Source organism: Vulpes lagopus, chromosome 9 (assembly GCF_018345385.1).
Source record: "Vulpes lagopus strain Blue_001 chromosome 9, ASM1834538v1, whole genome shotgun sequence".
Taxonomy (NCBI): Eukaryota; Metazoa; Chordata; class Mammalia; order Carnivora; family Canidae; genus Vulpes; species Vulpes lagopus.
Window position 1 is genome coordinate 55,505,845 of NC_054832.1, and position 72,089 is coordinate 55,577,933.

The 72,089-nt window shown below is 37.9% G+C and overlaps 1 protein-coding gene and 1 long non-coding RNA gene across 3 annotated transcripts; one reads left to right on the forward strand and one right to left on the reverse strand.

Annotated features, from left to right (window-relative positions):
• Positions 1-7,741: 7,741 nt before the first annotated feature.
• LOC121498878 lies at positions 7,742-30,300 on the reverse strand. The gene is made up of 2 exons (XR_005989939.1): positions 29,986-30,300; positions 7,742-9,935 (listed from the first exon to the last, which is right to left on the reverse strand). It is a non-coding gene; the product is annotated as an uncharacterized LOC121498878 (long non-coding RNA).
• A 291-nt stretch (positions 30,301-30,591) lies between these two features.
• Positions 30,592-47,747, forward strand: PEX2 (peroxisomal biogenesis factor 2). 2 transcript variants are annotated; one of them, XM_041769222.1, is made up of 3 exons: positions 30,848-30,954; positions 33,438-33,468; positions 45,865-47,747. In XM_041769222.1, exon 3 carries the CDS (start codon positions 45,882-45,884, stop codon positions 46,797-46,799), a length of 918 nt encoding a protein of 305 aa, XP_041625156.1. In that variant the 5' UTR covers positions 30,848-30,954; positions 33,438-33,468; positions 45,865-45,881; the 3' UTR covers positions 46,800-47,747. The 2 variants fall into 2 exon arrangements, with proteins under 2 accessions (XP_041625154.1, XP_041625156.1); XM_041769220.1 differs by lacking the exon at positions 33,438-33,468 and having other exon boundaries at positions 30,592-30,954.
• Positions 47,748-72,089: the final 24,342 nt, after the last annotated feature.

Here is a 72,089-nt window from a genome sequence, read left to right on the forward strand (position 1 = left end):
TGCCAAAAATACCAAAAGTAACTTCATGTTACCTGATTGAAATGTACTGTACAGTATATTAAACACTAAGCCAATAATATCTTTACAAAGGCTTTTGAGGGTAGCCAAGATTCTTATCATTCAACTTGTGGAATGTTTTATCTCTAAAATCAAGTTATGTAAGCTATATATGGGACAACATTTTGGGGCACTCTTTGGTTGGCTTATTTCCTCCTCTCAGAGAATTTGTCTTACAAAAACAAGCTTCTTCAGCGGCTTGGCGGGGGGGGGGGGGGTGTTTGCTTTTATTTGCTCTGTTATCTTTTCAACCCCAGTAATTCATATTCATGAAGTGGATGATAATCATCAAAAATTTCTAAAATATTTCCATGGAAGACACAGTCAGCCAAAGTGATGACAATCAGCTGAGGAGGGAGACAAAAATCTGAGAATTTTTCCTTGTATTCACTCACAAACTACATTTTAAAGGAATGCTAGCAAATAGTTTTTATTTAATGTTAGATATGCTCTGAATTAACCAGCAGTGCCATTTTTTCCTATGAAGGAAACATTGAAGACTGCCAACACACCCATTTAATAAATTAGGGCACTGTGCATTAAAATCTTCTATAAACTTAGAGAAAGATAAAATAATACCTTATGATAATATAATATTTTCATATAAATCATGAAAAAAGATCCTTATATTGGTGCTCTGAGTGACTAGGAAGGAGTTATTAGTCCAAATTTATAGATGAGGGAAAGGTATAGCTGTTTGATTGTCAGTGCAGAAGGGGGCATTACATGGATGAGGTCAGTAAGAATGATAACACAGTAGTGTTGGAAAAGAAGAGAACAGGGAGGGGACTGAAGCAGTCAGACTGGGAGAAGGTGGCCAGAAGTAGAAGCCACAGCACTGACATCTGTGGCTAATTTTAAGTGCTCTATTTATGATGAAATTCTTTTTTTTAATGTCTCATTCATTTAAAAAGCTGACAGATTGAGCTCTCTTTCTGCCTGATGTCCAAACATACAACTTGATTCGATCATGAAAATCCTTTGTATATAGACTTAGAGTGATTTAAGCTGTTGAAAATATTCTACTTTTGGCATAAAATGAATTTAAAATGAACCAAAAAATAAGTAAGCAAATGCATTTGTTCATTCAGAAAATGTGTATCGAGTGTTTTGTGCATAACATGCCACTCTCATCGTGCATCGTTATATCAAGTGTTGCTCTACAAATATATCCTGCCTGCCTAGCAAATATCATCAGCCCCTGCCCCCTAGAAGTCTCTAGCTCATTAGTCTGTTTAATGTCATTCATAGCACTTATACCTGTCTGAAATTATCTTATCTACTTGTTTATGTTTATTTTCTGTCCCCTGTTTGCCATCTACCTCCAACCAGAAGCTCTTTGAATGCAGACAGTGTGTCCATTTTCAGCAATGCACTGTCCCCAGTGTCTTGAACAGTGTCTGGTGCTATAGGTACTCAGTTTATATTTAAGGAAAAAAATTAAAGATCGGCCAAATTTTACATAATATTTTATATAAAGAGGTAATGTATATATTATGGTAATTGATTCTCAGAAAAATACTACAAAGTGGCTACAGTTAACACACATGTATAAGAAACACCCCCCTATACTTTTCCCAGCTTGTAGTGTATACGACATAAAATCAGTGTTCACAGACTGTAATTGCTGAAAGATACCCATGCTCTCAAGATGTCTTCAGTACCATACACTCGCCAGATTGAGTTCCATCTGCCTTGTTCATTCTAAGGTCCAGATGTATGGGCAAGCACCAAGCTCACATAAACTTTCAGTAAAGTTTTGCTTCCTATATAGGATAAAACACTGACAACTACTAGAAAATCCACCCGCGTAGCTCCTCCAATTAGCCCAGCTGTGTGCAAATGCTAAGGCATGTTTCCGCACATTAAGCTAAAAGCAATTAGATCTACCAGGGGGAAACCTATTTATGTCTTAAAAAGCATTGATACACCTTAGTTAATTTTACTGTTAATTTTTCTTTAAGACAGTGATGCACATTGTATATATAGAATCTGCTTTTTTTTTTTGTTTCTAATTATAACATTGTTGCTAGATAGCTCTATTCATGTTCTTCCAGTGTACACAGCTAGATTTCATTTCCTAGCTCCACAAACAGTGAAGTGAGATCATGTGTCTGAGATCTGGTGGGAGGATGATGCATGTTTATGGGCAAAGATGTTAGGAAGCAACACTAATGGACTGAGCTTGGAAGACTTTAATGGAGGTGGAGCCTCGATCCCTGAATGATCAAAAAGAGGCATATCTGTCAAGGTTTATCCACTAGACCATGACTTACATGAGATATAAAATTTCTATTATATTAAGCCAGTGAGATCTTAGGGATATTTTGTTACTCAGCTCATGTTATTTTCCACCGTATTACTTATGGTAGAAATTTGAAAAATACAAAAATATATTGCCAGTTCTCTCATGGGTTATCATCAAGATCATTCTGTTGTGATTTTAATCAGAAATACAATTAATATATAGTTAATGAGAATAATTTTGTCACAGCTGTAATACTATATATCGTTGTCCAGAATGAGGTACACATTATCCACTTATTCAAATTGCGTTCTTCATTTAGGAACTGCATATTTCTTATTACATTTATTCTGATATATTTGGTTTATTGTTACTTTTTTTATTATTTGCAATTGTAATTAGAATACTTTCCCCTATATCACATTTTTGCTTACAGTTTCATCAAAGCTGTTTTATATATTTCATGACCAGTCACACTACTACTATACTCTTCTATTGTTTCTAATAGTACTTTTTCCTATTGATTCTCTTGGTTCTTTCAATTATGCAGTCATAATATCTATAAATAATGATAATGTTGCCCCTTCTTTTTCTATGTATATAATCATTATTTCACTCCTTTGTCTAATTTGTCTATTGTATTTCAAAAAACTTAGATAATAATGGGGAAAGTAGGCACATTACTATAAAGTTATTCCTAACTTTAGTGGAGATATTTAAAGTGTTTCACTGCTAAGAAGGGTGCTAGCAACTAGTTTAAGAAATATATACAATTTTACTTTCAGATGTATCATTCTTTTCCTATTTTATAACATATTTTTCTTCTTTGACCTGCACTCAATTGTACTACAAGATTTCATATCGTTAAATAGTTTTGCATTCCTGAAATAAACCCCACTTGGTCATGGCATGTTTTTCTTTTAGTGTAGCGTGGATTTTATTTTCTGGATTTTATTTACTGTTTTATATTAATATTCATAAGTGAGATGATTTACCCATTTTCTCTTTTGTGGTGTCTTTGTCAGATTTTAGAGTTAATGCCATATTAGTTTGGGTTTATTTTTTAAGAATTGGAATGCTTTCTTTATTTCCTATGCCTGAAACAATTTAAATTGCATAGGAATTACCTGTTCTTTGAAGGTTTGAAAACATTCATCCATGAAATTTTTTTATATTTTTGCAGGCAAGGCCCTATTGAACAACATAATGAATTCCTTCCGTGGTCATTGTTTTATTTAGTACATCTATGTCTTCTCAGTTGATTTTGGTTATTTTCAATTCTTTAGAAAATTGAGAAATGTGTTCCTGAATTTTTAAGTTGGCTATATATTGTATAATATTGATCTGAAAAGTCGAAATTCAATATTTTTTCAAAATGGTTTTATAAAGGAGATATTTCCAAAAGTATGTTTCAAGGTATTAATGGAATAATATAAAAAGAGGATCCGGGCAGCCCGAGTGACTCAGGGGTTTAGCGCCTGCCTTCAGCCCAGGGCCTGATCCTGGAGACCCGGGATCGAGTCCCACATCGGGCTCCCTGCATGGAGCCTGCTTCTCCCTCTGCCTGTGTCTCTGCCTCTTTCTCTCTCTTTCTGTGTCTCTCATGAATAAATAAATAAAATATTAAAAAAAGGAGGATCCATGGTCAATATAACTGGGAAATTCTTTAAAACAAATTTTAAAGATTTCTTTCCTGAGGGACTTCTCAGAGTCCTTAATATTCTTATTAGCATTTTCTCTTTAAAGGAGGGATGAGGCATAATGCATATAACATTGTCCATACTTGATTGTATAACCTCCCCCACCTCTTCTTCCAAGGAGCATCTCATGAGACTTGTGTTCTCTGGTACACACTTTGGAAAAGAAGTCTACAGATAAGTAACAAGTTTCTTATTGTAGAAATATTTTCAGGATTGATGAGACTAGAATGTTCTGGAATACAATCCCTTCTAGAAAACTCACAACAATACAAATATTTATATATAAACTTCAATGGCTCAGAAAGACTCTAGGTTTTATTTGACTGAAACATTTCTCACAGTCATACATTTGCTTGCATATCACTCTGAGAAATTCTAAAGACCTTAAATATTATGTAAAAGATGAAACTACAACTATTTGAATATTTTAAAACATTCAAATAAACTTAGCTTAAGTAACAAGGGACTTTGCAAATATTTTTACTTATATTAACTAAAATATTGCGTATTTAATCAGGGGGCATTTTTTTATATCATTGATATTGACCATAAAATCAAGGTTGTATCCACAATATTATGCTGTCTCCAACTTACAGATGAAGAAATGTCTTATTCTATCTAAGCAAAGCCTTTGTACAACTCTCTTCAGAGACTTGATCTTTACGAACAAGTCCATGACATCTGGAAAAGTCCCAAAAAGTTGAAGAAAGTTAAGTAAGTTCTAATACTTTATTGACTATACCTTGTCAATTATAGATGTACGTTTAAACAGAACATGCTCAGAAACTGATATTTTCCTCCTTTTCTGAGACCTACCAAGGAATACGGAATATGGGCCACAATTGAAGAGCTATACCCAAGCAGCCCAGAAACAGAATAGATGGTTAAAGCCATCCTGCATTTGGAAATTTTAACATTCTTCTTAGAAAATTATTACACTCTCAGGCCTAATTAGCAATAAGCAAATAATCTTGAACTCTATTGCTTCTAATTACTTGAGGCAATTCAGAGAGAGGAAACGAGAGTATAGCTGTTAAAAGTAATCTGCCTCATATTATAATGGTTCCTTATACCATTTTATTAAAGTAAATATCTAAGTCAAACTATTAAGCTTCTCCTGGAAATCTACAGGACGTGAGTTTGACAATGATGTGCTAGAGCTAATTTGTATAGCTCGCAAGAGCCAGCTGTGCACTTCTGCTCCAATAACTCTGTGTTCAGCAACCCCACGTTGTGGTGGGAGCATTTACATGAGGGAACTGGCAAATATTAAAATCAGAACGTTTTTTCCCCAGAGAGTTGGTTATTAAACATTTACCAGCATACTACTGTTAGTTATCCAAAATATATTAATAATGTCAATATCAGTAACCATGAATTATGCAAAGTGGTAATCTTAGTTACTTTGTAATTAGAAAAGTTTGATAATCTGATATACTGATAAGTATCAAAATTGTCAAGAAAGAGAATATATTGTTATTTTCTGAAATAGTACCTGTTGAAATAATTTATCCACCTCTTTCTACATGCACACATAATAAACACACAACTTATTTTTAAAACTCATATAATCTAAAGTTAATAATGTAAACTCTAGGTAGAGGAACATAAATACTTCACATATACCAACAATGAGGGCTAGTATAGCTAATAACTTTTTTTCTCCTCATACTTGACCCTCTCCTTCCCAGTAGCTAGAGAAAAAGATGGGGAGACGGGATGAGAGTTGTATGTGCCTTACTACTGGAAAAACTAAAACTTTAATTTTTCTAGAGAGATATTACTTCCTCTTGCTTAATTCATTTAATAAATTCATCTGATAAATATTGATTAATTGCCTACTATATGTTAGGCACTACACTGAAGCTGAGCATACAGAAACGAAGCAGCCATTGAAGGTGGATATGAAAATCACATTAGTGGAGGGGTGCCTGGATGGCTCAGTTGGTTAAGCATCAGCTTTTGGCTCAGGTCATGACCTCAGGGTCCTAGAACTGAGCCCCAAATGGGTCTCCCTGCTCAGGGGGTAGCCTGCTTCTCCCTCTCCTCCCCACTTGTGCTCGCTCTCCCTCTCTCTCCCCTCAAATAAATAAAATCATTTTTAAAAATCACATAAGTGGAAATAAGTATAATGTGTGTCTTGATGTAATGGTTATAGGACACTGTGGGGTACCAAATGAGTCTGTAATATATTTATTCAGGGTGGGAGGGGTGATCATAAAAGTTTTCACAGAGACTTTTCCCAGAAAGATTTTAAAATTAAATGTATCTTTGTATGACAGGTATTTCTAGTAGAGAGTGTCACAAGCAAAGGAACAAAAACCCATAGCAGCAGGGCACATTCAGGGAACTTCCAATACTTTTAGTTCTGTTGGAGTATAGAGTTTGGGGAGATGGAGAGAGATTGAAGGTCACAGCACACAGAGAGTAACGGATAATAGCAGAAGAGAATTGGGGATATTGACAGTGTCTACTCTGATAGAAAATAAGCGTAAGCCATAGGCGGTAAAGAAGGGAGTCTAACAGGGTGAAACAAGAGATTTCTAGACAGAGTTCCCAATGAGCGAGTTAGGAAACAGAGACAGTGGTGAGAATGTGATAGTATGACTAGACTTTCAGCAGTAGAGAAATTCAAAATTCTTCCAGACTCATAGAATTTCCATGGAGTGAGATGACCATGATAAAATAAGAGTGAAGGTTAACTGGAAATGAAGTGCTCAAGCAATTAAGAGTCTAAGATCCGTTTGAAATACCTAATTAATGGTAGCAACTGGGTAAAGGGAAATAAGAAGTCATAACCTACCTACCTGTATGCTTCTTCCAACTTTCAAAATATTGCAAATTATTTACTAGTTAAATTCTTTAACTTTTCACCCACCCAATACATTTTTTAATAAAATTGGTGCTGGAGAATGAAGTGCCTTATTTATCTTTTGACTTCTCACTTATGACAAATTGTCACATCCCCTTGTGTGTGTGCATGTATGTGTGTATGTTGTGTGCACACGTGCACGTGTGCACGTGTGTGTGTGTATGGTAAAGAGTGGTGGCACACTCCAGCCTGAGATATACCAAATATGGATAGAAGATTAAACCTAGGCATTTGCAATCAGACAAATGCAGTGTTTGTTATTTGCCAGGAATGGGTTGTTTCAATTATTATCACTGCTTTTCCAATAATGAAACTAAATCTTAGCAAGGTTAAATAAATTAGTAAGAACCAGGGCCATGAATAAAATATATGCTAACAAAGCCTCCATTCTTAATATTATACTGAGCTAATTACTTTATCGTTTAAGTAGGAATAACATCTACGTCATAGCGATAGAATTAAGATTAAAAGTAAAAACTAAGAGTGGTTAACTCCCTTTGCTTGGAGGTCAGATGTTTGTTTATGAATTTGAGTATCGGTTTCTGTTTTCTTTTTTTTTAAGGTTTTATTTATTTATTCACAAGAGACACAGAGAGAGAGGCAAAGACACAGGCAGAGGAGAAGCAGGTTCCATACAGGGAGTGCCACCCTGGACTCGATCCCCGAACTCCAGGATCACTCCCTGGGCTGAAAGCAGGCTTTAAACCTCTGAGCCACCCAGGAATTCCCAATCTGTTTCTGTTTTCATGTAGTCATTTAGTTGCCAGCTCATTCAGAAAAAACTTCATAAATGTTCAATGAGCACATTGAACCACAATGACTGAATTTGATAATGTATAGGCACAAAAATAATTATATTCAGAATGATAAACTTTCAAAAATATTTTATTTTTAAAAAAGCACTTTTTACATACGAGGCAATGTCCTAAATAAGTTATCTATTACTTAACTCATCACTATTCGTTGTAATATAATAAAGATAAGCATTATCAAAGAATCAAACAATATAAACAATAAGGGTCCCTGAACTATTTCCCATAAGAATTTTCTCTACTGTTTACCTGGAGTATTACAGATGACATTAAGTAGGATGAAGAGAGAATGTAAAAGTTGGGTTTGCTAATTAATCATGGATATGTCTGCATCAGGAGAGTTACAGAAGAGGAGAGTACACTATGCTGATAAAAATTATTCAATGTTAAAAAATTATTCAATGTTTGCAATAAGATCTAATATAGCAAAGTCCTAATCAGTGTCTCCTCATTTCTTGCAATACTCCAAAATTATAAAATCAAGTTTCAACTAGATCCGTTTTCTTTTAATTATATGAGCCTTTAAAAAATTCCCTTTAGATTTTTTTCTGATGGAGTGAGCTACAAAGTCATTGTTTTTGTCTATCCAGAACAATTTCCCAACATCGCCCTTATTCTGGTAGTAGATGGGCTTCCCTGGTCAAAGAGAGTGGACATGTAAGCCATGCCTGGCCATTCATGATTCCCTAAACATTTTGACCAAATGACCTACGTGATATACAAACAACAAGAAATAGCTTTGTTTTCAGGTTTTTCATTAAGTTGACAAGCCAGGAACACACGATTCTGTGGCTACTTAGGAACATCTTTACCAGCAACATGAATGAGGACTATTCCCATAGGAGGAAAAGTGGCCACCAAAGAGGGAAGCTGATTCTGAAAATGAAGAAAGAGAGACAATTCAATTAAACTAAAGCCACAGGTACCCACAGAGCAGGCATTAATGCAATTTCCCCACTTATTAATGCCATGAACAATTAATTTTCCAAATCTGAATTATTTTCTGTTTCTTACTATTCAAGAGGTCATGGCTACAGACCTAAATCAAAAACTAGTTTCTAATTCCAACTAGTTGGTAAATCTTGAGCAAATCACATATTTTCCCTTTGGTGAGAGCCTCCTTATCTAATGATCGATATGAACTTAATCCTTTGGTCTTCATTCCAATGTTCCATGATTCTATAACCTAAGGATACAATTAAATTAAAATGACTCTTACAAATTCTATCCTAGTTTTACTCAACCAGCATTCCTTCTATAACCATTTTCCTGATTCTTACCCTGTGTTATTCCTACCTAGTGGAATTGAGAAGAGAGTACAAAAAGAAAACATAACCAGTGGTACTTTGCAGTAGTTTAGTTATCTAAATGAAAGTTATTAATTCTCTATGGAAATGATCCAAATATGTTTGTTTATTACTAAATAGTTTATGTTATAGTTTACTCTCTAACTTAAAACCATAATAAAGTCCATACTAATTAGATTTGATTCAGAAAAGTTTATTAAACACTTATCCCAATGAAAAAAATAATTTACATATCACCCAAACTGGGTCTCTTTGGGTCTGATGCTTAGCGCTTTGCTCTGCACATTAAACACTCAATAAATGTTTGTAAATTAAATTAAATTAAAGGAGTTGCTTTTACTGCAGCTCACATGCCCTCCCATGATTAATGAATCATCACTAAGTGAGAAATTAATGAGTATGCTTTGCACATCAGAAAAAAAAGAAAATGTTCTCTTTTTGAGAGGGACAAAATTTCACAGCAGGGGAAGAAAAGAGGCAACTCCAGGAATTAACAAGAAAGAAGTTTGCAATTACAGCTACTGACATGTGGATAAACTCAAATAGCTGCTAAAATCACTACCTGTGAGCTGACTAGCTCAAATTAATCAAGATTTCACAAATCTCTCCCTCCATACAATTAGAAAGGAACAGAAGATGGAAAAATCTACGGAGGACAGCTCCAAAGTTAAGATTTCTTACGGCTGCCAGGTTTCCAGTTCCTTAGCCCACATTTCTCTACCTATCTCCCATAATCAGAGAATGAGAGTACACAGGGGGTCAGACAGTAGAACTTGGCAACCTGAATTTCAGAGAAGGCAACTGGGGATGGACCCCAAAGTAGGAAAAGGAGGTAATCCTGAATCCACATGTGGTATGTTGGAGAATTGCAGCAGATAGAGAAATCCAAGCAGTCAGGCAGGCAATTAATGGCAGGAAGATCCCCGTATAGAGCAGCTACTCCTAAAAGTGGAACATAATAATCAATGGGGAGCAGCGATAGGCAATTAGAAGTCTGAACAAGCAGGCAAACAGGAAAGGATGCAAAGGCATCTCGCAGTCTGGTGTTAGGTAAAATTGGGTAAGATTCAGGGAGAAGAGTAAGTCACATAGAATTTAAGTAGGAGACAGAAAAATGTCACATTTGGTCAAAGGTGATGATGCCACTTATTGTAACTGGGGCATAAGCAAGGGGTAAGGCCTTATAAAGGGGTGGCCTGATGCTGAGTCAACCCGTTACTATCCCAACATGCATTAATATTTCTCAACTATGAACAGAATTGGTCACAGGCCTGGGCCAGCAGAAAAATGATTGAGGTGGTGTCTGCCAAGTGTCTAGCAGAGAAGAAACACTTCACTAGCACCATTTCCTTTTTTACTTTCTTCCATTATTTTACTGGGGTGCTAGAAACAGAAAAATCAAACAACTAAAACACTCACTATACTTTTGAATGTATATCCAGTCCCATCAACACCTGACCACCAGGTTTCTTAGCATAGCATTTCGACCTTTTTATAGTTGCTGATAGCACTATGTTCATATGAAATATTATGTGCTATGAATAGACAATAAATACAGAATTAGTGGCCCTGAGAAATAATCAGTTGAGTTAATGAAAGGAAAAAGTAAGCAAGAGAACCTGGATTTCAGAACTCTGGCAAAGTAGCTCTAGGCCCTCTCAGAACATGTGAGGATGTTCACATGTAGGATGGAGCCCCCCGTTACTTCTCATGAACTCCACAGATGCTGCTGAGTATGGTTATTGGAAATAAAAGACTAGTTTTCATTCAGAATAACTTGCTGATTTACATAGGTAAAGAGAGTCAAAGGACTGGTTAGAATATTATATACCAGTGTCTCCTTTATGACTGTTCTAAATTTTTTGCACTGATACCCCCTTACCTTCCCTCCCTTTTGGATTTGATAAAATATAGCACTCAATAATTTCCTCTAGAACTCAGCCATTACTTGGGATCAGTGCCCAACAAACATGAGCGGTTGCAATTTTTGGTCAAGAGATGTGTGGGTGGAATATTCCTTTCAGATTTGACACTAACACTGACATTGCAATATAATGGCAATTAAGTATAATTCTGAAAAAAATAAGGAATAATGATCTACTGAAACAAATGCCTTGTCAATTAATTCTAGTCTAACAAGTTTTTCCCTTGCTACAAGTTATAGCCACCCACAGTAATCTTTACATAGTCATAGACTTTTTAGTGTTTGACAGTTTAGAATTCCATTCGAATTAGTTTTCTCCAATTATATTGGGGTTTAGTTATCCTTTCTAGTAAGATGCAGTCATCATAACATTTTTAAAAGCCAGCTTTATTCTTTTCTGATTAGGACATGATACTGCTATGAGAATTTGATTTGGTTAAAATTATTATATGTTAATTTTATGACTCTCAACTAAAAATGATGCAGAAATTTAAATTCACATTTAAAAAAATACTGACGATATGTGATGAAAGAAAACTTGTTAAATTTTACATGAAAATAGCTGCTAAAAAGAAACTATGAACACATTTAATATAGGACGTTGTAACAATTAGTGTTCACTCCTGCCAACAGGTTATTTTCTCCATTTATGATTTTAGGTTTTACAGTGTAATCATCAGGCCAGTAATAGCTAATCACGGCATTAAATAATGTTAAAATCTTTTACCAGCCTTATAAACATTTGTGCTGCTAGATTTTTCACTAGTTGAAAGCAACAAGACAGCCTGTTAGGTAGCTGAATATAGAGTATATTGGAATTGCGCCATATGCTGTTTCAAAGAAACATCTGACTTAGCTAAGAACATGCTTTTGATTTATTAGTTGACTTCTGTGCAGACATATGTGATTTCTTGATTCTTTTATTCGTGTCACACTTTTGATGCAATCAGCCCTCATGTTCTCTTCTCCTTTTCTTCAATTCCTGGGAGAAAATACAATCAATCACTGAGGAAATGTGGTAGGGTAACAGCCCTTTTTCTAATACAATTTTCCTTTTTTATCCTGCTGTTTTAAAATATATATTTTTGAAAGAGAAAATAAATGAGGTGATTTAGTGGTGATCTTCCTCTCTGCACATTTTCAAATTTGGCCTGCCTTGATTTGTCAATTTTGATATTGGAAATTGATAGAAAATGATACAATTCCTCTTACTTTTATACTAATCTGTTCCTTAAAAAAAAAAATACAGCTATAGTTTGTCATATCTTCCAGTAACTAGAATTCTGAAATAAAAATGGGGTTTGAAAGACTAGATGGGTAATTGTATATGATTCAGATGCCAAGTGGCAAGCCCAATACTAAAGATAAAGGAAGTACATTGTATTATGACTTAGCACTCATTAAAAACATACCACATACTGAGGAATAGTAATGCCCTTTACCTGGATTATCACAGGTAATGTTCCCAACAACTCATAATTCAAATATTGGCCTTAGCCCCGTTTTGCAGTTAAAGTAACTGAGTCTCGGGACCTACATCAATGTCCAAGGTCACACAGCGAGTAAATTACAGAGCCATGATTCAAACAGAGGCCACTTAGCTTCATGGCTTTCAAATACTAAGTTGTTCCCTCTCTTGTCAACTTTAAAACATGGTAAATTACCTAGATTCTCTCAGCTTCTGTTTCCTATTCTATTCTCTAAAGCATGAATAATATCATCTATCCCTTCAGACACTTGGGAAGAATAAGTCAATTTAAAACAAAACAAAACAAAAGTGTGAAGAGTTGAGAGCAGTAAGGCATAGACTTTTATGGATCTGAGGAAACCATAAAGGCTCTCTCTTTATAGGATTAAGTTTTCTTAAGTGACCTGCCCAGATATTCTTACAACTAAGAACCTTCACTGAATCCTGCAACTATTTTAGAACTAAGGCTACATACAACCCAGCTACTGCCCAGCCAACTATATTCTTTTTCTGACTAGCTTGAAACAGAATCTGATAATTTCTGTACCTTGAATACTCGTCTGAGCAGTCATTTGATATAGCAGGGAAACAAATCCTTCAAATTAAAAGGATAAGACAAACTGTTACCATAACTAAAGCTACTTAGGGCTAGCCTTCTGGCCAAGTGGCAAGGTGAAATACAGGCATAGTTTCAGGGATCCTATAAACAGACCAGACCAATGGATGAGATGGAGACAAAGTACTAAAATAAATATAATTATTCTCCTGTGTTCTAAGAAGGAAGGACACTGTGGCTACTGGTTTGGTTTATCCCAATTGAGATGGTTGGTGGAGATGCAGAATCAAAGAAACACAGAGGAAGGGAGAGATCGCTTTACATAATGCAGACACAAGACATAGATACTGTTCCCTCTTCAATCCATTATAAATAGGCTCCACCCTTATCACTCCACCAAAACCACTTTAGTCCAGGTCACCATGATCCATGTGATTCAAGCAAATGGTCAATTTTCAGTATATTGCCTTTTTTTTTTTTTTAACAACATTGAGCACAATTGCTAGTTTCCACTTGGCATCCCTTTTCTTGCTTTTTCTCCTCCCTCATTGGTTTCTCATTCTCATTCTCCTCGGCTGAATCATCCTCTTCTCCCTGATACTTGAATGTTGGAGTGTCTCAGGGCCAGTCCTTGCTTGTCTTTTCTATGTGTTGTCACAGAAATGAAAACAACAACAAAAACATGAGTGAGTTTCTAGCAAAGAGAGCTAAGGAAAATGGGCAAAAGTTAGGAGTTGACCTAGATAATAAGCTCATTTGTGGAAATTCTGAAAATGCATGAGAAGAAAGATAAAGATATGGAACCAGTAATTGTCTGAATGTCCAATTAACAGGATTGTCTGCACCATGGCACCTCTAACATACACAAAGTGATCTCATGATGATATTGCAAGTTGGAGATGAAGGCTAACAGGAACCTGAGAACCAGAAAATGAAAACTGAGCAAATGGGAAAAAGGGTCTACACAGGATCATACGAGCAAATGCCCTATGCGAATGAAGTAAAAATCTTTCAGTTGGTCAAAGTGCCTCAGAAAGACATCTAAAGAAGTGGTTCTCCCCTAGAAGGATGTACACTTTGTACACTTAAGTTACCAGCAACTGAGTCTAGAGAAAGAGACATGTCTCAAAAAGAATCATGGGTGTGACTATTAGCAAATCAAGCTAACCAGAATTAAAGATGCAAAGCTATGTTCTGTGGGAGTTGTACTGTCACCAGCCTGCACTAAAAGAGGATTGTGGCAATTTGTGATTTACTATGTCCACTGGTCTCCTACCATTCAGAAGCAGGAAGCAGAGGCTGAGAAAATCACTCTGTCCCCAGAGAAAGCATAGTCTCCAATGCCTTCTTTAAGTGTAGTCAAGGAGGATTACGCAGATGGAAGGGGACAGAACTAAGGGTTATGGAAAATAATAGAAAACTGGAAACTAACCAAAGAACATTTCTGTACACCGAGGGTAGAGAGCTATGTAAGTGTAGGACAAAATTGCAAAGACAGGATTAAATATAGAAGAATTTTAATAGGGAAAAATCCTATGTGAAAAGACAGAGAGAGCCAGATGCAGCTGAGAGAGCCATCAGACCATGATCTAGGTTTGTCCATGACTGAAGGGGAGAAAGGGAACACACTGGGAAGCATTCTAGACTGCTGTGCAGTTTAAACAAAGTCTAACAAAGCCATGAGGGAGTTGGTTGTCAACCCACTCATAATTCAAGCTTGGCCTTTTTCTTCTTGCTTCCATATCTGAATATTGTCATTTGTCCCATATGAATTATTTCTGATCCCCTTTTATCATTGGAATGAAAAGTAATTCATTTTATAAGTCAATGGCCACATCCTCGTACCTAAGAGGCCTTATTGAACTTTTAGCAACAACACCACATCTGGCACAGCAGCTTCAATTGGGGTTACTACTTAGTTAGACCTACAGTAGTTGATAGCCATTTTCCTGGATCTGTCTGGCTTCTGCAGGGGTCAGCCTGGGAAAATAACTTGACATATAATAGATGACACCACCCCTGCATCATCTATGTCTTTAATAGTGACACTAATCTCCACCATCCCCACTGGGATAAAATACTGTTTTGACTTTCTATTTTGACTGGGGGCAAGAGGGGGTTAGTTTTAGAGGTTTCTATTGGGCCTTCCCCATTATAATATCACTTACTCTACAGGCTAGGGACCCAATGTAGCAGTTAATCCTATTCCAAGTAGATATCAATTCTGATTATGCATTCAGGACTGGGGAAATGACAATGAGATGAGTCCATGGAACAAATTAACACACTGTGAGCTGGACTTTAGTCATGACTTTACCACTTGGTCCCATGGTTCCACTCCAACAGGAGACCAGGAGGACATGTTAGTCTCTGGTTATCAATGTCAACTCAGACCATGAGTTCAATAGTCCTTGTAACTCTTGTTATTTCCCTTTCCCCAGTGTACTCTTTCACAGATAAATGATGGTTTAAGTCTCTTTGGAGAAGGATAGAATTGTCATGATATATACTTCCCATGGGGTTGAAGAACCCTTCCTCTTAGGGACCTAGACACTTCTTTAGTCAATGGGTTATACACCTGAAAAATGACTGTCTCTGAAAACTGAGCAAGGGATCTTAGTTTCGTATTCTGCAGGGCTATCCTTAGCCTCTTGCTCTTCTCTCATTCTCTTTTCTCTTCTCTCTCTCTCTCTCTCTCTCTCTCCCTTTTTTCTCCCTCTTTCTTACTTATTGATGTTAGGTAGCAATATTATTTGCCCATGGGGACACATGCTTTATTTACCATCTCTGCAACTCCTGGTGACCTTGCTAGATTTTAAAAATTGTGGCCTCCTAGCTTCTGGTGGTTAAGCACCACCATTTGGCCTCTACTACTGATGGGCCCCACAGGACATCAATTCATGAAATGAGCACAGCTCTGTGACCACCTACTATCATTGCTGGCCTCCATCTCCCTCACCAGCACGTTCCTGATGACTCCTGATGACAGCACGTGAATGGTCTGTTCTCTCAACCCTCTCATGGACATAATCTCATGGTGGATTTTTTGGCCCTACTAACATTCCATCATGCTCACTTCTCCAAAACATTACTGCTTCTTTCTCTATCATCTTTCAGGCCAACTCAGGATTCCTAACTTACTGAGAGTTGGCTGTTATTTTTCTAGGGTTCTAAGAGCCACCACAGTAGCACACTGTCCCACACCTACAGTCTTTGCTATGGTGGTCATCTTCATTTCCCAAAAAGTGCCCCTATGTTAACATCCTTGTTTATTCAGACTTGCATTCTGGCCCCATGACCAAGCACCCTTAAAACATTCCATCTCTTGTTATTGATCTGGAAGCCAGGAGAGGTGATGAGGGTAAATCTGAATAGGGCACCAGTTTTCCTTTAGGGAGAGACTTCTGTAGCATCTTGTAGCACAGTTGGTGTCAGCTCTTTCCACTCAAGGAAGGGTAATCACCTCCACACATCTAGAAGGTCCAGAGGGACTGCAGAGTCAGCATCCTCAGGGATATCCAAAGATCTCTGCACCACTTTTCAGGATCCCCAAGTTTTCCCTACTAGGCCTCCAAGCTTCCCCTGACAGATCTGCCTTGGCTGAGTGTTCAACATCTCTGCAACTCTTACAATTAGTTCTCCTCTCTGCCATTTGACTGTACCTGCCTTCAAATATGTGAAAACCACTCAAGCTCCCTAGTTGTTTTTTTTTTTTTTTAAGATTTTATTTATTCATGAGAGGCAGAGAGAGAGAGAGAGAGAGAGAGAGAGAGAGAGAGAGAGAGAGGCAGAGACACAGGCAGAGGGAGAAGCAGGCTCCATGCAGGGAGCCCGACGTGGGACTCAATCCCTGGTCCCCAGGATCACACTCTGGGCTGAAGGCAGCGCTAAGCCGCTGAGCCACCCGGGCCTGCCCCAAGCTCCCTAGTTTTCACATTTAGTCATAAACCATTAAGAAATGGCAGGTGAGCCTCCATTATCCTTATTCTTCTCCACAGCCTTATTTCAATATATAGCCAGCCAACTCCATTTTTGTTTGTTTGTTTGTTTGTTTAAGATTTGAGAGATTGAGAGAGAGACAGAACACATGCAAATGGAGGGATCGGCCAAGGGAGAGATTCTTCAAGCAGATTCCCCGCAGGGAGCCTAACTCAGGGCTTGATCTCATGACCATGAGATTATAACCCGAGCTGAAACCAAGAGTCAGTGGCTTAACTGACTGAGCCACCCAAGCGCCCCATCATTGTCTTTGTAGGCATGGCTGCCCTGTTTTGGTCACCTGTGGCTAACCCTCCCATTCCAGTGACTTATATCTTTAGTACAACATTTGGGACGTTTGTGGCTGATTGGAAGAATGATTTCAGTTTAGTCCAGCTTCCATCTCATCTAATGGCCCAAAGCAGAGCCTGCTTCACAGGCATGTGACCTATGCAGGGCTCTGCCTTAAGAAGGACTCTGCTGTTTCCATCATGAAATTCTCAATAATTTTATATTTGTACTTGTTTCATAAGTAAAGTCCAGTGGGACAATGGAATATACAATGTGAGCAGAGATGAAGCAAAATGCATGTCAGCCTGTTTTGTTTCCTACCTCCCAATTTAGATATATGCTCATGAGGTCCATGAGCACAGGGTTCCAGTGTACCCATAGTAAATTAAAATTTAGAGAGACTTAAATCAAGTGCACAGTAAGTGTCTACAATTGAGTAAGTAAGGACACCAATTGTCCCAAGAGGCTATGCTTTCTGTTCCAACCAGAACTGCTTCAAACACAGAAAGAAAACAATGGTGTTTTAAGAAATATGAAAACCAAGAAACTTTATCATACTCTTTCTTACATTAGCTCCTGGCATTAGTGAACTACTTTATGTTTAAAATGATGACACTGAAGGAAAGGAAGAACAGGGCAACCCACATTCCCTTCTCCTTTCAGTCCTTCCTTACTCATCAGTAAGCCAGAGGTAGAAAGTGTGAAATAAAAACAGTTGAGTCAGTTTTGTGTAGTTTCCACGGTTCTAATTAGGGGGAAAAAAAGACATTCAGATATAAAATGCCAAAAAAGTACAATTTTGGTGATTCTACATACAAGTCAAATGCTCTTATATTTGCATTTAAAATAGACATTGCACAATACAGAGATGAATGGCAAAATTAATGCTAACAATTTAAAGTTTAAATTTCCTTTACTTAAAACATTAAATGGCAAATTAAAAATACCATGACAAGGGAGACTCTGAAGGAAAGGGAAAGGCTTTATACTTTAGTGCCTTTAATGATACTTTTTCCCTCTACTTTTTGAACAAGAGGCCTCATGTTTTCATTTTGAACTGAGCTCTGCATAATTACGTAGCCAGCCGTGGTCACCAGCTAGCTATTTGGCTTCTCCCCACCTCACTTATTATTAAGTGATTAAGTAAAAAATAGGTTCCGGCTGCAGGTGCTCAAGTCCTGGAATGTGGCTCCTGGCCTCAAATAAAGGGAGGTGGGGGTAGGTTGGGGGTGGTGCCGATGTGCAGGTTGATCTGTTGGGAGGAAGTATGTCATGGTAATTAAGAACACACATGCCAGAATCAGAGAAACTAGTGCAAATTCTGACCTGTTGCCTTCATGATCTGGGGCAATTTACTAAATCTCTGTGCCTCATTTTCTTCATCTATAAAATGGGATTGTGATTTATAACAATGTCTACTACTCAAAGTTGTATTAAGTGAGCTAATATACGTAAAACACTTTGAATAGTGTCTGGCATACAACTGGTACTATATAAATATTAGCCATTAATATTATTTCACAAAATACAGGGAAATAGCCTAACCTTAAGCAGAAATATGAGCCACCTATACTTTATTATATATGAGTATTGTTATAGGCTAGCATTATTTTTTCAAATTATACGTTAGAAATACTTTCTTTCACTAATACTACCTAAAGATACTCAGCTATGGTATATGACTTTGATAGATGAGCAGAAAGCCATCATGATTACCACAAAATGAGCAGTTTCTGGGCATCTCAAACTTAGGAGTAGTGCTCAGACACTATTTCAGGTACTCAGCTTGTAGATACGCAGACTACATTATTGCTGCACTGTTTGAGCTACAATTACCTGGGAAGGAGGAGAAATTTATGAAATTTTATTTCCTAAATTAAATGTTTATTTAGTAATTCACTAACCACATAGAAAAAAAAATAACTCACAGCAAAGCTAGCTAAAACAAAGTATCCTAGAGTATCCTAGAGACTCACCAATGTTTGGATGTTCCAGCACACACAGATCATACATTATATTGATGTAACACAACTTGGAAAGTTCAGTACTACAGAGAATAGAGCCTGAACTTAGCTAGAACTGGGAAGTAATGTTTGTAATTAGAGAAACCTAAGTTCCTGTTTCTCTAAACAGCTATGAAACTCTTCCATGTTCCAAATCCCTTTGGAAGTACGTGAATGTAAGAAGGAAACAAGTGCCCAGCCTCAATAATTAAAAATACTATTGCAACATTTATCTTTAAAGAGAGCTTTGTATGCTGGGAAAAGAAAGATTTCAACCTGATTCTAAGTAAAATAATCTTTAACAAAGTACACACACACACAAAAAAAAAAAAAAAAAAAAAAAAAAAAAAAAAAAAAAACAAAAAAAAACAAAAACAAAAACAAAAACAAAAACAAAGTACACACAGAAATTATTGCATTAAAAAACCAAAGCATGCATTTTCCCTTTTAGGTTAATTTCATTCTCCTGCAAAATGCCCTGGGCATTTTGATTCTTTTACTGCTGTTCCTATTTTCATTTCTTTGTGCTTTTCTCTTCTCCTAGTATACAAGCACTTTCTCATAAGTGTTTATATCCTTCCAAAGTGATTAATATAGTGTTACACAAGCAGTAAAAATCTCGTTTCATTGTCACTGGATTAGTGAATCTTAATAGGATTTTTTAACAAAGACATTTTTTAAATGAATTTGAAAGGAATAAATATAGAAATCAGAGATTAAAATCTCTGAATAATATGAATAATATGAAACAAAACACTTAGAGATAGTATAGCAATAGCAGGCCTAACTTGCTTGCCAATTCTTGGTACTACTTTTCTCCTCAGAAGTTTCTTGAATCAAAGTGCATTAAAGCTGTGCCTCTATAATTCTGGATAATGTCAAAGCCTAGCTAAGCACACTATCCTTTGACATTCACTCCAGTATCTGGGTCTAATTCAAAGTATTCAAAGTATCTATAGGCATGTGACAACTTACTCTTAGAATGGTATTATAAATTTAGAACTGGAAAGGGTCTCAAAACTTATCCAGCCTATAGTCTTCATTTTCAGATGCAATACTAAGGTTCTCAGGAGTTCTATCATTTTCCCAAGGGCACTCAGCTCAACAGAGAGGATGGACACAAGCAATCAAGTTTCCTTAACTTCAGGCCAACTCTTTTAACCCGACAGCATTGCCTTATACAACTTTCAGGATATTCCATGACCCAGAGATAATCAGGAGCAATGTTTAGTTATTAGATCCTTCTAATATGAGTCACAGGAAAAACAACGCACTAATTCAGAAACTCAAGAGAATCAGGACTTCTGGATGCTTCCCAGACTATTTAGAAATCATGTGAAATCCCCATGCATCTATATAAATCTTTATTTTACTTCCTACATTTTGGAGGCACACAAGAATATTGACTACAGACTGGTCCTGAAACTCTGATGTAATGAGTCAATAGCTCTTGTTTGAAACACCTTATCATGGTTTCCAGGGCTTCTTTTTGAAGCAATTCCCTGTCTCCAAGAGTCACTGCAATCCTCCAGGGTTGGGAGTTGGACTGGAGATGAAGCGATGCTTTGGATGCTGAGGTTGCAAAGTTTAATGGTGTCAGGTTGAATAATTGCCATATTTTTTTCTTCTCCTCTCTGACTTCCTCTGTTACAACAGTAAGATATACAGTACAAATACTTAAATACATGCAGAAAAGGGAGAGATTTTATAAGGAAATGACTTCAGGCTTATTCCTTTAGGGCTGGTAGAGAATTTGTCTGCCTGAGAGGTGGAGGGAGTATCCTCTCCTAAATTATGAGATCAAAAATAATGAGAAAAGGAGCCAAATTGGGCTAGGCTAAGAATTTAGGACTTAGCCTCTCTTATGGATGTAATTATGGTATTGTGGAAAACTTGCAGACATAGAAAAGATAGCTTCAAAAAAATACATGGAGACAGCATAGAGGCCCACATGTCTAAATGTAGAATTGGCTTGAAATTGCAGTCATACAGAATTGTCCTTTAGAATCCTAATCCATTAAAACAAAAAGAAATCTTAGAGGACATGTCAAACAGAAGAAAGATTAAGAAACTGAGGCTCATGACAGTTAAGAGGCTATCCAAAGGTCATACAACTGTCAGACACAAATCAAAGTCAGGCCTTTCTCTGTATTTCATATTTGTAATCACCTGCTTAATACTGTGGTGAAAAGAAGTCCAGCCCCAAAGTTTAAGAATCAAAATGTAATCTGCTTGAATCTATGGATTGGAGAGTTGTGAGACATGTCAAGGACACAGGGAGACTATGGGAAAAGAGAACACATATTTTCCTTTTGTCATTATTTAATGAGCAGTCCGTTCCTCCATCGCCACTGCTTTTGGCTAGGTATGAGCTATGGAAACATTTTTCCTGGATTCATCTATTCCCTGGAAAGGAAACTCAATCTGGCTTAAGAGAAAAAGTTTCTCTCCAAGTAATGATAAATTGTCTAAATTGAAAGCTCACACCATAAACAAATTTGAACAGTACAGACATCTCACAAAATTAAATTTCCATCTAGTGAATTTGAATGATGTTTTGAGAAAAAGAGAGGATAATGTTTTCAGTCCTGCTTTATATGACTTTCTTCCACAGTAGTGTTTTTGAAGTCCACTCCCAGGTAATTAAGAACACAATCATAATGACTTCTTTTTTTAATTTCTGCAAGCCCTGTTTTTAGTGAAATACTTAATGTGCTTTGAATGTAACCACTAATAGTATTGTTTTTACAAGGAAATAAAAAGGCTTGCAAATTTTGATATTCATGCAGTTTCACTTTACATACAAACTGAATACATCTAAGAAATTTAATCACACAAAATGTTCCACATATATTCCTATTTTTCTTTTGCATTTCCCTGGAACTAAATTTCATATATTCATACAATCCATACAGATTCTACATATTTCAAACTCACTAGTATGTTATCTCTATAATAGTTCTATTGTATAGTTTAAACTAAACTAGGGATCCCTGGGTGGCGCAGCGGTTTGGCGCCTGCCTTTGGCCCAGGGCGCGATCCTGGAGACCCGGGATCGAATCCCACATCAGGCTCCCGGTGCATGGAGCCTGCTTCTCCCTCCGCCTGTGTCTCTGCCTCTCTCTCTCTCTCTGTGACTATCATAAAAAAAAAAAAAAAAAAAAAAAAAAAAAAAAACTAAACTAAAATGTAGTTGATTTAAGCTACTAGTCAAAAAATTCAAGAATCAATGTTTTTTATAAAAATTATTCATAATCTTTTACATAACCAGGCTCCAACATACCTAATTTTATCTCCCACTATCCCTCATCCTCCCCCAGCTCTAGGCACTGTGAGGTGGTGCTTTCTCATCTGTGCCTCATGCTTTTTCACCATTTTTGCTCATCCTTCCTCTAACAGCAGCAAGCCTAAATCATACCCAGCCTTACGGAGTCAGATCAGATGGCTCCCTAGCACCCCAGCATTTCCTAATACTTTGATCAGGATTAACCTCACTGCTGGTAAACTCTTGGACCCTTTCCCTTTCTTCCTGCTACACCCATATCCTTTTGCCTTATAACACAGATCTTGAAGGAACAATTTACAAACAGTCTTACAACAGTTCAACTTTTGACTTTACGATGATGCAAAAGCAATAAACCTTCAGTAGACACCGCACTTCAAATTTTGAATTTGGATCTTTTCCTGGACTAGCAATCCTCTTTCATGATACTGGGCAATGGCAGCAAGCTTGCTGCCACAGCTCCCACTCTGCCAGGCAATCATGAAGGTAAACGGTCAACACAGTTGCCACAATCCTATGCCCACCCAGCCATTCTGTTACTCACTTTCAATACAGTATTCCATAAATTACATGAGATATCCATACTTCATTATAAAACAGGCTTTGTGTTGGATGATTTTGTCCAAGTGTTGGCTGCAAATGTTCTGAGAACGTTTAAGGCAATCTAGGAGAAGCTATGTTTGATAGGTTAAGTGTATTAAATGCACCTTTGACTGAGGATAATTTCAACTTACAATGGTTTTATCAGGACAGAACTCTATTGTAAGCCAAGGAAGTTAGTGGTTAAGAGTGAGAACTCTAGCATACAACCCGGGTTCAATCCTACCAATATGTTGACTAACTGGGGGTCTTGGTAATGTCCTTTAACTTCTCCACGCTCCAATCTCATTATTTATAAGATGAGAAAATTACAGTATCTATCTCATAGAGTTGATGTAACAACCTAAGAAGATATACATAAAATGATTTCAAAGGTGTCTAACATCAGTAAGTACTCAATAAATGTAAGCTACTATCAATTTTAATTTTATTGCTATCATCATCACTTGTGGTAGTTTTCACTAACAACTGGGAGACCTACAAAGTCATCTTGTCACCTCAACTCTTTTTTTCTTATCTGTACTAAAACAGTATTAATATCTTAGTATTTTTTTAATTTATTTATTCATGAGAGACACATAGAGGCAGAGACATAAGCAGAGAGAGAAGCAGACTCCCTGTGGGGAGCCTGATGCGAGACTCAATCCCAGGACCCTGGGATCACGACCTGAGCCAAAGGCAGACATTCAACTGCTGAGTCACCCAGATGTCCCAATATCTTAGTGTCTCTTGATGTGTAACAAACCACCTCAAAACTTAAAAAAATATTTCTTATAAATTCTATAGGTCAGGCATCTGAGGGGTGGCTTAGTAGTGTTCTCTGGCTCTGGATCTCTCACAAGGCTGCAACCAAGGTGCTCGCAGAGGCTGCTGTAGTCCCAAGGTTCTATTAGAGAAGACTCACTTCTAATTTCAGGCTCTAGCTGTTGGTAATATTCAGTCACTCACAAGTATTAGACCAAGGGCCTTAGTTACTTCCTGGCTGTTGGCTAGAGGTCACCCTCAGTTCCTCACCATGTTGGCCTCTCTCTAAAAGGCACCATACCACACTGTAGCTGGATTCATCAAAACAAACTAGTAAAAGAGAAGCAGAGATAGTATAAGCAAGAGGGGTCACTCACTGTCTTCTGTGATCTAATCCCAGAAATAATATCCTTCTCCCTACTGTCCTGCTCCATTGATTGGGAGAGTCAACAGATGCAGTCCACACAAGATTACACAAGGTCATAGCATAGTGGTAAGGATTCTTGAGGGTCATCTTTAGGCTGCCGACCACGTGTTATAAAGTTATTGTGGAAATTAAATGGGACTAATGTATTCAAAATGCATTGTAGAGTGCTTAGCCCCTAGCAGGTATTCATCTATACAAGTTTATTCTCCCCTCCTTACTAAAATAAAAGTCCTTGAAAACAAGGCCATTAATCAGTGAGCCCTGCAGTACCTCTGCTAAGCAGATAAGGCTCTCACCAATGACTAGAGGAACAAATGATAAATGATACTGACACAATTGTTCACATTTTAGTTAATACTGTCTCCATTTTCAAAAAAACAAAACCTATGTACCTTTTAGCAGGAATTCATTTTACAGTACAAGTGTATGGTAGGCAGAATATTGGTCCCCTAAAAATGCTCTTATCTGAACCTCCGCCCCCAGGACCCGTGTATAAATTGTATGGCAAACAAAGCTTTGCAGACATAATTAAGTTAAGGACTTTGAGATGGGACATTGCTCTAGATCATCCATGTGGACCTAATTCTTATCATAGGAATCCTTAGAAACAGAGAGCTTTCCCTGTCTGGAGTCAGAGAAAGAGATGTGACTACAGATTGATCAGAGAGATACAACATTGCTGGCTTTGAAGATGGGGGAAAGGGACCACTAGCCAAGGAATGTGGACAGCTCCCAGAAGCCGAAAAAGACAAGACAATGGATTCTACCTGAGAGTCTCAAGAAAGGAATGTCTGCTGACAACTTGATCGTAGCCTAGTAAGATTAGTGTTGGACTTGTGATCCAGAGAACCGTAAGATAATAAATGTATGTTATTTTAAGCCATAAGTTTGTGGTAATTTGTTACATCATAACAGGTCATAGAAAAGTAATACAAAGAGAAAATATGTAAGTTACTTAGGAGAGGAATCATACACCATACTCTCTAAATGTTCAGTGGATATATATGGTCATTGTATAATGTGAGATATTAAAAATCACTGAAAGTTAAAAATCACTAAACATCACAATCACAAAACTCTGGGCTATTTTTAATTTTTTAAATCACTGTATTATAAAGTCATTAGCTACCATCAAAAGCAGTAAGAATATAAACTATTGTGTTTTCACTTAGCAAACACTTCTAGAATACTTACTGTGTGGTAGACACTATTACAGACACTTTAGAAATATTAACTCATTTGACCTGTTTAACTCTAAGAGATGGTTACTATTGTCATCCCTGTTTTATAGACAAAGAAGATACAGGCTTCATTAGCTTGCCCAAGAATGCATATGTAATAAGTGACAGAGTGAGAATTCAAAGCTCCAGAATCCATGCTTTTAACCACAAGTTAGACTTCTTCTAAAATCATAACCTTATATGTTCCCAGTAAGTTGCTTTATATACTATTTTGGGCTTAAGCAGGATTTTTTCGATTGTATGTTTTCGGAGTTATTTTCCCTTTTCACCCATTTAACAGTTACCAAGCACTTCCTCTGTCTTGGACATAGCTGTAAAAAGAAATGAATAAAACAATGAGCCTCCCCTTTAAGAATTCACACTTTAAGTGACAAGAGACAGATATGTAAATAGATAATGACAAAAATAATATAATAAATTCATTCCAGCAAGACTATCTTTTTATAGAAACATGGGAGGAACAGAAGGGGAGGGAAAGGGACAAGCAGACTCTGGACGGAGTGCAGAGCCCCCACAAGGGCTCAATTCCAGGTCCCTGCAACCATGACCTCAGCAGAAACCAAGAGTCAGAGACCCAACCTACTGAGCCACTCAGGAGCCTCCAAAACCATCGCTCATTAAGGCTAGCACTTATATAAACAATTGTGATTACCTTAAATGCTACAGTAGAAGCACCTAACTGGTGCTAAGAGACACAGGAAAAGGAATAACCTTTAAAGGAACTGGGGCATGGGGTTTGAAGAAAGAGAGTAACAGAGTAACCTGTGAGTTTAGTACTTGAGAAAGATCACTCTAGTGAGCAGGGAAGAGATTAAGCCTGAAGAGACTTAGGCTAGAGGCCACAGATTTGCTAGGAATGGCTTAAAGTGCAGAGATGGTGAGAGCTTGAAATAAGGCAGTGGCAGCAGAGATTATTAGAAGAGAGGGTAGGGTTTAGAGTGATATTAGAAGGCATTGAGACAGGGATCTAGGGTATGCCAGGGGCCTACCTTCCCTCTCTACACCCATGAGCCTCCTTCAATGAATAATAATAGCAAAAGAGAAGAGTAAGAATTTAGCAGTGATGGCTGTGTAAATACTAGGCTAACGGATGCTGAAAGGGAGAATTTGGATTTTGTGTCCTGATGCCCTTCTAAGTCATTTGGACATTAACCTGGGCCAGTAGAGTCTGGATGAGGTGTTTACGGTAAACAATCAGATAACAGTAGAAAGTAACAGTGCTAGAAAGATGGAAGGCATACTGGAGTGAGGAGAAATCAGTGTCTGAGAAAGGAGATAGCACTGTGGTATATTAAAAGAAAAGTTTTAATTAAAAATTTCTTTTTAGTTTTAATATTTTAAAATTTTTTTCATAAATTTTTTCATAAAAATTTATGAAGAGCCTGAAGTTACCTAAAGGAAACATTTCTTTTTACAATTAACAACTGTTTTTAAATGTTGAGTTGTCATCAATAATTATAGCTAGCAATAGCTCACTTTGAGGAGGCACTATTCAAAGTATTATTCATATAGGGCCTCATTTAATCCTCAAGTGTTATTTATTACTAATTCAGTTTATTGTTAAGTGAGACCCACAGAGATTGAATAATTTTTCCAGGTTCATCCAGGAACTAGTAAAGGTAGAATTTGAATCCAGACATTGTGGTGCCAAATCCTGAACTTGTCACTATTATTACTAACCATGTTTAGTAAATCCAGACATTCAAAATTAATTTTTTACTATGTTGAGATTCAAAGCACGCAGAAGTGCTGAAACCAGACTGTAAATTCAAATTCTCATTTCACCACCTATTAGCTATGGGACTTCCCCTCCTCTGCACCTATCTTCCTATTTATAAATGGGAATAATAATAGTGCTTGTCTCCTAGGGCACTTCTAAGGACTAAATGAATAATGCAGAAAAAGAGTTTAGAACATATTACACATCCGATAAAATTTACTTGTTATTATCAACATTATTTTACCCTAAAGTACTGAGAATACTGGTAAGAAGCATTGTATATACTGCATGGCCCCAATTAAGATCTGCAGTAGACAGAATAATGGCCTCTAAAAAATGTCCATGCCCTAATCCCTGGAACCTGTAAATATCTACTTTACCATGGCAAAAGGGACTTGGCAGCTGTGATTAAGGTTATGGACCTTGAGATGAAGAGATTATCCAGCATTATGTAGGTGGTTCCAATCTAATTAGGTTCCTAAAAGACTGCAATTAGAGAGAAAACAACTGAAGAAAAGGCATGAGAAGTCAGAAAGATGGGAGTCTCTCAACCCAGCAATGCCAGCTTTGAAGAAGAGGGAGAGAGCCACAACCCAAATATGGATGGCTTGTAGAAGCTGGGAACATGCCCTCAGCTGATGAGCTAGTATGGAACCAATACTACCAGAGCAAGGAACTGGATTCCGTCAACCTGAATAAACAAAAAGCCAAATTCTTCCCTACACCCTGTAGAAAGAAACACAGACCTGTGGACACCTTGACTTTGGCCCATGAGTTCTTAGTTGGACTACAGAACTGTATGACAATACATTGCTGTTGTTTTGTGCTGTTAACTTTGTGGTAAGTTGTTACAGCAGCAGTAGTAAACTAACATAAGGTCTGTGTTTAACTTTTTCCTAAAAGACTCAAATATATTGATTTAAAAACTATGTAATATGCTAAAATGGATTTAACTTTTTTAAGTCAGCAATTTTAAACTATGTTAGGGGCATAAATCAATGTCTCCTTTACATTTCTATTATTAAATTCCTTAGAACCTAAAAGTTGCTGAAAGGCTAGAAGAAAGCATCATAAATAATATGCTATTATAATTATTTTCCTCTTTTCTTTATATTTAAAGAAATACAGTAATTTTTTTAAGTTCTCATAATTAATGGATTAATTATACTCTGATTTTCAACTAATATATTTTAAGCCCATAGTCAAGTTCCAATAAGACTCTTCATCAACATGTTGACAAGAATTTATAATTTCTAGGTTTAAACAATTAACATGTTGCATTTGTAGAGGTAAAACACTCAAAGGCCAAATACACTATGCCATGGTTATTTGCTTCTTTACTGTCTCTGAATTGGTACTCATCAGTTTCCAAAGAGTAAGGGCATGTCTGCGTGTTCACCTTTACGTCGACACTGGTTAGCAAGATTCCTGACCTCCCAGCAGGCTTCTGTTAAATAAATGAATGAAAAACAAATACATTTTTACATTAAGTATAGAAAATCGGAAGTAAAGCTTCCCTGAAATCTCACTGGAAAACTAAACTAAATCTCACTGGTTAAGATAAAAGTTGGAGCTTACTTTAACCATTTTCAACAAAAATCTTCAAATGTTCTGCATGCTGTACATTCATAATCAGATCCATTAAAAAGAATTCAAATATCTTGTTAGTTTGGTACATTTATTATTATCAATAGCTATTGTGATGTTCATGTGACAATATATAAGGTTCCATGACTTAGAATCTGCTTTCTGAAAATGTCTTCTATATTACTCTTTTTGGGGTACTTTTTTTTTCCCCCCACTTCCATAAAAAAATAAATGAAGCAAGTTATATCTGCTGACCTTCCTGAGAAGTCCAACATGGCCACCTGCCCTCACAATTACTAAATGAAAACCTTGGTCTTCCTCAAAAAGATTCTTACCCTCCAGAATAGCACCATTCAACAGAAATGCAACACAAGCCACATATGTAATCTTAAATTTTCAAAAACATCATTTCAACATGTCACTAATATAAAATGAACTAGCTGACATTCTTTCTTTTCCGTATTATATCTTAGAAATCCAGGGTGCATTTTACCCATGCCTCAATCTGGCGGACCCACACTTGAGGAGCCCACCGCAGCTCTAGAAAAACCTCCCCTCCTGTCGCTACTACTCCATCTCATCTGGACTGTTAGTTCATAAACTGGGAAGCATTTTTTTTTTTAACTAATACGGGAAACCATCAACATCACCCTTCTTATGTCTGCTTTTCCCAAGATCTCCTCCATGTATGCAAGACGACAAAACTGCAGGTATATGTTAAATTGTACACCTTTGAGGTAAAAAAAAATGAATTCGAACAGTCCTAAAATTCATTAATAAATGTTCTTTTATCCACACTGTTTCATATTCTGAGCCCTCAGAAAAATTATTTTGAAAAAGAAAGAAAAAAGCTGTCTTGAGGGCAGCCCGGGGGGCGCAGCGGTTTAGCGCTGCCTTCAGCCCAGGGCGTGATCCTGGAGACCCGGGATCGAGTCCCACGTCGGGCTCCCGGTGCATGGAGCCTGCTTCTCCCTCTGCCTGTGTCTCTGCCTCTCTGTGTATGTGTCTCTCATGAAAAATTAATAAAATATTTTTTTAAAAATCTGTCTTGTGATACCGCTTCCGCAGGATAGGCTCTGGAACAGGTAACAAGACAGCTGGGGCGGGGGGGGGAACATGAGGCAACCACCACGAAGTTAAGCCCTACTATGTGCACGTCCCTCGAGTTACCTACGTCTCCTGCAAGCTTAGGGCCGGCCCTCCAGCCGAGACACGGCGGTCCACACTGCAGAAGGGGATGGCATCGCGCAGCTGCACTGCCCGGTGCCCTCAGAGACGACCTTCCCTCAGGCCTCAGGCCTGGAAGTTCGGACTCAGTTGCCCAGGGGCGGGCGACCGGGCAGGCTGCGTTTTAACTGCTCCGGGGTGACGCACGCGGACCCCGCTGCACCCAGGCGCTCGCCACCCCCCCACCTCCCCCACCGCCCACCCTGGGTGCCAGCGCGTCGAGCCCGGCCGGCAGGGCGCCTCCCGGGCCTGCAGAGGTCCGCCCGCCACCCGGCCTCCGCACGCACGCACGCGCCGCGGAGCCGCCCGGGCCCCGGAACTGCCGCCTCCCTCGCCCAGGGGCGCGCCTCCTCCCCAGGAGGCCCGCCCGCGGGGCGCCGTCCACCCCGGGGGCTGCGGAGGCGCCCCGCTGCCACTCGGCGGCGCCTGTCCCGGCGGCACGCCGCGCCGACCCAGGGCAGGGAACACCCCGCCCTCGGACGGCCCCGGCTTCCCCGCGGCCTCTTGACACCGAGGCCTCTTCACGCGCGGCGCCGACCCGGGGCCGCCGGGTTCGCGACGGGCCTGCCAATCAGAGGCGCTTTCCTCAGAGCGGCCAACCGACCAATCACCGCGCGCCAGTGTCTTCGGCTCTTCGGCTCTTCGGCTCTTCGGCCCTTCGGCCCTTCGGCTCTTCGGCGCTCGCGGGGGCTGCGCCGGCCCTCCGCGGCCTTCCGCCGCGCTCTCTACGGCTCCGCTCGTCCCCGTTTAATTTCCCCTTTTTCCTCAGACACTTCCGGGTCCGGCGTCGCTCCGGAAGCCCGCGCGTCCCGGAAGCCTGGGTAATCCCGGTTCTGCTCGGAGAAGCCGAGCTTCCCGGAGAATGTTTCAGAGAAAGTTACGTGGGCCGGGGGCGTTCCGCAGACGCGTCAGGTCAGTGTCTGCCCGAGAGAGCGGCAGGGCAGCGCCGAGGTCCTGCCTGCGGCCGGGAGGGCGTGGAGGGTCACGCCGCGGTGGCCGTCGCCCCCGGCCGCGCTTCCTTCCCCGATGTTCCTGGAAGAAAGGCGGGGAAGCAGGCCCGAGGTCCTCAAAAGTAGCCTTAGAATCGCACCCTTGAAAAGAAAAGAAAAGAAAAAAAAAAAAAAAAAAGACCAGCAGAGCTGCAGCGTTGAGCTCCGGCGCCCTCCGCGAGGTGGCTTTCCCCGCGGCCTGGGCGGCGGGGAGGTTTCCTTCTCAAGAAGTGGCTTAAACGGGACGCGGCGCCCTCCCTGCTGACTGGCTGTCGGGGGGCTCGCGTCAGGTGTCGGTGTGGTACGAGAATAGAGGAGGCTTCGCGTTCCCAGCACCCCTGGACGCCTGCGAGCTCGGAAGCGGTTCTCCTTCTTCCTCGGGGAGGACTTGCCGCTGGGGGTGTTGTATCTAACGTTGATTTCTGATGACCGAGAGTGTGAGAATGAGGTGTTTTTTGTTTTGTTTTGTTTTGTTTTTCCTGTTGGGGCTTTAAATGAAAAGTCATGGGTCCTTTACTTATTTCCTGAGGTCCCGTTTTCCAAAGATACTGCATTTCGTGAAGGAGCTTCTCCCGAAACCAACGTGTTGGACGTCCCAGTCTAGTATGTTCTGCGATCACCCCTTGAGAGGTGGTTTTGTTTTTTTGTTTTTTTTTGTTTTTTATTTTTTTTTTTTACCTTAACGATTTCGAGCGGTTACAGAGAGGTCGAGGCTTTATCCACACCACGATTTGCGGTCTAAACAAACGTCTTTCCCTTAATGTGTTATCTTTAGTTAAACCTAAGCAAAATAAACTTTCTTTTTTCACTTTATCTTCTCTCTGATTTGCCCGTGTTACCAATTACTTGCATCCAGAAACATCACAGTTGGATGATCTTGAATCAGGAGGAGACGAAAGAACTAGAGAGAATGGAATTATGTACAAAGCCAAAAAAACCCAACCCCACAACCCATATAAGCCAAAAAAAACCCCACAACCCATATATGTACATATATATATTTCTTATTTATTATTTTTTATGTTCTTACAATCTATTTTATATATATTTATATTATATATATTTATATATTTTATATATTTATATATATTATATATATATTTATATTATATATATTTATATATATTACTTATATTATATATAAATATATATATATATATCCCCCCCCCCCCCTTAAAGGAAGAAAATGGAAGTAACAGCCCATAGACAGTAGGAGACTGAGTCAAGAGAATGGACTTTGGTTTCCTTTGAAATCTCGTGGCCCTGTTCTCTTCATTTTTAAAAATTAGGGGTAGCATTCAGTCTGTGGTTTTAAATCTGTTCTGAGGAAGAATTCCTCTAGAAATTTCCTGAAGCCACATAAGGGAGAGAAAGCCAGCCGACACTCAGCGATATTTTACCAGGGCAGCTATTTTATGTGTTCTGTTTGAAACACAATGTTTCTGTTAGGAAATTTAAATTTATATCTTAGACTAGATGACCTGTGTTTACTTCTAGCATTATGATTCTGTTTCTTAGGGAAATTACTCATTTGTATCCAGTGTGCATTCATTCAATTGGTAAGTTTCTTTAATAGTAAAAGATACAGCCATCCTTAATTCATTACTTCAAGCCACAGACACATCTATATTTTCTCATTTGTTAAATAAATACAAACTTCAAATTTAATTCTCTGTGATCAGAATCATGATTCTTTATTTTTTCTCTCTTCCTCTCCTGGTATTTTACCCATAAAATCTGTGCTTATCTTTGAAGCTCCTAAGAATCTTTACAATAGAAAGGGCAGATATTTTTCTATTTCACATATTCAGTAACTGAATCTTAAAGACGTTCACGGTCTTGCTCAACATCACATTACTAGTACATTTCAGTGTTAGCCCCAAGTTTTCCTCACAGCATCAGGTAATTTTAAAGTCTCTTTCTATCACTCCCCTGTGCTCGGGTTCTTGTAGCACCATCAAAATGTGTGCCATGTGCACAGTCTTTATTTCTGGACAAAAGTTCTGCTCTGAATCACTTGGTCCTTTTTTTCCCCCCCTCCCTTGATTATCTTGGGCAACCTAGAAGCAAATTGGATGTCCCCTTTATCTCCATCTGTGAAATGACAGCAGTTTCTAAACACTACATGTTCCTCTTCAGTTCCTTTGGAATGTGGAAGAAACCTCTGGAGAAAAGCTCTGTACTGCTCCGTTTGCCCCATGTAATCTTGGCTCTCCAACTGCCAGCACTGTGGTTTCTCTACCTGGAAGTAAAAACAGGGAAGAGAATGTCTAGCATCTTCTGGCCTTCCCATTGTGCACTGTTAATCAACTTCTTTTCAACCTTTCATCCTCTATATAATCAAAATGCCCTTTTCTGTATTGCTTTTTATTCTATTTAATATGTTTTCTTTTTTTTTTTTTTCAGACCTCTCCCTTCTTAACTGCCTGTCAATAAGGTGAGATAAAATTTCATCCAAGTTGTCTTCTTACTGTTAAAACAAAAAATCCAAGAGCTAGAGACTAATTTTGTTTTGATTCTGCAAAACAGAATCCCTTCTAGCGTTAGCTGAAGTGGTGTTGCCTCTGCTTTGCATATAGTATGTGTTCATAACAGTTAAACGAATGTTCACACCTCATTTTTTCACCCACATATTCCCTCTGTTTAGATTTGACGTTCAGTCTCTTTGAATGGTTCTCTGACCACATGGATAGAGTCAGGGAGAGGGAATGTAGACAAGATGCATCCCAGGCAACGTGGACAACTCTACCACATGCCTTTACTTTCTTTCCCCATTTACAAAGTCCTGGGAGCTTGACTGGCAGTCTGGTCTTGTGAATGATCCTGAGGGAAAGCATTTTGCTTTGAGCTCTGCGGGATTGAATTGGTTCCAAGTTTACCACATATCCATACTACTTACTAACTTCCTTTGTGTGTTCCACAATTTCTCTACTGTTTACCAGAAATTTACTGATTGTCAGTCTGACCTTAAACAGGTTGTTAATCTTCTCAAGCCTAACTTCTGTCTTCTTAAAATGGACCTGATACTATTTACTGTTACGAGGATTAAATAAGATAAAGAACGTGAAGAAAATATAATGCCTCACACGTAATAATGTATCACATGGTACTTCCTCCTTTCCCATTGCTAATACCTCTGTTCCTTTGTGGATATTTCCATGTTGTCTCGAATGCCATAAAATACGCAATTATTGGCCAATATGTGTGCCAATAATTTGCAAGTCATTTAAAATTCTCTCGTTAGGTTCTAGAGCCCTTTTCTAACTTTATAGAGTACTTAAAGACCTAGTTGTTTCATGTGTTTCATGTGGCTCTTGTTTGGTCATCCTTGGATTGTAATTTTTGCTGTAGTTCATGCCCAATGCTCTTAATCTCTTAGTGCTTATTAGCCTTTTAAAATAGCCCCATTTGCATGTCTGTGATTGTGTCTCTGTCTCACATATTCTGTTCTGATTTCTCTACTTTCTCTAGCTTTTTTCACACTCATGTTCAACATTATCATTTTTATAGTTGGAAATGTCTGTTTTATTTTTTTTTCTCCTCTTTCCAGGTTTCTTAAAATAGTTCATATAAGGATTCTAGATAGGTGGACTTTTCATAGTTGATTATTTTAAATTTATTTTTACGTCTCTTAATTGCTACAGAGTGTAGTGTGGTAAAATGACTTGTCTAGAGTCACACAGTCTGTTGGTGAAGCTGGTCTAAGATACAGAACTAATCAGGACCAGTTTAACTCTCTTTCCCTATAATCACTCAAACATCTGCTCTTTATTTTCACAACATGCTTTCTCCCTTAAAGACTCAGAAGTATCCACTTTCTGAAAGAAAAGATTATGAGTGCCATGCTTTTCTCTTAAAAATGTACTTGTAAAGTTAGGCCAAGATATTGGAAATTCTGTTTTAAGGTTTAAAAAAACCAGAGGGAAACTTTGGTGTTAGTTTTAAATACTTGAATAAGTACATCATAAATGAAATAGGGTGCTCAATTGTGTAAGACTAATTATAGTCTTGAAGATTCTGGTATGTGAGTTGAGTTCTCTTTCCTCTCCAAATTAATACATATATTTATATATATATATAAATCTTTATATATATATATATATATTTACTCCCCATCTGCTAGAGCAAATTATTTATCATTGTTCATCTTTTTGAGCAGTTTATGTGATTTTGAAGTTTATGCTTCAGATATATTTTAGAAATATTTTGTTGCGTACGCACTACCAGTCTCAAAAAGAAAAATCCTATTTGGATATTGATGAGGATTACATTTAAGTGAAGAGTAATTTAGAAGTCTAGCGTCTACTACAGAACTTTAAAATTTCACATGTTTGTATCCAAAAGAGCACATTTGGAATTTATATCAATGGATATCTATAAACTATTGAAACTTGGTTTGTATTTGATGGAAGAGTAGAACAAAAGAGTAGTGACAAGTCATTTAGCAAGCCTGTGGCAGAAGTGGGATTTGAACTTGTAGTTGTTGATTTCTAGGCCTATTCACGGTGCCAGAGGTCACAGTGTCCTAATGGGTCTCAGGCATAGCTTTTTCTTTTTTGCTCATGTTTGAAATGTGTTCTGGGAATCAGTGTCCTGTTAAATCCCTCTTTGATGCATGTCCCATTTATTAGTATTGATTTCAATACAATGGACAGTAAATCTATCTGACTACACAAAGGAAATAAAATAGTAGGGTGTAGGTTCAAAGCTTAAGATCTCCAGTTATAGAACTTTATTCATATAACCTCATAATATGAAACATTAGTTTAAAATTTTTTCAAACCTAAGAGGAAAATATGAATGTGTTGTATCATCCGTTTTGATTACTTGAACCCTCAGGAGAGTGTGGCAGCAACATTGTTCTACTAAAAACTGGTTGATTATTGTAGATCTGGAAAAGTGTAGCTTCGCAGTGGGTGCATACCTTAGAGAATACTTGGGAATCGCATGTTTCTGCTGACAAAGTTTATAGGACTGTAAATTTAAATGTAGAGTTTTTGTAGGCAGCATGCATTGACAAATATGCCTAATGGTAATACATCTAGTACTGAGAGTCTCGGAACAGGTCAATAATAATGTGTATATTGATAGCAGCAATGTAGGAGATGTTACTTGGTATTATAGCTAAAAATCCATGTTATCCCCTTAATCATAATTACATTAATATTGACAGGCCCTTGACAATACTCACATTATTATTGATAGATTTCTGTCAATAACATGTTTTAAATAAAATATATTCATTCATAATTTGTACTATACTCAGTAAAAGCTCAAGTATATTCTGAAATTTTTCATTCCATAGTGAGATACAATTGTTTATTTGGTTTTGGAATGCAATATAGATGACAAAATTTTATTTGGGTGAATGGAAAGGATGGGTTATTTAAGGATAGATTTATATATCGCTGCTCTTAGTAAATGAACTTCAGTAGTTTTTTTCTGCAAAAGAAAAGCAGTATGACATGTCTAGTGATAAAATGTCAGCAGGAGACCTTTTTAATAGTTTTTTGTGCTAGATCATTTTGTCTTAAACATATTTATGTGACAAGTTAATCACACTAAACCTATAGATGCTCTAATTTGCCTTGAGCATCTTTCTCCCATATCCTTAACATAGTAAAATCCTTTACTAAACATATATTGTGTAGTGCCAATTATACTTTTAATTAATTATTTTTATAAGTCTCTTTGCAGGACCATAAATGTTCCCCCCCACCCCCCGGGGTTGGCTATTTAGAATCTTAAATTAGTACAGTTTGGGAAGTGGGGATTGAGGATGGAAAGGGTTCTAGAATTGTGTATTAAAAGAATGAGGTTTCATGGCAGAATAGGAAAAGGTATTGCCTGTTTTTGACATTCTGGAAAAATCAATTTGAATTAAATCTTACGGTGTTCGTTTCAATCCTGAACAATCTCAGCTTTAAAGAAAAAGATTTGTTTGTATTATTTTTTTTAACTATTCAACTTGGAGCCTTCTTTTGTGAAACTAGGTACTAATCTTTAAGAACCAATAATTTGGGGATCATTAAACCTTACTTAAACTAAATTCCTGAAAGTAAATAGAAATAGACTGGCTAAAAAAAAAAAAAAAAAAAAAAAAAGAAATAGACTGGCTAATAGTTGGATGTGGATCACAGTCACTGGAACAGAATCAGGAAAGTACTGGTTTACAAAAAAAGCATTGGGGATCTTTTATTCAAAAATGTGAAGGTGCCATAATCTTTTTGATTTTGATGAGTTCTTAATGAAGTGGGTCATTACTTTAACGTTTTTAGAAAGTTCTTATTAGCACCTTCGATAAGGGGTCTTGCATTGTTGCAGGAAACCCCTAACTGGTCTCTGGGAGCTGCAGCCTTCCTTTTCTTCAGTTTTTTTTTTTTTTTTTTTCCTTTTCTTCAGTTTTAATTGAACTCTGCTATCTAATTAATCTTTTAAAACTATATATCATTATGTCTCTTCTCTACAGTGATTATTTGTGCCTATGAAATCATTGTGGTTTCCCTAAAGTGGGCTTTTTGCAGTGGGTTAACTCTTCAGCCAGTCTCTCCTGGGGGCCTGTTTTGCTCAGACGTTACAGATGACTTGAGTCTTTGCTTCCTGGTAACAAACACAGCCACATTGATGGGGATTAAATCACTGAGGAGGCAGCTTCTGTTGGAACCCATCAATATCTCCCAGATAAACCATGGCCAGGTTTCATGGTTTGCACATATCTGGGATTTGCACAACCTGTTCTTGTGTCTTAAATACATTTTTTTTTTCTTTTCTGCCTGGGAAGATTCATTCTTTGCTTAAAGGATCAATGGCTAGTCCTGATTACAGTAACATCCTATTTCTTAAAAATGCTTGAATAAAAGGAAGTAAACTGAGTTAAATTTTTGGATTGAATCCTTGATACCTAGGAGATTGCCTGGCATTTAGTAAGTGCTCAAAAAATACTGGTTAAATTGAGGGGTGCCTTTTAGCAAAGTGGATTGAGTATATGCCTTTGGCTCAGGTCACAGTTCTGGAGTCCCAGGATCAAGCCCCCTGTGTTAGGCTCCTTGCTCAGTGGGAAGTCTGCTTGTTTCTCTCCCTCTACTCCTCCCGCCACTCATGTGCTTTCTCTCTCTCTCGCTCTCTCTCAACCACTCTTTCTCAAATAAGTAAATAAAATCTTTTTTAAAAAATGGTTAAGGTGAACCATTTGTAAGAGCATTAGGATTCACTAAAACCTATACCTTACATTATATGGAGATTAACTTTATGTGACTTAAAAGTATTTATGACATTTTTCTGTGCTTCATACCTATTATGGGCAAATATCACACAGCAGTGGAAGGAAAAGGATTCCATAATCAGGATGATTGAACTTCTAGTTATTTCTGTCTTACCAGTTTCTTCTACTCCTGGGCTCTGCCCTTCTCTAAAACCAATATCTTAGAATAAATGTGTCTGCCCAAAAGAGAAGAAAAGAAAGGAAGAGGAACTGAGTGTCACATGTTAGTGATGAACCAAAGTTTGGTGCCCGTCTGGACTGCCTGTACCATGCCTTTCAGCAGAGCACCCTAGAGTCAGATATTATCAGTGTGCATTCCTTAAGTTTGCTTCAAGATAATAGGCATTACCATATTGATGAGGGTTAAATAACCAAGGAAGCAGGTCATACTGGAACCCATTCCCTAAGAATTCCCCCTCCATAATCTCCTTTCAGATAAGATATAGGAGTGTGATGAGTTTCACTGAACCATATCTCTGCCCCTTCCCACCTAGTCTTCCTAACAAGCACACATATTTGTGACATCATGTTCACTATTTAATTGCCACAATTATGTTTTGATTTTGTAGTCCGTATTTCCTGCAAAAAAAAAAAAAAAAGAAATTCTTTCACCACAGATTAAGACATTAATATGAGTAATAATGAAAATTTCAGTCTTTTGAAATAAATTCGCCAGAATCAACTCAGGGTCTTTTTCTGCTTATGCCCATCCCTAGCCAAAGTAGCAGTAATATGGCAATAATACTTATCAGTTTCCAAACCACTTTCTTTTTTTTTTTTAAGATTGTATTTATTTATTCATGAGAGACACAGAGACAGAGAGGCAGAGACACAGGCAGAGGGAGAAGCAGGCTCCATGCAAGGAACCTGATGGGGGACTCAATCCTGGGACTCCAGGTCCTCCCCCTGGGCCGAAGGCAGGCACTAAACCGCTGAGCCATCAGGGATCCCCACACTTTCATAATGTTATTTGGTTTAACCTCAACAACTTTGTGAGTGTGGTAGCTGTTATTTCCAACTTTATGTGTGTGGTAGTTGTTATGTCCAGCTTTATGAAGAATCCAAGGGTGGAGGCACCTAAATGGCACTGTTAGGCATCAGACTCGTGGTTTCAGCTCAGATTATGATCTCAGGATCTTGAGCTCAAGCTCTGCATCAGGCCTCGTGTTGGGCGCTCTTCACAGCGTAGAGGCTGCTTGAGATTCTCTCTCCCTCTGCCCCTCCCACTCGTGTTCTCTTATTCTCTTTCCCTAAAATTAAAAAAAAAAAAGTTTTTGGTTTAAAAAGAATCTGAGGATAATGATTTTTTCTAAGATCAAGTACTAAGTAAGTGACAAAGCTGGAACTTGAGCTCAGGTCTGATTGATTTTTAATTCTGCTTTTTTTCTACTCTGTCACAGTTGACCTAAATAGGAATGTAGAGCATAGGAAGAATATTCCACTTTAGCTATAATGTGTAATGGACAGTGTCTGTTTTATGTTTACAACTTTAAAAAGTTACAAAAATGACTAAAATGTTGGAAAATAAAACCTAAAACAAAAAAAAAAAAAATAGAGAAATTATTCATCTGGAAAAAGCAAAATCTGAAGAACAGTTTAATGATAGTCTTTTGGTCCATTAAAGATTCTTACGTAGGAAGGAGATCGAGCCCAGCTGTTCTTAATCTACACTGAGGCCAGGCCTGGGGAGAAAAAAAAAAAAAAAAGGAAAGAAAAAAAATGTCAAACTGTAACAGAAGGGATAAGAAAGAATTTTTTGATAATAAGGATTGTTAAATATTGGATTGGTTAGAGAGTGTGTTAAGTCTCCTTTTCTGGCAGCCATTAAAAATTCCTATCTTTGCTAAATGTTAAGTATGATTCCTCTAGAAATGAGGTATTTGAAATGGATGATTCTTTGAGAAACCACTTCCTCTGACCAGTTTTTCACTAAATATAAGTAAGGAACCTGAGGAAGAGAAGGATTCCCTCACCAGCCAGTTCATCCAGGTGTTCTCATACAATATTCAGTCAGTATACCAATTAACTACCAAACTACTCATTCCATTGCACATACATTCAGCAAACATTTATTGAGCAATTACTATGAGCCCATCGTTGTGGTATATCTTGTAATTAATAACATGCCCATCAGCCACAATGCAGAACTGATTATGACTCTGGTATTTAAAGATATATGAATTGGCATAACTGGTTCTCTGGTATTTAAAGATATATGAATTGGCATAACTGGTTCTCTGGTATTTAAAGATATATGAATTGGCATAACTGGTTCTCTGACACAAGCCATATATTTCATCTGATACTCAACTGAAAAAAATAGCAATCTACCCAGTGCAATTCTGGGGATGTGAGAGAGGGGAGAGAAGCAAACTGGCAATGTTGGACCTCTATCTGTGTCCAGTATGCATGGTCAGAACCATTCAAGGGTAGTTTGAAGTAAAAGAGCTTCCTTTATTTTGCTGACTACAGAATATGAAGTCTGGGGAAGGCACACAGTTGTAGACACTCTTACACTAGAACAATCATGTATGCTATAGTCCCACATACCATGAATGATTGTAGAATTTTGCATGAGGAAAACTGAGCTAGAAATGAGCATCTGTAAGTGGCAGCTGCTTTGAGAAATAAGTGTAAGATAAGGCTCTTAATGAGTTTACAGATAAGCTAGGGAAAGATGTAATGACTTGACTAAAATCCCAGGATGATTGGTTGAGGGCTCAACTGAGTGGCAGGGACAGTTGCTGTCAGAGTAAAGGTGGTGATAATAGGAGTTGTAGATGGTTATGAAGGTTTCACAGAGAATGTTGAAATAGAGTAGGAATGTGATGGGCAGAGTGTTGTGGGCAGTGGGAAGAGTTAGCAGGGAAAGTAAAGTGTTTTAGGTACATGAGAAGAGGCACAGAGTCAGGACTGAGGGATGGCACAGAATTAAAGACTCCCCTGGATACTAGTGGCTTATCCACTTGCAGAGATGGAGACAGAATTGGGCCAGGTTGTGTTAGAGAAGTTTGTACTTTATCCCAGAGGTAATAATGAGGTAATCTGAAAGAGATGATTTGGTAAGAGTAGGCAAATAATTTTGCAGATTTTGATTTGCTTCTGCATTTAAAAAAAAAAAAGTTCTACTTGTTTTCCTCAATTACATAACTCATAAGATAGAGAAAATTTGTAAGCTGCAGAAAAAAGTGAGAAAAATATTTTTATTTATTAATGAATTTTTGCGTGGATTTCAGAATTCTTTTTCTGTTGATAGAGTTTCAAAATGGTATATATTGTCCTTAAGAACCTGCAACACCTTATACCTCTGTTTCTACCCTAGTTGTCCGTTTACTTGCCTGCTTCCCTTGCTAGACCTTGTTTAAGGTCCATAAGTGAGAACCAGGATGTTTTGTTTATCTCTGCATCCCAGGCTCCCAGCATGGCTAGGATGTATTGATGTCCATAGAGTTTGTGGAATTTATGAGTGGTCTTTAAGCTCACAGGGTCTACTTTTTTTTTTTTTTTTAACAGTTTTATTTATTTATTTGAGAGAGAGCTAGAGCATGAGCAGGGAGGGGAGAGGGAGAAGCAGGCTCCCGCTGAGCAGGGAGCCCCACTTGGGCTCAGTCCCATGACCCCAGGATCATGACCCAAGCCAAAGACAGATGCTTAACTGACTGAGCCACCCAGGCGCCCTGCATCAGGTCTACTTAAGGGAAGAAAGGGAGAGTCAGTGCAAGGTTTCTAATAGGCACTGTGGAAATAGATAGGGAGGAGAACTAAACAGAAATGAGTGGGAGAGCTGGCAGGCAGCACAGAGCTGTATGGATGGATGTAGATGTGCCAGAAAAATTTTGAAGTTTGCCTTGAAGTGGACTAGCCCAGTCATTCTCAACATCACCAGGAAACTTGCTAGAAATGCAAAGTCTTGGCTCCCATTCCAGGCTTACTAATTCAGAAACCCTGGAACTGAGACACTGCAGTCTAAGAAATCCAAGTGATCATGATAAATGCTCAAGTTTTTTGAGAAAGACTCTACAACGCCGACACGAAGACTGCAGCATAGAAAGACTGAAAGCCCAAAGATGTGCTTGATGCCAGTGAACAAAATCAATGAGGGGCTGTGCTGGCTGGAGCAGGAAAATTATGACAGGAAGGTGATGTTGTTACAAAGAAAGCTGACTGTGTTGTAAGTGGACAGGACCTACAGCTCTTGCTTAGTTCACCGCCTTCCTGACCTTAGCATTTAAGTAGATTAAGTCGATTTAAAGATTAGTCCTATAAGAGGGACCCCACCCTCAAAATCTCCACACAGCTGCCTACTGAGCTCTAGCTATCTCATAGGAGCCTCAGATCTCTAACACCACTGTGGTTATTACCTCTCCCTTCAAACCTGTATCCCTGCATGTGTTTCCTATTTCAGAGAATTGGACTACCATCCACTCAATTACTCAAGTCAGTTAATCTTGGCTTATTTCTTATTAAATTGTGTCACTTCTACCTCGTAGCTTTAAAGATACCTATTTTTCTCCATCCCTACTGATACCCTTATAATTTCGACCATTGGGATTTTCTCATTGATTACTTTCCATAATCACGTAACAGTCATCATAACTGGCCTCTCTGTCTCGAATCTTTTCTTGAATTCATTCTGTGAATGTGGCCAGAACAAGCTGTCTAAAATGCAAATTTGATTAGTTCTTTTCTTAAACTGTCCAGTGGTTTCCCATTGACATCTTGATAAAGTACAGCCTCCTCAACTTGTCCTTTACTGTTGGTCTCCTGCCTTCCTTTCCAGCCTTTTGTCCTTACGCCTGCAGTTCCTTGTTGCCTGCTCTCCCTCTGCCTGGCATAGCATTCTTACCTTCCTTTACCAGGCTAACACTGCTAATCTTTTGGGTAGCTGCTTAGATATTACCTCTCTGTGAAGCCTTCTCTGACCTTCTGAGATCTAGTATCAAAAATAATGCCCTGAATTCCCCCTTGCATATCACTCATTACACCTTATTCTAATGGCCTGTTTATTTTATATAGCACATTCTTACCCACCCCCACCTCACTATATTGCGGTCTCCACAAAGGGATGAGATTGTGTCAGTTTTACTCCTACATCATTAACTGGTAAACAGTAGATGTACAGTAAACATGTTGAAATAGGTAATAATCTACAGTCCGGCAGTAATTTGAGATAATTTTAAAAGCTACTGGGTAGAAATTTGTATTTTCTATCTTTCCCCTTCCCCTGACTTTATTGTGTTCATCTGGTCTGTGTAGCATGCATTATGCACTATGCATTGGGCACTGTGCTGGTTGTTGCTGAGTTCCAACTGTGACAAGACTCAATCTTTGCAGCAGGATTTATCCTCTAGTGGAAGAAATAGACTTTAAAAAATAGCATGTGTATAGTACACAAAAGGCCAAGAAAGTGGGAGAATGGAGTGCTAAGAGAACAACGAGAAGAACCCAGTTTGGAAAGTCAGGAGGAAGTGATAACTAAACCACTACTTAAAAATTTGGTACTTAAAAACCAAAAACAGAGTTTTTCAAGTAAAGAACAGGAGTGTACTGCTCCAGATGGAGGGAACAGACCATAAACGTTCACTAGGATAAAAGAGAAGGGGGCACCTTATGACCAACAGATTAGGAAGGAAACCAAGCTGGGGTAGTTTGGGAGGCTCGTGTGTTTGAAAGGACTGCAATGTGGAAAATGCACTGGAGAAGGCAAAAGGCACCATAGACTAATTAGTTGTAATGCAATGGAGAGATTAAGAGCAGATAGAATTTAGGGAAAAACTTGCAGAGGATAGAGTAGTGAATGGATTAGAAAAATTTGGGGGGCAAAGAGCAGAACTTTGGGGATAGATGAGATTTGTAGCAGGAAGAAAGGGTACTCGGTCCTAAACGTCCTTTTTCTTTTCCTGTGGCTCCTGGCTACGAGGCCAGGATTTCACAGAACATGCCACAAAAATCCCCCTGCAATAGCTCTAAGCTGTGAAATTTTGAGGGAGCTGCAGGAAGGGGAAAAAGATGTGATCACCCTAAAAGGCAGATGACCTGTATGGAAGAGACACATTCCTGTCAAATACCTAGACTGAGAGGAAAGCAGCAGTAAAAATCTATTATTCAATAGGTACTTTTTTACCTATATGGGAACTTGTTAAGCTTGTAGTCTTCTGCTACTAAGTCATGTAGGATCCATGGGTAATTTAAAAACATCCCTCTGCAAAACCTCTTTAATTGTCAAAGACATTCCCAGTTTCAAGAGGTACAACTTTATTTTAGGATGTACCTTTAAGTTGTTTAATGTCCAACAAATTATGTTTAATATCTTTTTAGTAAAAATCATAAATAGAATATGAAAGGAGAAAGGACTCAAGGTCATTTTATCTCTGGCCCTCAGTTTTGTAAGTGAAAAAAACAAAGCAGAGACTAGATGAAGTGACTTGTCCAGGAACTTAAGTGGGACACCTGCCTCCCTCTATAACTTGGTGTTCTATTAGTGCACTGGGTCTTTTGAAGGCCCAGAGATCCTGCATGACCAAGATCAAGCTCCATGTAGTCAGGGCCTATTTTAGAGACTAAGTTTAAACAGATTTCTTGTCATAGTTTGGATTTGCCAGTTTTTTAATAATAAGTAAAATATTTTAACTGGTCTGTACACTCCTTGATGACAGCAGCCACTGAGCGTTTTAATCACCATGGCTTGTACATAATAGGCATTTAATAAGTGTGTTTTGAATGAGTCAGTCATACCTAGCTAACCACTAATCAGATTTTTCTATTTCATTTTAAAAGATTTTTGTCCCCTTACCACCTTTATGATGATTCCTAAGATATTTATGAAAGTCTTTGCATATATTTTTATATCATAGTTTTATTAGAAAACTGTATGTATATCTTCTCAATATCTTAACAGCTTTTCTACATTCATGTTGCTTTGTGCTAGTATTTCTTTTCTGCAATAGTATGATAGCATAGTAAACACTATTTAATTTTTTTCTCCTAACTTTATGGATATAAAACCTATTTCAGAAAGATTAAATGACTTGTTAAAATATATATATACCTTTGGAGTCCGTAGAAGTGCTGGCAATTAACCTGAGGTCTTGACTTACCATCCGCTGGAATGTTCCATAGAGTTCACTGTATTTATTAAGTTCATGTGTTTCTCCATTAGTCATGCTATTATTTAGCTTCATTCCTGTTAGCATCCGGATTTTATGATCTCCCTGCTAAAATGACCAAGGAGGATTACTTGGAGATAATTTGTGGGAAGAGGGTACAACTTGCTACAACCTGTTATTCCTTTGATGAGGAGGGCCTAAATAAATAAATAAATAAATAAATAAATAAATAAATAAATAAATAAATAAATAAATAACAAAGAAAAGAAAGGAGGGAGGGAGGAGAGAGAGGAGAAGGAAAAGGTTCCATGTAGGAGGTGATTGTTCGATGCTATTTGACACCTCCTGCCCGCTCTGTCTTCTTTGTGCCCTGGTCAGTTGTGTATCACAGTTTCAGACCCATAAGTTGAGAAGATGGTACAAGCTTACAGATGTTTGATGTTCCCTAATTGTACTTTATCCCCAGAGACCTTCAGAGAAGACATGGCTTCCAGAGAAGAGAACACAAAGAGGACAGACAGAGTGCTAAGAATAAGTCAGTTGGATGCTCTTGAACTCAACAAGGCCCTGGAGCAGCTGGTTTGGGCCCAGTTTACTCAGTGCTTTCACGGGTTTAAGCCAGGACTGTTAGCGCACTTTGAACCAGAGGTGAAAGCGCTCCTGTGGCTTTTCTTGTGGCGATTCACCATCTACTCTAAAAATGCCACCGTGGGACAGTCCATTTTGAATATCCAGTACAAAAACGATTTTTCCCCGAAGCTGAGGTACCAGCCGCCGAGTAAGAATCAGAAGCTGTGGTATGCTGTGTGTACGATTGGCGGGACGTGGCTAGAAGAGCGCTGCTACGACCTATTTCGAAACCGTCACTTGGCGTCGTTTGGGAAAGCCAGGCAGTGTGTGAACATCATGGTTGGACTTCTGAAATTAGGCGGGCTGATTAATTTCCTGATTTTCCTTCAGAGGGGCAAGTTTGCAACTTTGACAGAACGTCTCCTAGGCATTCGTTCTGTATTTTGCAAGCCCCAAAACGTACGTGAGGTTGGCTTTGAGTATATGAATAGGGAACTTCTCTGGCATGGTTTTGCAGAGTTTCTGATTTTTCTCCTACCGCTTTTCAATATCCAGAAGTTGAAAGCTAAGTTATCTTCATGGTGTATTCCTCTTACCGGTGCTCCTACCAGTGACAATACACTAGCCACAAGTGGCAAACAGTGTTCTCTGTGTGGAGAGTGGCCCACCATGCCTCACACCATAGGATGTGAGCATATCTTCTGCTACTACTGTGTTAAGAGTAGTTTCTTATTCGACATGTACTTTACTTGCCCTAAGTGTGGCACAGAGGTACAGAGTCTGCAGCCACTGAAATCAGGAATCGAGATGTCAGAAGTGAATGCTCTTTAGAAACTAAGATTGTTTCCTCTGAGGAAAACTGCATTATGTTCAAATCCTTAATACTAATCATCCTGAGCGTACTGTTCAGGTATCTTTTATGAGGGGATGTGCTGCTCAGCCACCGTCTTCTGTTCCTTTCCAAATATGACTAAACTCTAATCATTAGGAAGCACGTGATTCTGAATCTAGTATGTAAACAATAATGTGTTATTTTTCTTTAAATCATTGCATTCAATTTTTAATCATTGCATTTAATTTTTTAACAACTAATGTACAGTTGTTATTGGACTACCAAAAATGACCTTTCATTTTGCTACTTCCTAGAAAGAGGTTAGATTCCAAAGCGATTTTGGAGACCCTGGGATGAATGTGTATTTAATTGCAGAGATGGCATTATAGCATCATAATCTGACAATGATAAGACCCTCTTATTTTGAGCCTTAACATCTAGCTCACCCATTGTAATTTTAAGCTTTTCCCTAAAACCTGTTTTCAAGGGGTTCGGTTGGCTTTGTCCTCTGGCAACATGATGGCCACCAGAAGCTCCACACTGACATTCCACCAGCTTCCTGGTCCTGCTGGAATGAGAGCTTCTTACATAATAGCTCCAGCGAAGTCCAGGAGCTCACTGTCATTGGTCTGCTTGCGATTACGCATTTGTGAACCAGGACAGAAAACTTCTACTCTGATTACTAGCTGTGTACCATGTGGACCCATAGTAGGAGAGCAGACAGTTCACCACAGGAAACCCGGGTGCCATTATAATAGCGGGTGTTTGGCAGCTCAAAACAATAGATCTTTACTAGACTCTACATCTGCCTTTTTTATATCAAAAGTCCATATGCAGTCTTTAATTTTACCCATGATCTGGGGTGATAAGGACAGAGGTAACTGAATGGTTGACTTAGATTGCAGATTTAAAAGGATTAAATAAATAAACATTGTGTTATGACAACAGTTTTTTTGTAGTGTTATTTTGACAAAGTGCATTCTGAGTAAATGCCCATATTATAATTTTAACGTGAAAATAGTACTTTACGTATATGCCATCTAATAGAGATGTCAACATTATGAGGGTTTTCAGTTTTTCCACAGACACTAATGACACTTAGTACAATATTATATTTTTAATTTTTTCAATTTTTCTTTAACACCTACTCCCTCGCTAAGTGATTACCTGCGGGTCAGGAAGCACGACTGTTCCACACATCACTGGATAACCAGAACCTGCCTTTCTCTGTGCCAGTGTACCAATAGAGACATTTTGTTAGTTGAACAGCTAAACCTGATATGAGAGATTGGGTTCTTTAAAAATATATATATATATATTTATTCACGAGAGACACACAGAGGCAGAGACATAGAAGGAGAAGCTGGCCACTGCAGGGAGCCTGATGCAGGACTCGATCCTAAGACTTGGGGATCATGACCTGAGGCGAAGGCCATTGCTAAACCACTGAGCCACCCAGGTGCCCCAGAAATTGGGTTCTACAAAAATAAATGTTGCAAGGGACTTGAAGCACTTTGGCATGGATTGGGGCAGAGTGGTCAGCCACTTTTACCCACACCTCTCAGTTACTGGCCACGAGCTACCCTGGGAAGGACGTGACCTGAAACATGATGGCTCCGCAGCCGACGCAGACCCCAGAGGAGCTGACTACCACAGGCAGCCTGCTGACCCCACTCCCCCAGCTGAGCAACACATCCATCCCTGGAGGAGCTTGGTGACCAGCCTAGTGTTAACCACATCTAATACTGCGTCTCCATTGTTGTTTTTTTTTTTTCATGGTTTTCCATTTTTGTTTTTCTTTGCTTGTAAGCATTCAGACAACGCAGTAATGGCAGGTGGTGTTCAACTTAAAAACATTTGGTTTATGACTGACTTACGTATTCAAGTGCTGCCTCAGGGAACTCCAACTCACTGCAGAGACCTAGGCCTCCTGGCCAAGTTGCTCTGATAGTGCCAGACCCTATTCTGTCCCTGCCTCCCTGTGCACTGCCAGGAGATTTGCTTTAACACTGGTGCTTCTGTTTCTACTCCCCAGGGCCCCCCCCCAAGGTTCAGTATAACTGGGTCATATTTAGCTACATGATACATTTCTGCTTTAGCCTCAAGAACCTGTCCCCTATGAGCATCTCCCCATGGGAAAATAAAACTTTTATACTAACATTGCTTTTTCTCACCCATGTAACTTGTTCTGGAATCAGACCTGCTACTTGTGTATGTAACATACCCAATTGCTTTAGTGATCATATCTAAAACATACCAGTCAAAGCTAACCCAAGGCACATCCTGCTCCCTTGCTCCCAAGACTCTTTGCCTCAGAACTCAGTGGGGTTTGGATAAGTTTAACTCCTCCAAGATTCAATTCGATCAACCTATGAAATGAACATTCAGTAATATCTACCTCTTAGGACTGTAATGGAAATTAAATAACACTATTCTTTCAAAAATTACTTATTAAGCCCCTACAGGCATTCATCCATTTGCAGAGATGTACTCAAAAATAAAAACCCCTGCTCTCATAGAGTTTATATTCATGGAGGAATAATAGATAATAAACACATGTGTAAGATAATTTCAGATGTTAGAAGTACTCTGAAGAAAAAACAAGCCGAGGGAATAGAGTAACAAGGGATGCTGTTTAAACTGAATATTCTTGGAAAGGCATCTCTGAGTAGTTGAAGTTTGGAAAGAGGCCTGAATGAGCTGAAGGGAAAAGCCAAGCAGAGGAGAGGTGCCAGGAGAAGGAAATGGCAGGTGCCCAAGCTCTGAGGAACCCAGTATCTGATTGAGGAACAGGAAGAAATAGAGTACAAGAAAAAGAGGAAATGAGGTGAGTGAGGTGAGGGGGCCCCGGGTCAAGCCAGGAAAGCCATGGTGAAAAAAATATCTTCATTTATCCCAAATATGAGGAAGAAGTTACAAGTTCATATTTCTAAAGGATTCCCTGTGATTAATGTGGAAAGGTATGAGTAAAAGCCCGAAAACCTAGTCAAAGGCAATTTGGTATGAGTGATGATTGTTATTATTTCTATTAGATTTGTGGTACATAAACAGTGTCACTATCTGAAATGGTGAGGAACCTGGAAGTAAACAAAGCCATAGGAAACCAAAAAATATTTTCATAGGTTCCACACATCAAAACTCTACTTGAGGTATTTCCTTGAGTCTCCATTTAGAAGCTGCTTTATTTTGAATAGAATTCTATCGAACTTTCAACAACAGACTGAAAATAACAAGTAAGAAGGAGAGAAAAATCTGATGAAAACAGCATGTATACAGTTTTATAAATAAAAAACCTAGTATCAATGAAAAAAAAACCTATAATCTGGTGACCACAGGGACACACAAGTTCTATGGACCAAATGAATAATTATAATAGTTTAAAAAAATGACCTTGGATCATCAATGAAGGGTACCTTATACTCTGCATAATTTGGTTAAGAAAGCAGGAACATTAGTATTGTTATACTTGAGAAAGCCTTAATATGTTGGCACTTACAGGCAAAAACTTGATTCACTTAGAAGATTCGCTTTTAACAAAAAGCTAGTTTTCCTAATAATACTTAATACGTCAAGTGTTAACCAAATTAAGAAAGGTATTTGCAGCAACAGAACAATTCCAAACACACTTTTTAGGCAAACCAATTGGCCGTATTATCTATGGAACTGAAGTTCTATGGTGCCCATGGTTCTCTCCAGCTAAAACTAGTATATAGAATACATTTATACTCACCACAAGTAAGTTGACAAGTATTTTCACTATATGTCTGGGGTTTTTATTCTTTCAAAGAGTATGTAAATCATGAAACAAGACAGACTATGCCTTACTGTTCCCAAGTAGTCACTAAGTCTTGATATTTTCAAGAAAAGGTTATGGTTTTAAAATATTTTTCTTAAAAGTAAGCATCGTTATCATGTTGTCCAATGGCCTTCATTGAACACTACCTTGAGTTGTTTTCTGCTAGTTAGAACAATTCCACCAAGATTAATCCAAGTCACTCCTGAGGCCAGAAAAATCCAAAGTATGGTATTCAATAGGTAGTTCACTTTCCTTCTCTTTAGCAGCAGGGTAACTTGTTTTCACTAACAGATTCAGCTCATCCTGTGCTGAAATCCTAGAGCCAATAAAACTTAAATCTACTTAGTTAAGTAAAGCTTATTTTAAAATCAGATAGGTGTGGACATGTTTATATCCAATGACCTCAGGAATTTATCTCAAGGAAATGATAAGAATTTGGAAACAGATTTATTGAAATGATTTTCACAATAGCACTATTCATAAGATATGAAATGGCACAAACACTCAGAAATAGGGAAATAAATAAAACAGTATAGCTATTTAACTCAATGTCATATAAATACCATGAAAAAAAACTGTGCAAAAATATATATAAATTGGGCAGCCCGGGTGGCTCAGCAGTGCCTCCTACAGCCCAGGGCATGATCCTGGAGACCCGGGATCGAGTCCCACGTCAGGCTCCCTGCATGGAGCCTACTTCTCCCTCTGCCTGTGTCTCTGCCTCTGTCTCTCTCTGTGTCTCTCATGAATAAATAAATAAAATCTTTAATTTAATAAATATCAGGAAGGGAGACAGAACATAAAGACTCCTAACTCGGGGAAACGAACTAAGGGTGGTGGAAGGGGAGGAGGGCGGGTGTTGGAGGGGAATGGGTGACGGGCACTGAGGTGGACACTTGACGGGATGAGCACTGGGTGTTTTTCTGTATGTTGGTAAATTGAACACCAATAAAAATTAATTTAAAAAAAAAAGGTTAAAGGAGAAAAAATTTTAAAAATATATATATATATAAATAATTTCAATTACATGAGAAAGTGCTCACAATATAGTATTAACAAGAAAGAAGTTGGATATTCAGTACCATATGATCTCAGCAGGCGCATATATATCTTGAAATGAGACAAATAGGCACTTATCATGAGGTAAGTAGACCCATACATATATTATAATAAATATAATAAATATTCTAATAAATAAAAATTCAGCTATTCAACTTTAATCTTCTTCTTTACCTTTCTCTGTATTTCCCAAATTCTCTACATTGAGCATGTAATACTTCTTGATTACACCAAAACCAGTTATTTATTTCTTTAAAATCTTGTGGGCAATTTTGTTTCAGTTCATTTCAAAGGTAAAACATCTGCATAACTAGTAAATAAGTTAAAAATGTAAATATAGGAGATATAAGATCCTAAAAAACCGTAGAGTATCCATTTTTTGCATGACATTAAAATCCTACCTTTCTGGCCAACCACAACAGTCAAAAGTGAATTATTTTACACATTTTAAATTAAATAGTAAATTTGGTTCCATATAATACATACATTTTTAAACCACTTAGAAGTATGCAGGCAATAAAAAGGTAAAAAGTGCCCACTCCCTTTTCCAAAAGTATTTGATGTTTATAAATGCATGGTATTTTTAAATAAGTGTAGTTTACTTACTTTAAAATATCTAGAACCCATACACCAGATCAAAACAATGGATATGAATATTTTATATTGTCAGTTTGCCTAAGCCTATAAGATGCCTGTATATCTGCAACTAAGAATCAAGACCCAGGATCTGACCCAGGATTCTGTATTCCTCCCAGATGTGGACATAAAAATACTGATATTTCTGAGTATTTTTATGGTTTGGTTACTAGTAAGACATATTACAAACTTGAACTTCAGCTGAGACTTTATCTACGCAGTCAAAATTCTGAATAAGTGGGACCAGAGACTACTATTCTGAGAGGTGTCCAGATGGTTCCCTAGTAATCATATCTCACTAAGCATTCAGGAATAGTATTCTCTCCTAATTAGCATCTATTCTTTTAAATCCACATCAAATTGTGAAAGCGCCTTTTTACTCAACAAAAATTATGAAATACTACAGTATGGTCAATTGCTTTAAAATAGCTTTGCAATTTCACAAAGAGAAAATGCATTCTTTGAAAGCAAGCACCCCCCTATCCAATATTACATGTGATATTTCTTAATGCCCCTTCTCAAGCCTACTAGAATATTCCTCAGTTTCAACTAGATAACTATTTTTTCTTAAACAGCAAAATAGACTGTGAGCTCAATGAGGACAGGAGTCTCTCTCTCTCTCTCTCTCTCTCTCTCTCTCTCATCTCTCTCGTGGCACTGCAGCCAAAAAATGTGACCAGCACGATGTAGTTGCTTTTTAAGTGTTTATAGAAGGGTAGAGAGTTTGGAGTTTGATCACGAAGTCCCTCACAAATATGGAGCAGAGCAACTGATGGTATTATTGTGGGAAGATTTCTACAAGCACTTCTTTAACAGTATAGAGAGGACAACACCCCCAGTTTGCCTTTTGTTGTGTATCTTAAAAGTGCCACTTTAAATTTAAAATGTTCTGTGGCATTCTTGCTTTGAGGGAAAACACAGTTGGAATTCAGGAGCACAATAAGAGAATTAATAACTTTTCATTGAAAATACATGCAATTTTGGAGCTGTCAATTTCAGCTATGTCTCTTTAAATACTTTTTCTTCTAGAATCCAACTGGGTAGATGAGATTTTTTTTAATTCCATTATAGAAGTAATAGCCCTGTTTTGGTGTTTTGTAAGCAGATAATATTCTGCTAGTGACTGTCTTTGCAGTAATGCATTGCTCTGAATTCTGAATTCTATTATTTTACATCTACAGCAGCTTAAAGTGTATTTTTTATAAACAGCAAACTTCACCTCATAAAAATTCATTACATAAGGGCATAAACAAGTGCTTTTCCTTCTAGTCATTGGCAGTAAGTGATTCATCAGTTTTCCACAGAAAACCAATTTCATTGCAGATGTTCTGTAATTTCCAATCTCTCTGAATTGTGGAACCATATCACACAATCCCAATGCAAGGAATGTAAAGATTTTTTTTTAAGGTCTGTGCTTAGTCTCTTTAATAGGATTGAATATCATTTGCTGTCTCATCAGTTTTATTTTTAAAAATTAAGTAATCAGTCCCCTATTCTTTCCTTTCTTGCCTATGTTGATTCCACACATGGATGGATAACTGGGAGAAGACTCAAAACCCCAAATGACTCGTCTGAAAACAGTAACATTCACTTCTTTTCCCAAAGTCAAACTAGAAATATTAGGAGGAACAAAAATTTTCCCAAGCCTAAATTCTTTTTTCTCGATGTTTACTTTTATTCTTTCAAGCCCAGAGTGAATGAGAAACATAAGGGCTATGGAAAACTGTGGATATGTCTACTTTCCTATTAACCGTGCACTCCCTGAGAGATATCCTTGAGAGAATTACCTCCACCAAGACTTGCTTAAGTTTAATTTGGTCCAGTGTTTCAAAGTTGACAAATGGGAATGAGCATTGAAGTATAAAATAGGGGGTTAAGAGGGAGGAAATGCCTATAGATTCAGTAGATAGTCTAAGGCCATGTATGAGAAATAAAAATTTCTTAGAAATGCTGACAAGGAAAAGCTGAAGTATCTTCTAAAAGCCTTAGAAAATTAAAGTCCAGTCTTTTTAAAAACACCTTAATCTTTAAATTGAGAGGTCAAACCAAAAGCATTGTAATTCAATTTACGAACAACACAAAGTTATAAGGTCTTGCAAGGGTGGAATGACACATGTTCAAGATCAGCAATTCGATTCTGAAGCATATACTTATTTACCTCTGTCTTCCACTGCAGCTCTGGTTACCCACATACATCCTTTAATGAGTTACATAAGGAAGGTCCATGGACTTGTCTCAGCTGGGCCATTTTTTCTGCAGAGGACTCTGAGTGTGTTTTGAGAAGCATAAATATCTGCCCATGAGGCTGCCATGGTCCCAGGAATTCCATCATCAATGGAGAGCAGTGTGTCATAAGGGAAAAGCATTATCTCTAAAATAATAAATTACAGGGAATGTACTGCCACCTCCAGTAGGTTTCCTTTTATCACCAGGCAGAGACTAGAGACAGCCAGAGAAAGGAGAAAGTTGGCCCCTATATGTGCAGCCATAGCTATGGCACCACCTATTAAAACCTATCTCCTCATCCCCTGAACTCCCCAATTACTGCACACTGCATCTTTTTACTTACCATTCTTCATGTACATTTTAAACTGACTTCTCCTTTACATAAACTGAAGTAATAGGAATAATTAAACATAGCTTCCCCCACCATCCAATCCAGAAAAATGATTATTGAACACTTCAGTATGTCAATCACTAGGAATCCAAAGATACATAAGAGATCAGAGTCTACCAAAGGAGAAGGATGATGAGAGTAAGTAGACAAAATGCCTGGAGAGCCTTGAGATGTGATTTACTTACTCCCTGGGAGACTCTTACGAGGCCTTCAAGGGAAGGTGACATTTGAGTACAGTCTTGATGGTAACACAGGACGTCTTCAGGTGAAACAAAAGAAAGGCATTGAAATGAAAAACAAAACAAAACAAAGCACTCTTGAGGTTGAACACATACATCCTTAAACCCAAATTCAGATGAATCGTTCAGATTCAATAGATAATCATTAAGGACCGACAGAGTGCCAGACACTGCTAGGTAAGCACTGTGGATGGAAAGACAGAAAAAAACAGAAGATGTGTTTTCTGCCCATAAGGAGCTGACAGTTTTCCCAATAATTAGTTATCCCTGTGGAAAAGGCCCAGTCAGAGCAAGGGTTCATAAATGAGCAGAGTGAAGACAGGTGCATAACAAACAGCACTGTTTCAAAAAAAAAAAAAGCGCATGTTGGTCATCTCAAGTAGAGACCCATGTTTCCCGGGGCCAGCAGGAAGGCCAAGGATGCCTAGGAAGACACAACTATTAAAACAAGAGAGAAGATTGGTGAAAGGAGACAGACCAAGTAGCAAATAAGATCTGACTGACGCAACCCCAAAATCCTTAGCTCTGCTCAGTGGCTGGTGCTCTTCTGGAATTTTTTTATTCAGTGAGAAAAGTGTTATATAAGTCACACCTCACAAAAGAAGCAGCTAGATAATTTGTCCACGTGCAAGTGTGAGAACTAAGATCTTTCTGACTCAAAATCCACCTCTTTCTACAATATCAAACTGCCTTTCAATTTTATTTCACAATTGCTCCCAGAGGCTCATTGTACAACTGGCTTGTCCATACCTTCTGCACTACATCGATCTCAAAAAAAAAAAAAAAAAAAAAAAAAAAAATCCGGAATGCATCAGAAAGAAAAAAAAAAGTATTACTCAGATGGAACCACCCATTAGAGTGTTGGCCATAATAGAGCAGACACTGGTGAGAATGTCCTATTTGAGTAACAATCCTGTAGTTGAGAGATAGGGAAGATACAATGTATTCTCAAGATACTTGAATACTTGAGAGGAAAAGCCTATGTCAAGAATTCTTTTTCACCCAAGAAATGGAGATGATGAATCAGGAAGGAGAGAGGATATTACCAATTTCTCAGAACTCAGCACTGTGCCTGGTCTGTGGTGGTATTCCGTTATTATTTGAATAAATGAAAGAATACACGTCAAAGAAAAGGTAAAGCATCAGAAATGTTCATTTTCACTTACAAATTTTCAAAGCTATTTTCTGGTGGTACTGTTTTTAATAATCATAACAAGTATTACTGGGAGTATAGAGGAATGAGCATCTTCTTATATTACCGGAGGGTTATGAATTATTTTGGAGAACAGATTGGTTATATGTATCAAAAGCTTTAAAATATGCATCATTTTTCATAAGAAATTATAATTCTATAATCTAATACTACTGATATATAGGAAGATTTATTTTCCAGGATATTTTTCCCTATATACTACAGTAAAAATCGGTTAACAGCCAAAAACCTCCAAATGGAAATAGGTCAAATAAATCATGCTGTAAAAAAAAAAATTACATGATAAAATTTTCATTATATATCCTAAAGTAAAAATTGAAAATGTCATAAGCAGGATGTGCAATATTCCTAAAAAATTTATATGTATATATTTATATGTATATATCCACAACAAAAGACTAGAAGAATTTATAGCAAAATGTTGGTAACAGCCATCTCTGGGAAATTTGAGTAATTTCTATTTCCTTCTACGTTATTTTCTGTATTTTCCAAATTTTCTACAACAAATATATATTTCTTTTATAAAATAAAACCTCATCAAAATGTAAAAGTAAGCAGCAAAATGAGAAACATATTTTCAAGTTATATGAAAGATACAGAGTTAATATCTTTAACCCTCTTTACTTCCCCCCAAAACAAATGAGTAAAACGATATAAAAAGACAGTTCTTAGAAAAAGAAATAATAATGGCAAATAAACTTTTAAACTACATTCCACTTGGCCAGCAATCAAAGAAATGCTAATTAGAGGAATGATGTACTATATGAGTGTGAATATTCATTACTGATGAAGGCCTAGTAGTGATATATGTTTGAGGAAAGCTCTTTGCCAGTATGAATGAAGATCATTAAATAACTCATAGCTTTAACCCAAGAAGTCCACTTCTTTGCATCTATCATGGGAAAGCAGTCCAAAATAGGGACAAGGATTTATATACAAATGTGTACATCAAAGGTTATATGTACTCCTAGGAGTCATATATGTATATGTTAGAGGAATTTGTGGAGTCAACTTTAGGGAAGTACACATTGAATTGCTTGAGGTGTTTTGACTGAAGCAGAAAAAGGAGGGAGAGGATTTATGCCCTGGGCCAAGACAGGAATGATGGAGAGAATGGTAGAGTATATTGCCCTATGTCCTGTCCACATTAGTCAAGTCACAGTTCTCCAGAAAAAGAGAACCAATAATGTCTGTGTGTATGTGTGTGTGTGTGTGTGTGTGTGTGTGTGTGTGTGTGTGTGTGTTTGGAGAGAGAGAATTTTTTTTATAAGAAATTGGTTTACATGATTATAAAGGCTGGAAAATCCAGAATCTGCAGAGTTTTTCTTGTGGGCTGGAAACCCAGGAGAACCAAAGCTGTAGTTCCAGTCTGAAGGCCAGCAGGCTGGTGGATGCTGTCTTGCTTGGAGTAGGCTGGTGTTTTTGTTTTACTCAGGCCTTCAACTGATCAGATGAGACCCACCCACATAATGAAGGGCAATCTGCTTTACTCAAAGTCTACCAATTTAAATGTTAATCTCATTCAGATACCCTCCGAGAAACAACAGGATAATCTTTGACCAAATATCTGGGTATCCCATGGTGCCAGCTAAATTGACACAGGGATTTAACAAGCACATCCCTGTGAGGGAGGGACTGTCAGCAGAAGATCAAAGAAATGTTCTTAGGAAGATGCTCATTAGGATGTTATGCATAAGCAATGTAGCTCTGAGATCTGGGGAACAAAACCTGGCCAGAGTACATTAAGGAAATATGACAATAGTCTGAAGCAATGAGTGCTTAAAAGAGTCGGCACAATTTTCTTTTCTTTTTTTTTTTAAATATTTTATTTATTAATGAGAGACAGAGAGAGAGAGAGAGAGGCAGAGACACAGGCAGAGGGAGAAGCAGGATCCATGCAGGAGGTCTGATGTGAGACTCGATCCCGGGACTCCAGGATCATGCCCTGGGCCAAAGGCAGGCGCTAAACTGCTGAGCCACCCAGGTTTCTCCTCACAATTTTCATACCTCAAGCATTTGCAGCTCTGGGAACTGGCAGATGAGACCCAGTCATCAAGTTGCAGTTTGTTACATAGACATAGATAACTAAGCAATCGTACTTTATAATACTGAGCCTGATTCTAGACTATATTAATGCCAAATGGCAATAAGCCATGAAAGGCTGCCACATAAGACAGGGTAAATATTATTTTGATTTTTCTTCGCATGCTGACATAGATACTTTTAATTAAGTAGCGATGATAGTATCCTAAATTCAGTAGTACCTGGTACACCATAGAGATGCAGGTTTCTAGTCACTTAAAGCTACTTGAATTGAAATATTATTTTAGGCAGTTAGCTTGTTATATCAAGCTAACAAGAATGACTGATTATTTTAAAAGGTGTTTGGTGGTTGCTCTTTCTGCTACTACTGTTTTCATCATGAGTACCTGTCTCAGGGTAGGTGACCCTATAACTGAATATTGATGAACAGGTTTTCTGTAAATTAAATGATAATTCATTTTTTTAAGTGATGGAGTATTTGAGTTTGAGTGAGTTCACAGGTTTACTGTCCCACTGATCTTTTGAATATTTATTTTCTTTTATTTCCTACAATTCTGATTACACAGCTATCATTAAAAATAAGTACAGGCATCCCTGGAGTTCACATTATGCCAGTTACAATTGCTTTTGGGAAAGACCTACATTAGTATCTGTTTCTGCTAAGCTAAATAAATGCAAAGATAATTTTTGCTATTATGAGAAAAAGGGGAAGAGCAAAAATAACATTCAGCATTTGTTTTGAAGCAAACCCTCATGGAGGCATCATCTACCCCAAGCGAGAGTTGGCACTGCCAAGCTCCTTCCCTGGGAACTATGCGCCACATCTCAGCATCAAGCCAGCATAGCTTTGAAGTGTGTCTGTAAGGAACTGTGCTTTATCTTGATTTATTTTGTGCATTTGTTAGCAAGATATGTCATAGGGTATCAGAAAAAGCCTAAGAGAAGTTATTTTTTGGGTCTGGGAATGCTCAAGTTTTTTTTTTTTTTTTTTCACATAAAATTAATAGTAGCTACATCTTCATTTTATGCCATTTTGGCTTATGAAAGATTTCATGGGAATGCTCTACTTTCAGATGGTGGGGCAACCTGTATTGCTTTACATAATTAATAGACACGATATTTTACTTTGCTAAAAATAATATCATTAACTCCTAGACATTCTGATCCATTAGAATTCGTTTCTAGTCCCCAGTGAAGGCTAATTAGTTGCAACATAGAATATGTTCCAAGATGAGCAACAACCTCCTGAATCAGGAAGCCAGATTTTTATCTTCTTGACCTTCTATTTATCCTTCGAAAAGGTAGAAGTCACACTAGCTGTGTAACTGGCTCAGGTTCATCTTCATCTTTCTTTGGGAGCTGTTTTCCTTTCTCCATTTTCTTTCCACTTTCTCTACTGCAGAATCCTTTGAAAAGAAACTCGATTTTGATCAACTTACATTCTTTTTCAAAGAAAGTTCATTGTCCTTAAATTAGCTGGGTTAATTAATCTAACATTAAATAAAAGCAAGATCTTTGATATTTATTATCCTTACTTTCTTGCTTCAGTTCAATATAGATACATTATACCTGTACATTTATTTACAGTCCGTCCATGTAGCCAGGGCTCAGGAGGGCAAGAGCATCTGGCTCCAGAGATCCCAAACAGACCAGGTTGGGGCCACTTGCCACCGACAAAATCCAAAGGCAGAGAAATGCACGGTGGTGAAATAAGAAAGGAATTTACCTCAGTGAGGCCAACAGCAGGAAGTTAGTGGACTAGTATATCTCAAAGACTGTCTCAAAATGCTGAAAATACTTCTAGGATTACATGAGGGAACTATGGGGCAAAGGTAGGTGAAGGTATTGAGGGTCAAATCCCTCACTGTCTTGGAGGCAATTCTCTTGCTGGTTCAGGGCAGTCCTAATTCCCTGAGGGGGCAGTTTCTGTTCCCATCTATGGATGCTTTACCCCCAGGGTCTTCCAGAACCAAGAGACAGCTGGAAAGAAGAACCCAACTAGAAAGTTTGGGATCAAAATGGAAGCCCCTAAAGTCCTCATTCAGCATAATGAACACCTTCATTTTGAGGTGTTCAAATTGATGCCCGAGATAAACTTGATGTCCAAGATATAACGTATATCAAATCAAAGTGATTGAGTTCAGAAACACAAAAAAATAAACACTAGGCTATCCAATTATTTACTTTAGAAAATGAGGAATACAGACAACTAATCTCCCCAAAATTAAATCAGGATTTCATCAAACACAACTTCTATTAGAATTATCAATCCATTCAGGTAGGACTTCAAGGTCAAAGTTGATTTGGTACCTTTCACAGAGTCATGGTCAACAGTAGCAAATACTATACAGCTATGCAAATATTAAAAGTTAAGTCTTAAAAAAATAAATAAATAAAAATAAAAGTTAAGTGTTCAGTGGGGGACTCATTTTTTTTTTTTTTTCCCAAATCGTTTTATGCACGGAAATGTTCCTCTTACAAGGACCAAACCAAGTTCTGCCTGCCCCATTCCAGTCACAGATTTACTGGCCATAATATTCATTTGGCAAATAATCATCAAACCACAGGCTTGAAAGAATTTTTGAAGAATTCCTCTATAAAATATTTATCAGTCAGATATCTAGACTCATTTTGTTACTACCAATGATTGAATTCACTGTCTCCCAACAAAGTCATGGTTTGGGGCAGTTTTATTTACTTAAAAAGTTTACCTATTAGGAAATAGTGCCCGGTAAAGTCATTAGGAAAAGTCTAATCTTCCTTTCCTAAAAGTCCTTTATCTCCTTAAAGTAAAAACAAAAACATGGCTCTTTTCCTTTTCTCTTATCTAGTCAAATGCCGTCAGGCTTATCTACCCTCCCTCTGGCACCAACATCCATCTACCCATCCTGCAAAGGGAAGCTGGGTCAGAGGGGTAAATGGGAGCCGAAGTTCAGGCCACACTCCCAGTGCTAAGTGTTAACCCCCAATGTGGGACTATAACCTCTCATAGAAGGGGGTGCCTTTTATAACTTTTACTAAGGCACCTCCTTTCAGGTCCACCTGCCAAGCTTTCCATCTGCAGAACTTAATTATCTGGAGGAGTCAACTTTTTACTCAGGCACGGGGGTGTTAAATAGTTGGGGGTTCTGTATTCCTTACATGACATGACATCAAATCTCCCCTTGTTAAGAGATTTTTTCTATTGCTAATTTTTTCTATTGTTATCACTGTGCATCACTAGCTTCTCCAAGATGGATTTTTCTTATATATTTTTTCTTGTAACAGTTATATATGGATAGACAAGAAGTTGTACTGTAACATCATCTTTACTATTCCATAATTTAGCTCTTCAATAGCTCTTGTCTAATGACTGCATCAAAGTTGAACTCTTTGACCTGCTTTTCAAAGACCATCATAAATTGAGTCTAATTTGAAAATTAACTCAATAGGTTCAAAACTGAACTGATTATCATTATCCCCAAACCTAGTTCCTTACTATGTTCTTTTCATTTTATCACCATGAAAGGAAACTTGAGATCTTGTCTTGATTTCTGCTCCTCTTCCACCCTTACATTCAGTTGGTTCCCTAGCCTGGGGCATTCTACTTTTGCCTTCTTACAAATCCTTTCTATCCACCAGCTCCATTTCTACATCTCAGACTGAGTTTAGATTGTTATCTCTGACTTCCTTACCTCCAGTCATCCAATCCATCTTTTCCAATGAGGATTGTATCGAAACTTCAAATTCATCAGGTCTCTACCCTGCATTCAAGCCTCTGATGGTTTCTCTTTTATGTCAAAGGAAAAATAATTAATTTGGCACTGCATTCAAGAGTCCTTGATTCCGTTCCCCCATTTTCTCTCTGCACTGGAAACACCATCAATGTCCATGGTTGAACACTTCAGATGATTCCCACTTCTTTATAACTAGTATTTCCTCCTTCTTCCCAAAAGCCAGCAGCCATCAGGGCTAAAACAGCCTGATTATCTTTATTTCTAGTGCATGCCAGTTGTCAGTGGCCTTAAACAATAATCACACTTAATAATCAAATTAGGAACTAGTCATAGAGATTAATTTATTGTGATGAGAAATAAGTCCCCTCAGAATGACACTTCAGATTTTACCATGATTTCTGCTGTTATTCTGCCCTTAAATGTCTGGCATAAATGTATCACATCCACTCGTAGTAGACTGCCTTCTTGTAAATGGCAATGTCATATTTGAATATGGGTTATTTGTACCTTTGCTTGCTATCTCGCATTTTGTGGTCTTTATATACTTTAATGTACTTTCATAAATTTTTCTTTCATTTCTCTTCCTGTTCTGCAAGTCCACAGAATATGAAATCTTCACATAAGAACAGCACCACATGCTTTTAACTATGTTGGTAAAAATATTTACTAATCATTTTCCGCCAAAACTAAGTAACATCAGAGGATTATAACCTGTGAAGAAGTTAGGTCAGAATCTGTTTTAAATTTGCTCCTAATATGTTATGTTGAAATATTGAGATAGCTTAATGAAAAAAAAATTTAAATAAAAGTTCATATCAGCAGAAAGCTTACGTGGCTCCTTGTCATCAAACTTTCCTGACAGTTCAAGTAGAGACAGGGTAGACAAAAAAAATCTCCTTAGGGCTTAAAATAATTTGAAACCCACAGACAGGAGGGCGGGCTGAGTCAAATCTAAACCCAGGATACACCAGGATATCAAGACTTCCTACAGTTTTCAGAAGGGATGTAGATCTGCTATCTCTAAGCTCGATACCTTCTTGTTTGACCAACATATTAGTTAAAAATAAACAAAGAATCAAAAACAACCAAAAGAAGGTGAAAGTGTTACATTGACAACCATCCTTCTCTTTGAGAGTAGTTTCAAAGTTTTGTGAAAGAGTTCCATGGTTGAGGGTACCATGAACACAGGGACAAAAGGTTTTGCTACACAGTGACAGATATCTAGAGCATGAACAACCTTTCTTAGAGAGAACTTTAGTATTTGAGTTAATTAAAAGGTCAGCACCTAACTGGTATCATGTTTCTCCTGAAGGAGTCAGGCCTCAAGGAGGAAAAGCAGCTGGACAGGTAACTCCTGGGGATGGGCCATCATCAGACGGCTCCAAGAAGCTAGAAATAAGTAAAACTCTAGATTGAAGATCATGAGTGAAAATGGAACCTGGTAAGGCAGTCTGAGCCATCACAGATCACGAAGAAAAAACACACACACACACACACACACACATACACACACACACATACTCACACACACACACAAACCCCGATCATTTCAAAATTAGTATCTCATTTTCTTTGTCCTTTCTATGGAATATCTCATTAATATTTATGATGTTTTAATAGCATTTGCCTCATTTTTGAAAAAGAAAATTCTCTAGAGTTGGTTTCCATTGTTACCAATCGATGAGAAGGCTGGGATAGGCTTTTAGCTACCTAGAAAGACAATGGAATCACCCAGTTATGATTAGTCTGAACCATAGCCCCAAAGTCTAAATCTTTAAGCCTGTGATTCAATCATTTTAATGCAAGCATACCATTACCTTGTCTGAACTCTAACATTCTTTAAATGGGTGTTTTTCAAACTACAGATCAGGACCCATTAGGGGGTTATTAAATCAGTTAAATAGCTTGGGACCCATATTTTTGAAAACTAAAATCAAATAGAATTAAGCAGAACAGAAAACAACTTTCTCACACATGGAAAGGGCAGTGTATTAGTCGGGATAAGATAAACTAACCTGATATCTAAGTGGCTTTAACACAATAGACTTCTGTAACACTTACACAAAGCCAGTTCATGTTAAATGAGCCTCCTCGATCTCATAACTTCCGATTATGCAGCATGCAGTCTCCAAGTCAGGGTGTCCCCTCTAGAAGTGAAGAAATGTTTGAGGGCCATACAAAGTATATTTAAGAGCCAAGCCTGCAAGTGGCTTGCATCACATCTGCCCACATTTCATGGGCCAGCCCTTGGTCATGTGTCCAATCTAACTTCAAGAAGGCTGTACAGTGCAATCTTCTTATGCACAGAAGAGAAGGTAGAAATAAAATTTATATCCCAGCACTCTGCACTCATTCTTCACTGAGTTCAACATTTACGAGTTTCAGTGAATAGTTAGATATTTTAACAAATACCTCACTTTTTCTGGAATATTAAGCAACAATTTAGTTTTCTTTTTTCTGAAAAGAAGATACTTTTTGTCATTATTGGACCAAAAACACAAGTTTGTTTTAATGTATTTGGGTTTTCCTGTCAAGTTAATTAAACTGACATTGAGCATCTGCCAGTGAGTGAATCAGACCCCACGGAAGAATCAAAGATGCATGAGATAGTAGTTTTCATTTCTCTATCATCTGTTTCTATATCAGCATCATTTCTTCTGCCACATGAGTTCTACTACAAGGCCTCAGATAACTGCACTTAGAGACTGTCTTTTGCCCTAAAAAAAAAAAAAAAAATGGAAATATGCAACAGTTCCTAGTCTGAGAAAAACTGTCACCTAATTGTGAAGAATTTTTCTTCTGGTGCAGAATTCCTGGTGGGCTGGAGTACTTGTCTGAGCTTCATATTCCTTTTGCTCAGCCTCTGTGGACTCTGTATCCATTGTTCATTCATCTTCACAGTCTCGGTACCTACTTCTAACTAGATGGTGCCATGGACTAAACTGGCTCTTCCTGCTACCTTCCAATGAATATGTTGAAGCCCTAACCCCCAGTGCAATTGTATTTGGGGATTAGGGATTTTAGGAAGCAATGAAGGTTAAATGAGGTCATAAGGGTGGAGTCCTAATTTAGTAAGACTGGTGGCCTTATACAAAATGGAAGAGATGCCAGGGAGCTCTCTCAGTGCAGATGACCGCACACAAAAGGGAAAGATCATGTGACCACACAGGGGGAAGGCAGCAGTCTTCAAGCCAGGAAGAGCGCTCTCATCAGAACCTAACTGAGCTGGCACACTGGTCTAGGACTTCCAGCCTCCAGAACTGTAAGAAAATGCATTTGTGTTGCTTAAGCCACCTAATCCATGGTGATGGCCACCCAAACAGACCAGGACAGGTGCTGACTTGGATAATCAATGATGCTACATAAGTGGTAAGTGCCTATTTCTCTGTGCAGTTTCCCCTCATCTATCCAAGCTGAGTTCATTCCTCCCAACTTTCTGTTGCTAGAGGACCTTGCATACACACTGCCTACATCATACTCTATGTTACAAATTGTGTGCATATTCTCATCCTATTGAAATATAAGTTCCGGGAGAACAGACATCAGTCCAAAGATAATGCCTACTGGTGGGTAAACATGAAATAACCCTAAGAGGCAAACATTATTAATCCCATTTTACAGACAAGAATCAAGCTTCGATATTACCCTGAGGTCTTGTTGTAAGCCATCAGTGAACCAATGTCTGATTTGAACCAATGTATGTCAATCTACAAGGCACATTTTCTTTTAACATTAAGTTATAGCTCTCCTCTCATCCCTTTCTCTGTCATGACAAACTTTTGGACTTGTTTCCAGAACACCAGCTCTGCCTTTACCCCCGAATCGTCTCTTTACGACTTACTTCCATGCTTTTCCACCATTTCGGCCCCTTAAAACCTGTCAGCTTTCTATGTCCTAGGTCCTTAACCCATTGTCATCTATCTACATTATTGGAGTTGACACCTTGATTAAAACAATGCAATATTATAATATTGAGTGACTCTATATTTAATTATTTAATAATGCTTTCTTAGTGGGCTAGTTATAATAGCATAGCTAATGAATCAATTTAATTAGATATAAACAAATTTGTTCTGTTTTCCTTTTAAAATTAATCTCTTTTTCATCATATTTATTACTACAAAATAACAAATGAAATCCTTTGTTAAATCACTTAAATCCATTGGGTTTATGTTATCAGGCACAGAAATGTTTGCTATCACAAGTCTTTAATTACTTTTCCCACTCATAGTAGGCACTCCCAAGTAATATATAATATGAATTTATTCAACTATTGCAAAACAAAGAGAAGCAAAACATCAGACTTCTTAAAAGCCTGATCATCATCATATTTTGATGATTCAGATAGAGCAGCAATATAAATAGATTAATAAAATTAAGAGTGATTCATATTCATTCCCTGGTGCAATTAGCTTCACTAAAGAAAGCATGATGCCATTCTAGGACTAAAAGAAGACCTTTTGTAGCTGAAGTTTTAAACATGCCACTTTAAAACATGTGCTTTATTTAAATTTGATTGCCTGTCCTCAAAGCATAAGCCCTTAAAATATTTATGAGTCATTTTTGGTTGAATGCAGCCATAGCACGCCATATTGGCTATAAAAAGTACATTAAAAATACTAGTAATAACCCATAATATTATTTTCAAGATAAATCTTTTCCTGATCAGTGATAATGGTGTCTTATTCTTTGAGTTACCATCTCTATTTATTAAAAGTTGCCAAGTTTTGGCTCAAAGATGTTCTCACACCAGGGTTCCAAATAAGTTAATAGCCTGTTTTAAGAACTGTCAGAACTAGATAGTGAAAATTGAAGCCACCATTTCAAGTAAGTTTTCGAAAGTCTAACTTTTAGGTTTTTCCAGACTCTGGGATCAGGGTTTCACAGAGAAAAAAAAAAAAAAATCAAGACCCCCCCCCCCAATTTCCAAATTGCCCTATCAAATATATTCACTATATTTCAGTATGCCAAAAGAAGATTCCATGGTGTAAGATCAGCTCCTAAGGTAATATAATGGATAATAATATAAAATGGATAACAGCCTAGATACATTGATTCTAGTGTTGAAAACAAAAGCCAGTGAGTATAAAGGGATTGGCATCGTTATTGACTTTTTTTTTTTTTTTTTTTTTTTATGATAGAGAGAGAGAGAGAGAGAGAGGCAGAGACACAGGCAGAGGGAGAAGCAGGCTCCATGCACCGGGAGCCTGACGTGGGATTCGATCCCGGGTCTCCAGGATCGCGCCCTGGGCCAAAGGCAGGCGCCAAACCGCTGCGCCACCCAGGGATCCCCTCGTTTTGACTTCTATTGCTCAGTAACATCTTGGGTGGCTTTCTGCTCAACTTGTGTAGGGACACCTGGGTGGCTCAATGGTTTAGCGCCTGCCTTCAGCTCAGGGCATGATCCTGGAGTCCCAGGATCAAGTCCCACATCGAGCTCCCTGCATGGAGCCTGCTTCTCCCTCTGCCTGCGTCTCTGCCTCTCTCTCTCTCTCTCTCTGTGTCTCTCATGAATAAATAAATAAAATCTTTAAAAAAAAAAAAAAAAACTTGTGTGTTCCCATGGAATGCAATCTAATTACAAATATTGGCTATCCATGAATCATGTAAATCTCATTCTATGAAAGCCCACATGTAAGCTTCTCCTACTAGGAATACACTCATTCCAATGATCTGTTATTCTAGATTATTCACACTGCTGCTCTTGTTCAGTCATTCAAATGTGTATCTTTTCCTTGTCTACCAGATGGCTGCTGAATTTAGTTGGCATGGGAAAAACACAGTGAGAAGATATAGTTCTCATTCTCAACAAGCATACAGGATGGCAAACAGTTGTTCAATGTGTTAGGACTTATTGTGCTTTAATCTTTACAACAACTGCCTTGTAGGGTAGGTGTCACCATTCTCATTTACAGATGGGGGACAACAGCAAAAATAAGGATTAAATATTAAGTCCAAGGTCATAGAGCAAATATGTTATAGAATTTGAATTCACACCTAAGATAGTTTAATCTGGTCCCCAAACCTCTGGGCCTTTAATTATTGCTTTCTGTTTTGTTTATCAGTATTTTTTTTTAAGATTTTATTTATTCATGAGAGACACAGAGAGATAGAGAGGCAGACAAGGGCAGAGGGAGAAGCAGGATCCCTGCAGGAAGCCCGATGCGGGACTCATCTCAGGACCAGGGTCCCGCCCTAAGCCAAAGGGAAATGCTCAACTACTGAGCCACCCAGGTGAGCTTCCTTTATCAGTTTAAATGTATAGTTTAAATTTAAAAATGGATGAATTTTGCTTGTAAGTCTTCTTGAAACCATCCTTATTCATTATTCTTAAAAACTCACACTTTACTATCTAGTAGACTAAAACTTTAATATATTTCATCTCTTTTATAAAAATAATACTGTTTTTAAAATATTTTAGGCATTCAAATACCATACAGGATCTTGTGCCATAAATATGTTTTTGCTTCCCCTACATGCATAGAAAATAGGTCCTCAGGGAACAACCCCAAATGAGCCCCATTCTTCAGGCCGGTCATGGGGGGTAAAACAGCTGAGATTAGAATGAATGTGGTCATGAAGAAGCAGGTCTCAAAGAAGAGCCAAAAAGGACTTGCAGTCATTCTAGAATTTAAGGAGTGATTTTTAACACACCAGGAAGAAGTGAGTCAATAAGGAAGAATGTAAATCAAAAGGGTACAAGTGAAAGGAAAAACACAGTCACTTTTATGTAAATCGAAAGATGTGCTTTCGCCAAAAGGAAATTCTGGGAAAGATCTCTCCTACACATCAGCAAAACACAGGCAAGTCCTCATTTGTTTTCATCCCTCTGTCAGGAACAATTTTCCCAGACCAGTGGGGCATGTAGGACTAGAATGGAAATGGATGAATTGAAATTTATCTTTGCTATGAAATCACGGAAGGTACAAAGAGACGTTTTTGTTTTTTTCCTTCCTTTTTCTTGAGAAATTTTCAAAACTGCCATATGAGCTGTACTAAACTCTGAACTAAGACTAAGTATTTTCTAGACCATTTCAAGATTTAAATAATGGACTGGAAGCCAAGAAATCAATCATTTTTAAAATTTTGTTCATCTATAATAATGGAAATTTTTCCTTTTTCTTTATAAAAATAATGGTTTGTGATGAGGTTTGATAGTATTAATAATAAGTAAAATAGCAAACTAAACTCTGATCATATTAATGGATTATAAAACTTTTTTAGAACTAATTGTCAAACTAACATTTCACATTTTACATATTACTTAATTTCTATTTTAATTCCTATAACTTGAGATCTTTTGCCCCCAAGAAACTTTATCAAAGAGTGTATGGCACTTAAGAGTATTAAAAAAAAAAAGAGTATTTTTTAAAGATTTTATTTATTTATTTTAGAGAGAGAGACCAAAACAGAGAACATGAGCAGAGGGTAGGGGCAGAGGGAGAAGCAGACTCCTCGTGGAGCAGAGAGCCCGATGTGAGGCTCGATCCCAGGACCTGAGATCATGACCTGAGCCAAAGGCAGACGCTTAACTGACTGAACCATCCAGGTATCCCTGTCTGGCACTTCAAAAGTAAATTAGCCACACATTTTTAGAAATCTGAGAAGTCTTTTATCAATATCCTCCTAAATATTTTCTGTTTTTTTTCTAAAATGACCATTCTTCTGGCAGCAAATTAAAGTCTCAATTTATTCCTTTAATGGCTCCTGTGTTTTTTTTTTTTATTGCTGTTGTAACAAATGACCACAAACTTAGTGGCTTAAGTGATATAAATTTATTATCTCACAGTTCCATAGGTCACAAGTCCAGCATGGAAGTGCTAGCAGGCTGTGTTCTTTTCTCGAGACTCCAGGGAGAATCTGTGTCTTGTTCATGTGAATATGAACAGAAATCAGTGTTGTACAGTTTGCAAGACTGAGATCTTTGCTTCTTTGCTGGCTGTAGCTGAGAGGTATCTTAGCTCCTCGAGAAGATCTTTCTCTGTAGTCTGCACATGGTCCCTTACTTCCTAGAGCCAGCAATGGGGGTGTCAGGTTTTCCACATGCTGTCATCTTGGACCACAACTGGAAAATGTTTCACATTCAAGGCCTCATATGATTAGATTGGGTCCATGGAGGTAATCCAAGATAATTTCCCTATTCTATGATTCTTAAATTTAATCACATCTGCAAAGTTCATTTTGCCTTGTAAGGTAATAATACATTCACAGGTTCTAGTGTCTGAGATGTGAGCATCTTTGGGAGGCCACTCTTCTGCCTACAACAGCTCCTCCACTGTAAAGGAAAACTGGACTCTTTCAGATGATTGAGCTTTTCCAATAAGTCTCAAATTAAGATGGTTCATTGCCCCAAATTTATAATATTTCAGAACCAGAAAATACAGTAAAAATCTACCTTTTCTTCTTGTCAGTTCATCTCTGCTTGCCCAGAATCATTTAATTTTTCTTCCCTATTTTTTTTAGTATGTTTCTGTTTTCTTTTTCTTTCTTTCTTTTTTTTTTTTTTTTTTTTTTTTTTTATTGAAGTTCTATTCCTATTCTTGCCGTGATGATTTTACTTAACTTCAGGATGTTCCCCTTCATGCCTGGAATTCCTGAAACCAGCAGACTACCCGCCCATCACTCAGATATCACAGTTCCTGAACTTAATCCAGCACATTTTACCCCTATTTTAACTCAACCAGAACTTAGTACCTACAATTTTTAGAATCTTTGTCATATATATTAAATTCTAAATTCTTTTTCTCTGACCTTTACCACCGTGCTTCCCACTGCCAATCCTGCACTACTACCAAATCTTTCCTAAAATTGCGTCCAGTATTTCAGGTCAGACTTCTTTCTACTCTCAACATCATTTATTTCAGTCTCATTACTTTTCAACAGGCCAACCTCACTCATTAACTTATCAAGTAGTGATTTAAAACCTATTCTCAGGTCACCTGGGTAGATCAGTTGGTTAAGTGTCTGACTCTTGACCTCAGCTCAAGTTTTGATCTCAGGGCTGTGAGTTCAAGCCCCACATTGGGCTCTATGCTGGGCACAGAACTTATTTAAATATTTTAAAAAATAATAATAAAATAAGATAAAATCTATTCTCTGCTAGACATGGTGTAGGTCAATGCAGATTTTGCAGAGACATTTCAGTTGCTTCTGATCTGTTTACAATCTGGTTTTACTCTCCTTGCTACTCATCCTGATCTTATTGAAAAATCTCAACTGTTTATTCACAAGTATTCAAAATATTCTTGATTACTTGACTTTGTACTAATGCTCCTGTATAATTAGTTCCCCCAAATAAAGGTTCTATGCTTTCCTAAGTCATTAATTAGGCAAAATAATAAATATTAGGTGGTTAAATAAATAAGTATGGGGAAATCTTAAAATCTACTTTCTCTTTTTGAATTCCCTGATTTTCTGAATGAAGCTGTCAAGAAGAGACATCACCAAACCTGATTTATTTGATGACCAGGACAGTACATATGTCAGCCTTCGCTAGACCAATATTGCTCACTAATTTATTGAATTAGTTAACTTACTACTCTTTTCACATTGATGATTTCAGATTTTTTCTGCTTTTCTTAAGCCGTCCATATACAGCTATTTACAACCTGTACTATATACATCACAGAAAAAATGAAGATCACCAGGTACAAATTCTTTTAATTTCTTATCATTTATTCTCTCCAAACTTACTTATAATGGCAGTCCTTACTTTCTAGGCTAACTCTGACACTCCTTTAAACCACTTTATGAACACTGTAACTTTCCAAATGTCTTGATAATTGCTCCATCAATTATCTACCTTTTCCTACATCTTCCATATCTTCTACACCATTGACTACACATCTGATTGTCTCCTATTCTAATAAAAACTTTCCCATTTGTTTCTTTAATTCCCTTCACTACTAAATATTTCATGAAAATATTCATTACTTATAAAATTCACTTTCCTCTATCTCATTTCTTTCTT

Excerpts from the sequence above, each read along its gene's own strand:
- PEX2 (XM_041769220.1), top strand. The coding sequence starts at position 45,882 with ATGGCTTCCAGAGAAGAGAACACAAAGAGGACAGACAGAGTGCTAAGA.